General features: G+C 48.1%; 1 long non-coding RNA gene across 1 annotated transcript; it reads right to left on the bottom strand.

Moving 5' to 3' along the window:
* Window positions 1–2550: 2550 nt before the first annotated feature.
* Window positions 2551–11924, bottom strand: LOC140215547 (uncharacterized). The gene is made up of 4 exons (XR_011892417.1): window positions 11730–11924; window positions 11476–11657; window positions 11201–11400; window positions 2551–3053 (listed from the first exon to the last, which is right to left on the bottom strand). It is a non-coding gene; the product is annotated as an uncharacterized lncRNA (long non-coding RNA).
* Window positions 11925–60948: the final 49024 nt, after the last annotated feature.

Genomic DNA, 60948 nt, shown 5'->3' with positions numbered 1-60948 from the left:
ACAACGGCAGCGAGCGTGCGGTGCACGAACGCCAGAGACGCTGAGGAGGTTGCCATCGTTCTGGCGATCACCGAGGCCGAGTGTCGCACCGTCCTCAGCGACTCGAGGAATGCCGTGCGCAACTTTGCGAAGGGGCGAATATGCGCGCCGGCGGCCGCCATCATCGGCAAGCTCCAACTTCAAGACCGCGGCAGCACCGTCCGTATCAAGTGGTTCCCGGCGCAGGCCGGCGAGTGTGCATCCTCACCGAACCACAACGAGACTGTCCATTCGGCGGCGCGAGCGCTTACTTTCCGCGCCCCCGAGAGTGACCGTTCCGTGCGGTGGTTCGGAACCAAGGACAGCTTGACTAGTTATGCCGAAGTAACCAAGTGTTACCGCTTAGCTCGACGGACAATGCCGCCTCCCACCCGGCACTCAGTCGGGAGGAGGCCGTAATCCTAAGACAAATACAGACCGCGTCACTCCTCGCCCCCGCAATGCTGCACGTGCTCACCCAGAGCTCTATCCGAGTGGGCTGTGCGGTGTTTGTGCAGCGGGTCCGGCGGACCAATGGCACATCATGTGGGACTGTGCCAGGTTCCCGACGGAAGCTACCTCCAGGACTTACCCGCCCGAACTTAAAGGTGTACTGCAGTCTGTAGACAAGGACTCACAACTATGGGCCGTCCAGCAGACCTGGGGTGCGCTCGAAAAGCACAAGCCTCATGACCCACTACAAACGGGCCCAACTGGGCTAGTGCAGAGTAGGGTATAACCCCGGGTCGACGCTTGGCCAGCGTCACGACGCGTTAAACCGTCGTTTGCCGGCACTTTATTAAAGTTATCCCTATCCTATCCTAAGGGTGCACCCTTATATCAAGATTAGGACAATAGCGGCAGCTTGTGCAACTTCAAACACTGTTCAAAGCAAACGCATTCAGATGCATACGAAGATCAATGGGAAGACTAACAACGTACAGAAAAAAAAATACGGGGGAAACACTGGTAAACTTAATTCGTTTCAACACAAAAAACGCAAGTAAAGCGGACATTTTCTAATGAAGATCTCTTTTTTTTGAGCGTGCTGGTGCACGTCACTTGTCTAGACGTGTTTACACACGACTTGGCGTAAGGGGACTTTACACACGACTTGGCGTAAGCAGCTGTGACAATGGCTCACGCGATGCACTTTAATCACGAAATCACACAAATGTGTGTAATCTGAAATACAGTCAGCAGACAATGACGTCACAGCCGCGTGAAGGGCGCCATGGCGCTTCAGTATTGCTAGCGATCTTTCAGAGTACGTGATAGTTGACAAACTATCAAACAACGGCGCCGTATACGCGGTGAACAAGCGACGACAGCGGGTAGCCCTGTACGATAAACAAACGACAGGTAATACATTAGTTGGGCCATCTAGATCCATAGAAGCATTTGATTAGTCAAGCACACCAAAAAACTAGAAACAGTGAGCCCGGTGACACCCCCAACCAGTCTTATAAAGATGGACGTCATTATCATGAGCAAATCAGAAAATTTTTGTTGGCGAGAGTAACCACCCTCCCCTTTCCCATTCTTTGACATTGTGTCTTTTTCTAGCGGCATGATGATCTTTTCGAGTCAGTGATGAGCGACGTGGAAGAACCGAGAATGTGTGAAGACCTCGTTTCTGACACGAGAAAGACGCCTGAATAAATCCGCTGAATGCTGAAACGAGTACCGAAATCAACCCAAGGACCAAAGCCAAAGAAACCAGCGGTTCGACCAATCCAAAAGGGGATGTCTATAGACGACAGTAAACCATAAAACCAGGAACCTCAACAGGAATGAACCGGGAAATGTGAAGCAACTATGACGCTGGAAATGCTACGAAAATATAAAAATTCCAAGTGCGCCAGCTAGCAGCGGAGCCCATATCATACGTTCTCGATCGAAAAGGAGCACAGAGTAGGTGACATGCGTACACACACACACACACACACACACACACACACACACACACACACACACACACACACACACACACACACACCAACGTGCTACTACAAAAGTGCACAATGTCAATGAACGGCCATTACACTCGCCATCAAAAATTTACAGATCGGCTCATGAAAACGTTGACAGTCCTTACTAAGGACTGAATGGTGTCCACGTAACCAAACTTTTTTTATTGATCTGCTTCGTATTGACCCGATTCTTAGAAGCGCCATCCATTCGCTGAGCAACGTACCACTCTTCCAAAGCAGAAAAGCTTGCTACACTAAACTTATTAAATATGCCTGTGGAAAAGGGCAACATCGCATTGTAGGAGCACATCCGATAGACGGTCGCGGGACGGTGACGACACGCAGTCCTCCAGAGCATGAACACGCCGTCAACACAGTGCAGGACACCGCCAAGACAGGCGTGCGACGCGTTCACGAGGAAGCTTGTAGAGAGCACGCGGCAGGCCGATCGGGCTGAAGATTGTTGCTCGTGAGGCATGTTCTTGTAAATGAGCGGGCTGGAAGATTTCTCTTGCGCCACAAGCGACAGCAAACTCTGGGAACCTGAAACGACACAAGCCCCGTTTGTTGGTCATTCGAAAACACGCAGGTGCAGTACAGTCGTGTGTACGCGATACTTACCACAATTAGGTGCAAGGGCGCCAGGCTAAGTCCAGTCTGCCAGCAGGACGCCGTCGGCGAGAGAACGTAGAAGCAATAGCAGCCGCACATGGAACGGCTGATGCTCGGGCCGGAAATTAATCTCTTTTGGAGCGCAGACCGGAGAGTCGGCGTGCAGGAGCGTGCTAGGTACCCACCGCAGTCGAAAACGGGAGTGCAGCACTTGTAACGACACAGTGCTAAACACTGGAGGACAGAGTCGTAATATGAGTCCCGTGTAAACGACATTTACCAGTAGTAGTGCAGGGAGAGGAGGCAAGTCCAGTCTACAAGCAGGATGCCACTGGCGAGAGGATGTATCAGCAATAGCAGTCGCTCCTGGAACAGGTGATGCTCGTGCCCGAAGTAATCTTTTGGAGCGCAGTCCAGAGAGTCTGCGTTCTGAAGCGTGCTGGGTACCCACTGCAATCGAAAACAAGTGCAGAACCTGTAACGACACAGTGCTTATTTGTTAAACACTGTGTTGTGTGCGCGCGAAACCAAGCACGCGTGTTATCGCGTGCTGTCTGCGCATGCTCTCTGCCCGGCTATCTCTTATCGGGTAGCCCGTGCTGGTTTTAAAAGACCGCTCGCACGGGCCCACCGCGCGCAGTATGTAACCTGTTGGCTGCCTGTCAAGTAACAGGAATAAACGTTCTTTCGACGCTACGTCTACGCCGCCCAGTTCTTGGATGCCAGACATGACATATTGGCGACGAGGGTGGGACCACCGCCGTACGGAATTCGCAGTGTGAAGAACCTGGCCTCTGTGTAAAAGCTTCCCGCCACGAAGATTTCCCTGCGGTGAAATTCCTGAAACTGGCATCACGGCAGCCGAAACTTCCAAGTGAGTCATGAGTCACATCGGCCACATTGAACCTTTCGACGAGACCACGAGTGACTGGCGCTCGTACGAGGAAAGGTTGAAAGCCTATCTTTTGGTCAACGATGTTCCAGTAGCAAAGAAGGTTCCTGCGTTCCTGAGTCTCATCGGCGCGAAGACCTACGCGCTGCTCAAGTCGCTGACGGCACCGGACGCACCGTCGTCACGAGATTTTGACAGTCTCCTGAAACTCCTGAGCGATCACCTGGCACCGCAGTCGTCTGTCATCGCAGAGCGTGCTAAATTTTACAAGCGGTCACAGCGAAGCGGTGAGTCCATTACCGAATTTGTCGCGGAACTTCGAAGGCTGGTGCAGAGTTGCGAATTTGGAAGTTTCTTGGATGAAGCGCTCCGGGACTGTTTCGTTTGCGGCCTGCTCCGCGAGGACATTCAGCGTGTGTTGTTCACGGAAGACAAAAAGCTAACCTTCCAAAAGGCCGTAGATAGAGCTCTTGCCATGGAAACTGCAACGATTAGCGCGGCGTTCACGCATAACAGCGCATCCCCGGCGTACGAAGTGAATAAGGTTCGAGGCGAAAAGCAGTCTGTGATGTCGGCAAGCTGCTTCCGTTGCGGGTCACCCAATCACTCTAGCGAAGCATGCCCTCATATCGGCGATACATGTTACAATTGTAACCGAAAAGGGCATATTCAACGCGCCTGCAGGAAAGGAAAGAAAGCTAGGGAGGCAAAGCTCCGGAAACGTGTGAAGATGCTCACGTCCGTCCGAAACGAGTCGTCTGTCTCACTTAAATCATTCAACGCAGACCCATTTACTGTACCCGTGAACGTTGACGGTGTCCTACTGACGATGGAGCTTGACACCGGCGCAGCCGTATCCGTCATATCATGGCGCGAATTCCAGAGGTTGTTTCCACGTAAGCGACTTCAGCCAGCATCGTTAAAGCTGCGCACGTATACTGGGGCCATAGTAAAACCGAAGGGTCTGGCGAAAGTCGTCGTGCGCCACAACGACCAGTGCGTGGAGCTTCCCCTGTACGTCGTGGACTCTACAGGACCGGCACTCCTCGGCAGAGAATGGTTGCAAGATATTCGTTTGGATTGGAAGAACCTAGTTTTTTTTAATCACCTTGGTCTCTCTCGAGAAATATCAAAGCACTGGCAAGAAAAGCTGGAAGCCATGCTAGAAAGCCATTCCGAACTTTTCAAGGATGAGCTAGGTACCATCACGGAAGAGCAGGCCGAGCTTGTCCTTCGCGAAGGGTCACAGCCGAAGTTTGTAAAGGCAAGAAGCGTTCCCTTTGCTCTGCAACGTGCAGTAGAAGCGGAACTTGTGAAAATGGAGAAGCTTGGCATCATAACGCCTGTTGCTACAAGCGAATACGCAACGCCCTTGGTACCGGTAGTGAAGAGGGATGGAAGCCTCCGACTGTGTGGCGATTATAAAACCACCGTCAATCCCTGTCTAGAAGTAGACCGCTACCCGCTACCTCGGATAGATGACCTTCTCGCAGCGCTTGCAGGAGGGGAGGAATTTTCGAAGATTGACCTGAGTAGGGCCTACCAGCAGGTAGTTATGGCGGAAGGCTCCCGGAAACTACTGACGATAAACACACATAAGGGCTTGTATACTATGAACCGTCTGGCTTTCGGCATTTCGTCCGCCCCAAGCATATTTCAAAGAATTATGGACAACATGCTGAAAGGGTTGGAAGGAGTCAGTTGCTACCTTGACGACATCCTGGTCACAGGCAAGACCAAGCGAGAGCACTTCCGTAACTTGGAAGCCGTCTTGTCAAGATTGCAGGAACGCGGTGTGCGCATCCGGCGCGATAAGTGCTCGTTCTTTCAACGAGAGCTCCGTTATCTGGGCCACGTCATCAACGCCGAGGGTGTTTGCGCATCGCCTGAAAAGGTACTGGCACTACTAAATGCGCCTGCTCCAAAAGACAAGCAGCAACTGCAGTCATTCCTTGGGATGGTCAATTATTACGGCAAGTTTGTTCAGCGTCTCTCGACTTTGGCACAGCCGTTGTACAGGCTGCTAAAGCAAACAACGGAGTGGACGTGGGATGCGTCATGCCAGCTTGCTTTCACGGAGATAAAAGCAGCTATGGCTTCCCCTCCAGTTCTTGCCCATTATGATCCGAAGCGACCGCTTCAACTTGCCTGCGACGCATCTCAGTACGGTATAGGCGCAGTTCTTTCGCAGAAAATGATAAATGGATCAGTTCGACCGGTTGCCTACGCATCCCGCACCTTGTCAAGTGCCGAAAAGAAGTACAGTCAGATCGAGAAAGAAGCCCTTGCCCTCGTATTCGGCGTAAAGAAGTTTCACTTCTACGTCTACGGTAGGTTCTTCACGCTTGTGACTGACCATAAACCACTGCAAACAATTCTCGGCCCGAAAACAGGCATTCCTGCGATGGCAGCTGCCCGCATGCAGCGTTGGGCGCTGACGCTGTCAGCCTACAACTATGCTCTTGAATTCAAGAAATCTTCCGATAGTGCGGAAGCAGACTGTTTATCGCGCTTGCCGTTCGACAGCAGCGAAAAGCAATCAGAAGAAGAAAGCGAAATTTTTTATTCGCTTCGTTTGGAAACGCTGCCTGTCACAGGCCAAGACATCGCTCGTGAAACGAGGCGTGATCCATTACTAAGCAAGGTACTGAACTTCACAAGTGCTGGCTGGCCGTCGCATGTCGCTGAGAAGGAGTTGAAACATTTCTTCGACAAGCGTTTGGAGCTCACAGTTCATCAAGGGTGTTTAATGTACGGCATGAGAGTAGTTGTGCCTTCAAAACACCGAGCCTTCTTGCTTGAGGAACTTCATCAGGGTCATCCCGGTATCGTAAGATGCAAAGAACTCGCGAGGAGCTACGTCTGGTGGCCTGGTATCGACGCGGACCTAGAGCAACACGTGAAGAAATGTGCAGAGTGTCAACAGCAACGGAACGAACCAGCACCGGCTCCGCTTCATCCATGGTCATGGCCGACTTCGCCGTGGCAAAGAGTTCACTTGGATTTTGCTGGACCCATGAAAGACAAAATGTTCCTTGTTGCTGTGGACGCACACTCAAAATGGCCGGAAGTTTATGTCATGCAGAGGACTACGGCGTACCACACAATTCAGTGTCTCCAAGACCTGTTCTCGCGTTTTGGCGTACCCGAGACCATCGTGACCGACAACGGACCACAGTTCGTTTCCGAAGAATTCAAGAGCTTCGTCAAAGGCTTCGGTGGTCGTCATATCGTGAGTGCAGCGTACCATCCAAGCACGAATGGCCTTGCGGAGAGATTTGTACAGACAATGAAATCTGCGTTGCGGAAAGGACGACCACAAGACTCCTTGCAGGCAACCTTACAGACGTTCCTGGTGACGTACCGTAACACGCCGCATGCGACTACAAGAGAAACTCCAGCAAACCTTTTCATAGGTAGACGACTGCGCACGAGACTCGACGCAGTCAAGCCTTCTGTCGGGGGAAGAGTGGCTCAGCAACAGCTCTCCGATATGGTGCGACGCAAGGCACGTGAGCGACTTTTCAACATCAATGATGAGGTCCTCGTGAGGAATTACAGAGGTCCTGAGAAATGGGTCCCTGGCACTATCATTCAGCAGTCTGGCCCCGTTTCATACAAGGTTCGCGTTAGAACGAATCATGGGGTGCTCATTTGGCGTCGTCATCAAGACCAGCTACTGCTCAGCATCGACAGCTCAAAGCAGAGCATTACGGAAGATTTTATTCCAGACTTCAGGGATCCTGAGAGCGCCAACGAGCCATTTCCAGCTGCGGCCCCTGCGACAACGACCGACCCTCCAGGGGAGCGACGCTATCCACAGAGGGACCGGCGACCTCCTGACAGATATCAGCCATAGCATTAGTTGCATTGTATAATGTGGCAAAATGACTTTGTGCTCATTAGGAGGAAGGAGATGTTGTGTGCGCGCGAAACCAAGCACGCGTGTTATCGCGTGCTGTCTGCGCATGCTCTCTGCCCGGCTATCTCTTATCGGGTAGCCCGTGCTGGTTTTAAAAGACCGCTCGCACGGGCCCACCGCGCGCAGTATGTAACCTGTTGGCTGCCTGTCAAGTAACAGGAATAAACGTTCTTTCGACGCTACGTCTACGCCGCCCAGTTCTTGGATGCCAGACATGACACACTGGATGAGGCAGGGGACAGAATTGGTTGTCCCGTATGGCCTAGCGATCTGGACATTGTTCATCGCGTTCCCACCACATCTAATGACAAGAAGAATATCACCGCTCGTTTACATTCGAGAACGAAGAAAGCCGACTTTGTTAGTAAAGCGCGTAAAGCGAAACTGTCTTATGGACATTGGATTTTCGGGCTCTTCCAACGCTCCCGTTTTTCTAAATGCGCATATGTTCCCATCTAACAAGGCTCTCTTTTCCAAGGCTCTAACTTTGAATAAAGAAACTGGATGTTCCTTTGGGCGGGCAACTGCCAAATTAAGGCTAGGAAGACTACTAACAGCAAAGTTCTGAGTATTCGTGATGAATCCGACCTAACCAGATTAGACTAGGCAAAATTGTTTAACCATTTGACAACAAACATGGATTCTATACTGAAATCCAATCAAGTGAATTCTTAGACGTATTTCATTCTATCGTTCATTTTAATGCTAGGAGTGTTCATAAACACTGCGACGCTATCGATAATTTCCTCGCATCGCTAACTAGTCCGTTTTCACTAATTGCCATTCTGAAACCTGGTTATATGACCATGACAAAAATTTCTATTGCTTCCCTATTTATAAAGTGGAATACAGCAACCGATTGGCGACTAATCACGGTGGTGCTGCCATATATGGTTCTAATATTGCTTATCTAAGAAGACATGATCTAGCCTTAGCAGATACCAAGTGCGAATCTGTTTGGATTGAATTCAGTAACTGCTTTCTTGCTCAAGATAGCAAGAATTTCATATCTGGCTGCATTTACCGTTCTGCCTCATCGTCAGTCAATGAATTCTGTAACAATCTCGAGCATATTTTACATACTGTATCACTAGAAAACAAAAATGTTCTAATAGACGATATAAACATTGATTTACTCGAAACATCACTTATTTGTTATATAAACTACACTAGTTTATTCCATAGCTACGAATGTGATTGCTTAATTAATGTTCCCACACGCGAAGTCTCTTATGGTACAGGCACACTTATTGATCATAATTTTCTAACCTGATTCATGCACCAGAGGCAAAAGCTTTGCAGATCGACATCAGTGGTCATTACCCCCTGCTTTTACGTTTCAATTCTAACGTGCGACCTTACCCACTTTCACACACTAAAGATGTTCTTGAGAAAGATAGCTTCATAAAAACTGTTGCTAATACAAATTGGTCTTCAATTAAATCACTGAACGACCCGCAGAAAGCCTTGTCCTAATTTTTTTCACTGATTATCTCATACTTCCGAAAGTTCACCTCGAAAAAGAAAAGCAAAAACAATGTGTCATTTTCTCAGAATTCATGGCTCGCACAGCAGTTACTAGAAATGCGCAAATGGGATAATTTATATAGGAAAACTAAAAGGCAATCAATTAACATGAACCTAAGTGCCCGATATGAAAGCTTCTGCAACACTTAACTGTAAAATAAAATCAGCTAAACGATTGGATTTTGAGGAAAGAATTTTACAGGCGGCTAATAACACTAAATAGGAATGGGAGATTGTCGACTCCTTTTTAAATAGACACGACTAAACCAGGTATCCAGAATTTCAAAGGATGGAGTAGAGCTCGGTTCCCCTGCTGAAATAGCCGAGGCTTTTAGCAGATTTCTAATGATCCACTTATTCCTGCACAGATCATCAACATGAACTGTCTACCTCTATTACTTATGTTTCCTACAACGCCAGAAGAAATAGCTGCTGTTATAAATAACCTCAAAGTGACAAGCGCTGGAATTGATGAGGTCCACCCTGCTAACATTAATTGCGCACCTAATTTCCGACATACTTTGTATTATTAATTATTAAAGACTGATTTATTTCCTTTTGAACTGAAGCGCAGCAAAGTTATCGCAGTTTTTAAAAAGGGCGATAGCTCATTATTGCACAACTACAGACCTATTAGCAATCTGCCGTTCTTTGAGATAGTTATTGAGAAACTAATTGAAATGCGGCTATCGAAATATCTAAATTTAATATCTTCTCTGCATGCCAGTTCCGTTTTCGCCATGGGTATTTCACAGAGCTGGCACTTATTCATCTTACGGACCAACTAAAAAAAATTATCGACGAGGGATTTCGCGCCGCCACAGTTTTTATCGATCTAACGCAAGCATTTGATAGCATAAATCGTAATACCCTATTCTAAGCTCGAAGCAATCGGTATTTGCGGTCCCGCCCTTCCGCTACTAAAGAGCTACTTATATAACCGGGTTCAAATTGTTTGTGTTCGGTGATTATTCTCGACAGGCAACTACTAACATCGGTGTGCCCCAGGGCTCCATCCTGGGGCCACTTGTGCTTATAGTTCATATTAATGATTTACTTAATTATCTTTCTTCGACAATATGCAATGCGTACGCTGATGATACCACAATATTCACTTTTCATAAAGATGTCATCTCTCGTTAATAAGCTCTCGTAATAAGCTGACTTAGAAAACATTCTAAGGTGTCGTAATGTTAACATGTTATCTATTAATGCAACTAAGACTATACTTGTTGTATTCTCTTCACATCAGCGAAACAGCTTCCATTCCACCTATCAGTTTTGGTCCCCACTGCCTTCATCCAAGTTCATGTTCATCTTTCTTTGGCATTCTACTTGATTGTAATCTGAAATATCACAATATTGCTCACATAAGAAAACAGCTTACTGTATACGCATCTTAAAGCACGCGCTTACTTCACACGTACCACATTGCTCTCACTTTACCACTTTCGTCCACTCATTACTTTTGGCATAATATGGTGGGGAACTACCTATAATATTCATATTGCATCTATACAGACAGTTCATAACCGAGCCATCATAATTACTTATAGTTCCCACTTTTGTAATACCCCTTCCTTACTACACGAGAACAACATCCTTACTATTTCTCGGCTGACTAAATACAACCTAGGTATTTTTTTCTACAAATTTTTACATAATGAGCTACCATCGATCACATTTTCACAATTCATAGTACCGCCAGATCCACGTTGAATAACGATTTTCTTTCACCAAGAATCCACACCAACTACGGTAAACAAACCGTGGACTTTTTCCATATGGGTATGGAACACTTCCTCTCATTAGGAGAGGCACAAGATCTTTACACCAATTCAAAACGGAACTAAAAATGCATTTATTGTTGACAGACTAATGAGAAAATTTACTGTCCCGATTTTTTTTGTCCGTTCTTGTTTGCTTTTTGTCTTTTGTTTTTATTCTTGTAGATAAACAACGGGTATTTTCCCATACTATTCTTGCTACCATAAGATGAGCTAAACCTTGTTATTTGTAATCAATTCTGTATTTTTGCTATGGTAATGTTCAGTTCCTGTTGCTTGTATACTACATTATATAATATTGTTGCTTTGAGATCTTAACTATCGTAACTGTTCTTGTACACAAGGTCCCGATACAGTCCGACTATGGGACCTCCTCCTGCATACTAAATACTCGTAATGTAACTCAACTTGTAACAATAAATTCTGATTGACACAGCCGTAATATGAGTCCCGTGTAAACGACATTTACCAGTAGTAGTGCAGGGCGAGGAGGCAATTCCAGTCTACCAGCAGGACGCCACTGACGAGGGAATGTAGAAGCAGCAGTAGTCGCTCCCGGAACAGGTGATGCTCGTGGCCGAAGTAATCTTTTGGAGCGCAGACCGTAGAGTCGTGTAAGGGCACGCTGGGTACGCTTGTGGACCGCAGTTGAAAACAGGAGTGCAGAACCTGTAACGACACAATGCTTACTTGTTAACCACTGGAGGACAGCCGTAATACGAGTCCCGTGTAAACGACATTTACCAGTAGTAGTGCAGGGCGAGGAGGCAAGTCCAGTCTACCAGCAGGACGCCACTGGCGAGGGAATGTAGAAGCAGTAGTAGTCGCTCCCGGAACAGGTGATGCTCGTGGCCGAAGTAATATTTTGGAGCGCAGACCGTAGAGTCGCGCAAGAGCACGCTGGGTACGCTTGTGCACCGAAGAACCTGTAACGACACAGTGATTTGTTAAACACTGGAGGACAGTCGTAATACGAGTCCCACGTAAACGACATTTACCAGTAGTAGTTCCGGGCAAAGAGCCAAGTCCAGTCTACCAGCAGGAGACCGTCCGCGAGAGAATGTGCAAGGAATAGCAGTTGCTCATGGAACGGGTGATGCTGGTGCCCGAAGTAATCTTTTGGAGCGCAGACCGTAGAGTCGTGCTAGGGCACGCTGGGTACGCTTGTGGACCGCAGTTGAAAACGGGAATGCAGAACCTGTAACGACACAATGCTTATTTGTTAACCACTGGAGGAAACAGCCGTAATACGAGTGCCGTGTAAAGGACACTTACCAGTAGTAGTGGAAGTGAGGAGGAAAGCCCAGTGAAAAGACCAAACGAAGGTACAATGGAAGATAGAAAATTTCCGACTGGATTGTGCCTGACCCATGTGGTGTAGAAGAGAACTGCGAAACGCGAAACTCGCCATGGTTCTTGACGTCGCAGAAACTGACGAAACTTGCATTTTGAACTTTTTTAATGGCGAAAATACTGGCTTAACTCTTCTGAAAGAAACGATGCATAAAGTGGACTATGTAGTCACAAGGACTGTTCAGAAGGATGGAGAGAGTAAGTTAACGTGGAAATCAACTAAGTAGCAATTGGAAGACGATCTCGAAGGCACAAGACAAACTCAGTACCGAGATAAAAATACAACTGTTCAATGTGAGATGTTTCACGCTTGGAATGGCAAAATGAGCGTTCTCGGAAGAATCTGAACAATAGCTACCATATCGCGCCATGAAGAAATTTGAGAATATCGACTAGCAAGAAAATTAAACGTATTTGACGCCTCGTGGTTAAGATCAGGACTGTTCTGAATGATTATCTTCAGACAGGAAGAAATTTGAATGCAGATGTACCTACACTGTGAATGAACTTTGGAAGAATTTGTGCGGAGACGAACACCCGACCGGAGACCGAACGTGCAAGACGAAATACAAGACACAAGAAAAACGTCACCATCACGTGAGCGAGTGAGCTGGGTCAACGCAGCGAAAGGAAACAATATAAGGAACGCGCAGAAAATCACCGAAGCCACGAAGAAAGAAGGTATGAACAAGGTGCGGGAGGCAAATGAGATCCTAAGACAAGAAAACGCGGCGTTGCGAGTGACCATCAACACCCTCACGAAAGAGATCGCAGAGATCCGTCAGTTGCTGCTATGCAACAACGAGCCTCTGCAGAGACCCACGCCAAGCACAAGCAAGACCGAGGAAACGACAACGAACATCCAGGAGAAAGCCACAGAGGAACCGGCACCGAAAAAGCGAGCCATCGAGGCCACGCGCACGCAAACATAAAACGATCGCATCGACAGCCTCGAAGCGAAATTCGAAGCCACATTCACCAAACTCGAACAGCTAATCACGACAAACATCGCAGCAGTGACAGCATTGAAACAAACAATGGAGACCTACCAAGCTGAGAACACGAACAGATTCGCCTACATCGAAAGGACCCTACAGCCGATGGTAAGCCACCCGACGTTTGCGCCCCTCTTCGCGCAACATCCACCCAACCAGGGAGCCCCGTACACGCCAACGCAATCATGGCCGCCAACGCAACACCAGCAGCAGCAGCAGGTGTAACCGCGTGGCAGTGGAACTGTCGCGGCACGGAAGGAAGAAGGCATTCATCCAACAGCACATCGTACATGCCGCGCGCAAGCCAGACGTTATACTACTACAGGAAACACTAACCGACGCACCGTCCCTCCCCGGCTACAGAGTGCACAAGGGACCACCCGACGGCAGAGGCCTGTGCACCCTGGTCAGGAAGGGACTCACGTTCGTCGAACACGAGCTGCAAATCAATATCAAAATTGAGCACACACTCACCGAAATCATCCCGGGCAAGATGAGGAAAGGAAGCATATTTCTGCTCAACGTCTACAGCAACCCAACGCAGAGAAAACAGATTCAAGGCATTACTGCACAGAGCCAGCACCGCAGCGGGCCGCAACACGCTGATCGCGTGCGGAGACTAACGCGATGAAGCCTGCCTGGGGCTACAACAAGTACACAGCAAAGGGCCGCGACCTGTACCAAGCCGCCACAGAACTCGACTTCACCCTCATCACGGACCCGACACATCCGACGAGAATTGGTAACTCCATGTCCCGGGACACCACTCCGGACCTCACGTTCGTCAAGAACGACATCCGGGGCGCGATCACCTGGAGAAACACGGGGACCGACCTAGGCAGCGACCACACCATCGTGGAAATCGGCATACAGGAACACAACGACACCAGCATCAAAGCACACAGATGGATAGACTGGGATGCCTTTCGAGACGCTAGAACCCAGAAGAGAGACGGTGACGACGAGATCGAAGACATCGACTCGTGGACGGCCGAAATCAAGAGTGTACGCGACGCGGCCAAAGAAATTGAAACGGGCGCGGAGATCGACAAAGTAGAAAGCCGGCTTGCGCATCTCATCGAAGCCAAACAGTCGATACTCAATCGCTGGAAGAAACAACGGCTTAACCGCAGACTGAGAAAGAAGGTGGCGGAGCTGAACCAAGCGATCGAAGATCACTGCCGCGCTCTCTGCACGCAACAGTGGAACGAGATCTGCAACGCGGCAGACGGGCAGATGCACAGCGGGAAGACGTGGAACCTGCTGCGGCACCTGGTCGACGAAACCAAGACCAAGTCGCACCATAGGTACAGACTCGCCAGGCTCATACATCGGGCGGTCTCAGCAGACGGCGTCGACGAAGTCACCAGGCGCATTAACGACAAATACCTGCCGACTACACCCACCGAACAACACGCGCCGTACAGCAGCCTGCCCAACGCGAAGCTCGATCGTGACATCGACGTCGAGGAGGCACGCGCGGCCCTGCACGACCTCAACAGCCGGTCAGCAGCCGGCCCGGACCTCGTCACGAACAAGGCGCTCAAGAACCTCGATGATGGCTCGATTGAAAACCTCGCAAAATACTTCAACAAGTGCTGGAGAGCGGGCGCGCTGCCAATGCTGTGGAAGACAGCCAAGACCATCCTGATCCCCAAGCCGGGGAAGCCGCCGGAGACGGATAACCTCCGGTTCATCTCGCTCACGTCCTGCGTGGGCAAGGTGCTGGAGCACGTCCTGCTCAACAGGTGGCAAGACTACCTGGAACGAGAAGGGCTGTACCCGGCCACTTTGATCGGCTTCAGACAGCGCCTCAGCACGCAGGGCGCGATGCCGCAGCTCAAATACCAAATCATCGATGATGGCGGCAGCGCCCGCGACAACAAAGCAATCCTAGGGCTCGACCTGCAGAGCGCCTTCGATAAGGTGAAACACTCGGCGATTCTGTCCCAAATCTCCAAGCTCAACATGGGCGAGAAATCCTACAACTACATCAACGACTTCCTCACGGACAGGACCGTCGAACTACGAGCAGGCGACCTACAGACGCAAGAGAAGAAGCTCGGGAGCACCGGCGCACCGCAGGGATCGGTCATTTCGCCGATGCTGTTCAACCTGGTAATGATCGGAGTGGCCGAAAAGCTCGGGCACATCGAAGTCGTCAGGCACACCATCTACGCGGACGATATCACGCTATGGGTAACCGGTGGCAGCGACGCCCATATCGAGGGCGCACTGCAAGCCGCCGTCGGCGCAATAGAAGACCGGCTGGAAAGCACCGGCCTGAGATGTTCGCCGAGCAAATCGGAGCTTCTCATACTCCCACCTACCAAAAACAGCAGAGGCAAGACCAGACAACGCGAAAACGAAAAAATCAGAATCGTTACCAAATCCGGCAACGTAATCCCCGAGGTGGGCAAAATTAGGATCCTAGGCATGGTCATCGAAAAGCACGGAAGAAATGGGGCAACAATCACCCGTCTCACGGCAAAAGCAACCAACGCGATTAGACTCCTCAAACGAGTCACTTCCCGGAAGGCTGGCCTGAGAGAGGAGGGCCTGATTAGGCTCGTCCAATCCTTCGTCATCAGCCACGTCGCGTACGTTGCAGCCTACCACAGATGGCTGCAACACGAACGAAACAAAATCAACGTGCTCATCAGAAAAGCGTACAAGACGGCGCTGGGCCTGTTGGAGTCCACGAGCACGACCCGCTTGTTACAATTCGGGATACACGATACGCTCGAAGAAATAGCCGAAGCGCAACGGACCTTTCAACTGGAGCGGCTGTCCATGACCAAAGCCGGGAGGAAGGTACTGGACGATCTGGGAATTAGACGCTCGAACGAGGTGGAGATGAAGCTCCCCGTACCCAAAGAGGTCCGACGCCAGACCAGAATCGACCCCATACTGAAGAACGAATCCAGAGTTCAACAAGGGAAGAAAAGCGGCGAGGGCCAAGGCTCTCATCGACCAGCATGCCAACGACGAACACGCGCAGTACGTGGACGCGGCCGAATACCAACGGAACGCCTTCGCAGCGGTCCTCATAGAGGCGTCAACCGGCGCCACGAGGACGGCAGCGAGCGTGAGAAGCGCCGGAGCGGAACAAGCGGAGGAGGTAGCCATCGCCCTGGCCATCGCCGATGCAGACTACCACACGGTGCTGAGTGACTCAAGATAGGCGGTGCGAAACTTCGCCAAAATTAAGGCCAAATCTGCAGGAAGGCTGAGCGCGTACTGCGAGCGGTCAACCTAGAACGAAAAGTACGACTCAAGTGGTTCCCGGCGCACGCGGGCGACGCGTCGGAACGCAATGAGAACCATAATGAGACGGCACACGCAGCGGCGCGAGCGCAAACCAACCGCGCCCCGGCGACAGACCGTCCGACGTGGTTCGGAACCAAGGACCGCATGAAGGAGTACAATGAAATCACGAAGGCCTACCGCCTGGCTCGTAGGACTCTCCCACCCCCGCACCCGAGACTGAGTCGAGCGGAGGCGGTAATACTAAGACAGCTCCAGACCGGATCGCTACCGAGCCCGAGACTGATGAATCGCATGTACCCCGAGACATATCCGACAGATATGTGCAGAGTCTGCCGGAGGGAGACTGCAGACTACAGGCACATCTTGTGGGACTGCGTTTATTATCCAGAGGAAGCAAAATCAAGAACGCTCCCACCGCGGCTCGAGGCAGCCGCGAAGAACTACGACCGAGACGATCAGCTCTGGGCCGTCCAGCAGGTCCTCGAGGCGCTCGAAAGGCACGGACCCAGCGAGCCGGCAACGGCGAGCGGAGACCCGCGCCGAGTAACGGCGACTTCGAGGATGACGTAGGCCCTCGTCGGGGCGCGCGAGCGCCCAACTGCAGGCATAAAGTTGGCTCCAATCCAATCCAATTGCAATGACAGAAAACGTAATTAAGTTTGTGTTGATGAAGTTATGCTTGGAACATCATAAACCAGGCAAAAGGCGTGAACGCAGAAACAAAAAAAATTTCACCGAGCTGCAATAAATCTCTGGAAAGGGACATCAAACAGTGAAGAAATTAGAATTGAAATGCGCATCAAGGTGCCGTTCTTACGTGATCAAGCCAGACCAGTATTCTAGGAATGAACTGGGACACGGCCGACGGTATTCTGCTATCATATCGATATGAAGACTCGAGTGAAATGCTCACGAAGCAATGAGTACTTCAAGCCAGGGCAAAAATATTCGGTCGGCTGGAATTTACCGTCCTGCACTGTAACAGCCAATATCGGTATTCAATGACGGGAAAAAACCGAAATCTTGGGACAACCCTCTCCCAGACAAAGATAACTGATCTATGGAAAAATATACCAAGGAAGATGAAGGACTCAAGAGCGCATCGACAACAAGAAACGGAACCTAAGCACTGACACTTTTCGGATGCAAGCCCGGCGGTGTATTCAAGTGCAGCATTCATGGTAATGTTATATCAGAGCGGAGACACTGCTGGTCCTGGCTAAGAACAGAGTTGCTCTAATGAACACCGTCGTCAGTCTCGCAAATTAGAACTTGCGAGCAACAGTAAAGTATCAGACCACTTGTACAATCGTGCTGCATTGGAGTAAGAAAATGCACGAAGCACCCGTTGAATACAGACTAACGAAAAAAAAATTCCTCAGTAGGAGAACAATGGGGATACGTCAATAGTAGTGAAAAGTTGAGCAGCTATAACCAGGAATCACCGTAGAAAAGATGTCGTAGTGAACAATTTAGTGGAAGGGATCCCAGTTGCTACAGACCAAATAGCTGTTACAAAATGCCGGATAAAAATGAAAGGAAAGGAGATGATTCTCGTGTCAGATATACGTCGAAAAAGATCTCAAGACGAGGCATTGAAGTAGGCAAGTTCGGCAGTTACTCGAATATTTGGAGAGAACTGCGTGAATGTTTCGTTTCGTGAATAATATTAGAGGACAAGTTCTACGGTCCACTAAAAGCAGAAGAAATCAATACCGCTGACACCTGCCTCATTTGGCTATAGAATAAAGTGTTTATATTGAAAAATTGCAGAAATTCAGCAAGCAAGCGAATGTGCAGACAGTAGGTGAATACCAGATTTGTTAAGATATAGGCCCTATGAGACTTCAAGGGCGCCATCGGTAGGGCCCGTATCACAAGACGAGCAGCACCCGATGACATGTAAATGGAAGAAATCCATTGACTATTAGTGCGACACCTTTATGGACAAACTTCACGGTGGAGTACGCGGTATACTGGCGCATATACGTGAAAGAAATAATATGACAGTGCGTTGTGTGGCGAAGATACAATTCCAGTTCGTCGTAAGAGCAAGTACTTCCTCTTGAGGATAGAGTAACGAAGACCACATTTAAATAGCTGGTCTACGTTTCAACGGTGCGCTGGGAGCAACTACAAAAAAATAGACATAGCCAAACTTTCTGTATCAACTTTCACATTTGCCGTGACAAGACGTGTATACTGCGAAACTGTTGGAGACGCTTCACATCTGTTATCTACGCTATTTTCGGCGTTTCTCAGCTCGAACATAAATGTGCTCAGCAACAATGCAAGACTTTCAGGAGAACGAATAAGGGATTGAATGCGGTCACAGCAACATTACGTCGATAAATTGAACAATTTATGACCTATCACCAAGTGGAAATTTCCTCCACAAAACACCGAGTGGGGGCGGTTTCTGTGAAAGGCTCATTCGTAGTTTTCAAGTCTACTTCGGAAAGCGATCGGTGGATGTGTACTGCATAATGGAGAACTATATACCCGAGCATACGAAGTAGGTGGTATCATTAAGAAGCAATCGTTAACACAAGTTCACGACGGAGCTGGAGAATGTAGTCTGCGGACCCGATGGGCGGAACCAGAAAACTGGGAGGAAACATTGAATAGGACGGCAACCTTCGACAAAAGTGAACACTACGTAGAGTTACAAAAGCAGTGTGAAAAATGTGGCACTCCGAGCAGACGAAATAAATTACGGGTGAGAAAATAAATTCAGCTAAGAAATATAGCCAGGAACGGAAGAAATTCAGCGTCGTTTTACTCGGAGAGCGACATACAAAAGCCTTTTGGAAACTCTGGCGAAGGAAGTTTTCCGAAGCATGAACCTAACCTCGAAGGTCTGCATAGTAAATACATTCGAGAGCAAATTTCATCGGAAGCCCACAAAATTTGTGTACTTGCGGAACCGGCAAGATGTAGCAACAGGATCAAGAAAAGGAGCACTGAGAGAACACGAACCATAGCCGTCAGAGGAAAACACAGCTTCATTCATGAGCACACGTTCGGAACCTTAAATGCCACAGGGCTTATACGCCACACGAGAAAACAACCGTAGTACCATTGGAGTGTATACATGGTACTTGTCAGAAGTAGTGCAGGGAGTTGAACGAATCTCCATCTCCCAGCTGAAAGCCACCGGCGAGAAAAATGCAGACATAACACGGCCGGAGACTAGATGTGCAGAACCGCCCGCTGGATATGCTTGGGAATAGCCGCAATGGAAAGCAGATGGTAGGAACCTGAAATCATGCAGGGCTTGTTAAACACTCGAGCACGCAGCCATACTACGATTCTAGTGTTCGTGGTACTTGCCAGGAGTAGTGCCGGGCGAGGAACAAAGTCCAATCCACCAGCAACACTTCCCCGCCGAGGGAATGCGAAAGAGTTAAGACGCTCGGTGACGGCACGAGTGGTGATCAAGGTCATCATCTGGGGCGCAAGGAGGAAAGTAAACAACCAGAAAAGAACAGCTGGAACCGCAAAGAAATGGCCCACTCACCGTAACTGCTGCACGGCCGGGTTCCGCTCCAGACCGTAGGGGACGTAAGGTCGCCGCAATAGCTAAAAGCTGGCGAGGCAATTTCAGAATGGCGTTTGCTTCCGTGATTCCACATTTCGCTCGATAGCACTGACGCGCCCGAGCTATCTTGTCACGAAATAGTAGGGTCGGGTCGCAAGGCCATTCGGAAGGGTCCATGTCCCTGACGCACTCGTAGAGGACGGCTATCAGCTGTAGCCTGCGCAGTGTGAGCTAAGCCTGTGTGTCAGCTAAAACTTGAAGCTATACGCCGCCACCCCGCAACACGTGGCCCGTCCTCTTCGATTCCGGCACGGAGAAGACCCGTGTGGCCGCAAGGCATGCCCACAAAACCTCGGGCTTACAGCTAAGCAGTTTTGTGATGTAGCTATACAACCCTAGTGAGCGCATAGCTAGTGCAATTGAACTAACAGTTAACTTCTCTAGGCCGTGCGCCACCCTCGCCAGTTAGACCATCTAGAATATGCAAAAGACCACCTGATGAGCGTTTAGGACGCGCGATGCGAAGCTCGCAGAGACGACGCTCGCCGTGACGAGGGTTTGCTGCGCAGGCCCTGGGGTTAGTGGCCATACTCAGACTTGGTTCTCACACTCAGACTACCGTTTTCAACAATGGTGCTGTGAACCAGCCTACTACCTCTCCGCCCAAAAGGAAGGTCAACCTGCAAAGAAGCAGAAAAGGAAACGGTGGTGGAGCAGCGGATCGGGCAACGAGACCGAAGACTATATAAGCATCGGAACAGCTGACTGAGGAGCAAGACGCCATTGTTACGCGACTAGAAATGAGCGAAGCATATATTTACGAAGAAAAGCAAAGCGCTTCGCCATAGATCACGAAGCTTATCAACGCAATTACCAGACAAAAGTTGCGCACAACGCAAGAGAATAAGCGAAAGCCTCAACAGCGCCAACGAATAAATGGAGGAATTTGTCGCAGAAAATGCTACCGAAGCAGTATTTGAATGATAGAGTACGACTTGAAAATAACGACGATCTTGCCTACAATATAGTTCAGAATTCGAGAGACCATAGAGTTGGATTTGAATAGAACAACGCAGGTGGCATCACTAAGTTCAGAACAAGATGCAAGGGAAATACATAAGCTACCTAATCTGGAAATGACAAAGTTCGGCGGAAGAGCTCTGGAGTGGAATCTCTTCTGGGCTCAGTGCGAGTGAGCCGTTCACCTCAGACCCAACCTCAGGGAAGGGACAATAGTTTATTAGCACCTCTAACCGGAAAGGCAGCGTATGCTATAAAAGGGCTTCATTGCTTTATCTGCATATGAAAGTTGTGATGAAGCGATAAAAATATTACGAACAACGTTCGGAAATCGTGAACGATCAGTGGAGCTGCGCATGAGTGTGCTCTTGAGTCTAGAGAAAGTGAGGTCGGTGCAAGAAACTTATTAACTACGCGAGATAGTGCACGGAGCGCAGTTGAACAGATTGTTCGTCTGCACCTGCAGTGATTCGAGTGCCAGTTTCGCGTCGATGTTGACAGCATTGAAGAGAGCAATTCCACCGGAGTTATCGGTGCAGTACAAGTCAAAAGAAGCAATGAAAAACAGCTCAGCCATGAAATCTAGCGCGCAAAGCAACAGGAAAACAATGCAAGGAAAAGCTGGACAGGCTTAAGTCATTCCAGCGATAGCAAATATCTTCCCAGGAAGACAGTGTTAACAGGAGAGGATAGTTGCGAAGCCAAGGAATAATAGCATACAGCTTCGGAATTACAGCATATATAGCTCAGAAACAAAAGCTGCCTGTTCTGCAAGCAGAACAACAACGTAACTGAGGACTGTCGTCGGAACATTCCAATGAGAAAAAAAACATTCTCACGGAGAATAGAATATGTTTCAGATGCAACCGACCAGAACACTGCACATATTTGTAGAGGAAGAGGCTAATGCAAGCAGTGCAAAGGACAACATGCTAGATAAGTAGGCGTAACGGTGTCGCAAGGTAGAGCAGGTCAGAACACAGCAAGCGGAAGCAACGACGGCTACTCTACACGCAAATGGAAATGTAAAACAATTTTGCGCTTTTGGAGACGTCTGTAGCTTGGATAGAGGGAGAATAAGGTGGCAGACAATGCCGATTATTATTAGACAGCGAACGCCAGCGGATATTTATTGCAGCTGGATTAGTAAAAGAAATAGGAGCGAAGATATTACAGGAAAGGCTGACGACTGGTTCACTGGAATGAGACGAAAATTGAAATTAACGTTCAATTAACTGTAGCAACGCGAGGAAACAAATCAGCCGTGGTAGTAGATCAAGCCGACGTCGTATCTGCTGTCTACCTGCTACAAATCAGAATTCCAACGAGAGAAATGGAACTAAAGCAACAAGTGGCGGATGACAGAACCGAGACGACTGCAACAAAAGCCATATGACTGCTGAAGGGCTCAATTATTGGGAGTTCTTCGCTCGTAGAACGTAAAATATCGAAAGACTGATGGCAGTCGAGACTACACGGGGTTGGGTACTGCAAGGCCCTCAAAAAGGACCCCAAAACAATTTGATCAGGCATAACATCAATCATGGTTCTGAAGGTTGAAGCTGTGGAAACAATCCAGCAAGAGATATACAAAGGTTATGGAGCGTTGAATCAATGGGGATCCCCAAACAGTGTCAATACTAAAGAAGCCGAAATTCAATCAGAGTAAAACAGAAGTAAACGGCCGCCATCCAGTCCACTTGCATTGGAATTAAAGCGTTAACTTGTAAATCAACAAGGAAAATGCAATGAAAAGACTCTCCGACTGCCGAAAAGGTTAAAGAAAAACGAAGGTATTGTCCTGTGACACTGATGGTCATGAGGTGGCATGACAGTGATGAGGTGTTCTCAAGCTGTCCGATATGGAGTTCTGTCCTATGGTTTCTTCAACTTAGCGGCGGATAATCCACAGATGGAGTAGTCAGCTGCAGTGTCTACAAGCGCGGTTACTTCGTGGCCGTTGAGAAGCATGTCGTGGCCAGTGGTTCTTCCGTTGCACTTCGATCTTCGCGTCGGTTCACACCTGCGTCGCGTTGACCTGTGGCTAGTACGTGGCGTCGTCAGGTTGTCTTTTGTTGGCGTATTCCTGGCTTCCAGGCTTCGTCGGGATGGCGGCGTGTCGTTGCTGTGCCGTCGAAATAGATCACGAAGCGTCATCGTCGGCGGCGGAGGAGGATCTTCGTTACTAGACGTGCAGCAACTCCACCTCCATCGGTAGCTGCGTTTAGTTTTCCGAATAGAGACTTGCGGAACGGCCCAGGGCTGGACCAGTGTATGGTCGGCGCTGCGGCGGCAGGTAGCGTACTGACGACGGCAAACGCGCCGGACGTTGGAGCTTCCACTGCGTTCTGGCTATGTAGTCGGTGATATCACGTGGCAGCTCGCAAAGGTGGTGGACGTGGCGCGTAGACTGCGAGCAGACTCGTGGTATGGGCATCGGCGGTAGTCGTGATCCGCTTCTCCGCAGTGGTAGCAGAGCTGATTGTGGTGGGCCAAACGTCAGTCTTTTGGCATGCTGCGTGGGACGACAGATTGGCGTGCTGGCAGAGGCTGCGGTGGACGACGGACAGGCGGCGTTATCGGAACCTGGCAGGCGCGGAGGCGGAACGGGATGGCGGACTACGGTGGTTTGCGTCATCGCTACCGGCTGGGGCGACTGAGGCACCCCGTGTGGCTGCTGGATTTCCTCGCGTACGACGTCGGCAATTGAAGCCACTTGATGCTGTGATGAAGAGGTGAACTTCTGAAGCTATTCCCGCATGACCGCTGCATTTGTTGACATCGTGCGACGGTTTAATTGCCGGCCCCGCATGTCCAGTGTTTTGCCGATTGTGGCGGCCTGACGAAGAAACTCTCCGACGGTCTTCGAATCGTACCGGTTAAAAGTTATTGCATCGTACCACGCTTTAGCAGGACTCTGACATTTCTGGGTCGGCGTGGCGCAATAGGCGCCTCATTTCTTCCGTAAACATGGCAGCGTTTTCATTAGGTAGTTGCATTCGGGCTTCCAATAAAACTTCGGCCCTTGCCGGACGACGCTCATGAAGGTTCTCGGGTAGTTGCTGCGGAACTGGTCCCACGTTGTAAGGGCGGACTCCGGCCCGGTTCTCAAACCATGTCTTCGCGGCTTCTTCCAGGGAGAAGTGGACGTGGCGTAGCTTATCCTCAGAGGTCCAGTTGTTGAAGGCCGAGATTCTTCCAAAAGTCTAAGAAAGCCAGGTTTCCGGATCGTCCGACGAAGCTTCACGAAAGTTGGCGACTCCATGGGTTCTGAAACATGATGGACCCTGGTGCTTCCATTGTGGTTGTTGACTTGGTCACAGTCTTCCTGGTCGTCTCAGGCAGAACTCCGTGCTCCGGGGGCAGTCCTTGCAGCCTACATCTACCTCGCTGATCCTTGGCGACGTTGGTGGTCTTCGGAGTTCAGGCTTGGATTACGGCTTGTTGAGAGCGTCCGGTGCATTAACGTGAAGCACGTCTACCAGATGTCACGTGGCAATGAGGATCAAGAACACAGTAGAAAACCAGAATGGCGAAACTTTATTGCGAGGACGTGTGCCCAGAAACGCAGGCTACACTCAAGGCACAACGACAGTGGCGAACACAATCGGCGAAAATCTGATCAGCGGGTCAAGCGCGTTCCGCTTTCGTACACGAGTCAACGAAGGTTCTGAAGTAATCGCTGGTGCTCGCATGCCTTCCAGAAAGCACAACACAGTTCGCGTCCCGCATGCATGCAATATGCAAATACATGCGCTGAGCGATAACATTTGATGGACTGCTTTCGAGAAGATCGAGCCACGACAAAGGTTCGTGTAGTATTCGATGCCTCTTCAAACACGCAGAAAGCCATGTCATTAAACGACTATCTGGAGGCAGGACAAACTCTTTAAGGAAAAGGTGGCCCTATTTAGAGACGTTGAAAAGGCATTTCTACAAATTTCGATCCACTAAGAGGACAGATGCCATGAGATTTCTGTGTTGGGTGCATGACGATGTGAGGAAAAGCTGCGGAATGAAGTACAAACCTGCCGCATGACGAGTAACTTCCGGTAAAACCCGGAGCCCATTTCTGCTGGCAGCTACAATCAAGCACCATTTGAAACAAGTGGCTGACTGATTTGGAGATGCAAGAACCAGTACAGAAAGATTTACGTGGGTGATGTAATCCTAGGGGCAGCAACGTTTTAAGGTGCTGTCAAGTTATACAAAAAGGCAAAACTGATCAAAGAGGCGGCGATGAACTTGGGAAAATGGACATCCAATGAAGAGAGCCTAAGCAAAATAGACGAAAACGAAAGGGACGACGATCACATAGGGATTCGATCGAAAGGATAAACAATGCTTCTTGCCATTTTATGGAAGTACCCAAAAGACGTGCTATCCTTTCGTGTGGAGAAGTATGCATCCTTACCAGAAACAACGTACTCAACCAAAAGGACAGTGCTGCGCGAGCAGCAGGAAAGGTATTTGATGCGCTTGGCTTGCGTCACCTTTTACGATATGCGCATAGATAGGCTTTCAAAAATTAGAGAAGGGACGATGCGCGAGGTGAGCCACTCCTTAAAGGAGAATGCGACAAGTGGAGCGACCCGATGTCTAAAACGAAGGAGCTGATAGTTCTAGTTCTCCAATACTACGCAAGCAAGGATCAAGTAGAACAAGCATACAAGCTGTATGTCGACGGAAGTCCAACAGCAAACGAAGCGGCACTATACTTGGCAGTCGTGTAAATCGATGGAACAAAGTCAAGCCTACCGACAGCGAAAAGCGACGCAGCTCTAATCAAAGAGCCAAGTTTAACAAGACTTGAGCTAATGGCAGTGGTGATGGCATCAAGGCTAGGCGTCTACATCAAAAGTCATTTCACCGCGAGAATTCAAGCAGCCTGCTTGACCGACTCAATGCTTGTACTTCATTGTATCAGAGGGACAAGCAAAGGGGATACATTTGTTAATAGAGTCGCAGAAGTAAGAGAAAACACAAACGAGCGAGTCGTGCATTCAAGGTGAAGACAATCTGGGGTATCTACGCACACGTGGTATAAGTGCAAAGACGTTGACGGACTCGAAAAATAGGGTGGCATGGACCCGAATGAGCTATATCCGTGGAGCCGGGAAGAGCAAGCGTGATTCACACGAATGTACAGATTGACGATGAACACGAAGATCATTGTCGCACCTGCACAGGAACGAGAGAATCAACTAATCTTGTAAATGAAATTTGTCATACGGGCGGCATCTAACAGCATGTGTATTCAGGTTCATAGACAACGCAAGATCACAAAGGCCGTTTACAAGCCGTTTAATTGCAGAGACATATTGGATACGACGAAAGTACTACTCAGGCAGCCAAGTGACAATGCCGATTCGAGCGCTAAGTAATTTAAAATAAATGGACAAGTATTGTCACAACAAAGGACTCGCAAGACAAAAGATTTGCACTACAGCCGAGAATCAAAGCCGGCACGTCGTCGCATTTCCAAAGGACGGGTATTTCACTGTACCGCCGATACGTCACGTTGATCAAATATTGCATGGCGGATTTCAAGCAAAGCTAGCGCAAGTGCGGGTTAAGTTGCGAATATTGCAGGGTCGCCAAGCTGTGAAAAGTGTTTTAAATAAATGCATAGTCTGCAAGAGGCGTAACACAAGACAGGCCAATTAAATTCTGCCTCCCTCCCGGCGGAGAGTCAACGAATCGGGGTAATTGCAAGTCACAGGAGCTGACCTCACCGGAACACTTTATGCGTAAAACAAATACGACATTGTGGAACAATAAGTTTTCACCTGCGCGGTAACGAGAGGAGTACACTTGGAGATGACCAATGACATGTCGATATCCAGTTTTTTTTGCAAGCTTTCCGGCAATTCACCGCACGACGGGGTATACCTGCCGTAATCTGTTCGTACAACGCCAGTACCTTTACTAAGACCGAGAAGGAAATGCTTGAAGCTGTTGGGTACGAATGAGCGAAGGATTACTGCAGTACCCACCAATGGAAAACGATAGCTGAGTGCGCCCCGTGGAGGTGTGGGAGGATTTTTCGAGTGCGCCACACGAAGCCTGAAGACATTGATGCGAAAAATAATCTCAAGTACAACTACAGTGGAGCAGCCACGCACAATTGTAGCAGAAGTTGAAGGAGCGCACAGCAATTGACCGTTAACATACGTGCATGGCGAACCTAATGAGCCCATGCCACTGATACCTGCCAACGTAGGCGGACGCCAACAGCTTCAAAGTGGACAAACAAGGCTATACAACAGAGACGTTGAAGAAACACGGCGAAGCAGATGCGAACTCGTAAAAGCTTGGTGGATGAGATGGCATGGCGAATATTTAAAGTAAATAGGTGCTACTGTACTGGTGTTAAGACTGAGTCGAAGAACATATTGGAAAATGTGCCAAATTGAAGGAAGTTACTCTGGTCGCGACGAAATAACAAGGGCTTGTCTAATTCAGAAAGTGAGTGAGTGAAACAACTTTATTTGGCCCACTATAGAAGTAAGCAAACGCCACGTCACCTGACTAGGCCCACTCGGGGACCATCAGGTGAAACCTGACGGCCCTCTCGCGAGCCCTCTGGACTGCCAGGATTTGAGAGGTCTGATCCTGGGCCCTAATTAGCTTCATCAAGGCAACAAATAATTTCTCGGAACATCTGTGAACAACATCTTTGAAGGGTGCCTCAAACATCCCGCCAAAGCCTATCTCATGCAAGTTGGAAGGCGGGAGCCTGTAAAATATCTTCATCAAAGTACTTGAAGACGAATACGAGAAAGGCTCCTTGCCGCGAGCTACTTCAATAAACCATTCATGTTCGAAGCAGTCGCCGGTCTCGATCGTTCTAACATGCGTCATGAACACGCCGCGGTCATCTGCGAGCTAATTCTGGCTTGCGCAGTGTGGAATCTCGCACTTCTCGGCCCAATACCTCGCTCTGGGAAAGTGCCACACGTATTATTGGTTTGGCACGTAAGGCCCCATAATTTATTTAGTTTACCACTTCTATCACTCTCCGTGTGAGGCAATGATAGTGTCGACCCTTCTCCCCAGCTATGAACAATGGCGCACAAGCAAATCCCGCATCGCTGTATGTCCTGTGTACTACGTAGACGAACAAGTAGTGTACGCAAGGCAACATATCACACTAACTCGGCGCTAGAGTGCATACGACGTGAAAAATCGTCACCAATTCCCGTCAATTAACGCAAACAGTACAGAAAGTTTCGCTTACATGGATTCGAACAGCGCGTGGGAGCCGCGTAATTTATTTTTATGCGCTATGGCGTTCAGTATCACCTACGACATGCGAGCAACTGGCAAAGCGGCCACACGTTGCAGCTCCTACTAAGGGCGTTTGAACCTGAAGTAGTCCCACCTGCTGTGCTCTGAGTCAAAAGCGGCAGTATGAGAAAAGCACTAACAACCATATTAATAACAATGAACAACAATATTAATAACTATGAGATAATAATAATAATAATAGGACACCGCGATAGTACGAATCGTGTTTAAGTGATATTTACCAGCAGTACCAAACGAAGTCCCCCGTAGCAGAAGGACGCCATGGACGTGGTAATGCAAAAGAGCCAACGCGGTCAGCCACGGTAAGAGGTGCTCAAGGCCATCTCCGGTGGGGGACGTTGGGAGGATGGCAAACGTCGAGCAGCACACTGAATATCCTTCCGACTCGTGGTCCGCAATCTCGAAAGCGGGCCTCGGGATCCTGAAACGACAACAAGGCTTTTTTTTTTCAAGCACTCGAGAACACAGAGGTACTACTATTCATCTGTACGTGGTATTTACCCGGTACAGGGCCACAAGGCCACGCCAACGAGGGAACACCGTAGACCGGGCGCGGTGCGAGTGATGCTCTGGAAGATAGCGAGGACAGTAAGCCCACATCGAAAAATTAATTTTAATTTAATTATGGGGTTTAACGTGCCAAAACAACTTTCTGATTATGAGGCACGCCGTAGTGGAGGACTCCGGAAATTTCGACCACCTGGGGATCTTTAACGTGCACCTAAATCTAAGTACACGGGTGTTTTCGCATTTCGCCCCCATCGAAATGCGGCCGCCGTGGCCGGGATTCGATCCCGCGACCTCGTGCTCAGCAGCCCAACAACATAGCCACTGAGCAACCACGGCGGGTCACATCGAAAAACGAACACCAACAACGGCAACGAAACGGGCCGCTTATTGTAGCTGCTGCCCGACCCAGCTCCGACGAAAACAGCAGGCGACGTCCGGCGTCGAGGTGCTGTGTAGAGCGGGTTAGTGCCTAAAAGCTGGCGAGGTAATGTCCGAATGCAGTTTGCTTCCGTCATTCCACATTTCGCTCGACAGCACTGACGCGCGCGGGCTATCTCCGTCTCGAAATAGTGGGGTCAGGTCGCAAGGCCATTCGGATGGGTCCATGTCCCTGACGCAGTCGTAAGAGGACGGCTATCAGCTGTAGCCTGCGCAGTGTGAGCTAACCCTGTGTGTCAGACAAAAACCTGAAGCTATACGCCGCCACCCCGCAACACGTGGCCCGTCCTCTTCGATTCCGGCACGGAGAAGACCCGTGTGGCCAAGCCATGCCCACGAAACATCGGGCTTACAGCTAAGCAACAACACTAACTTTACGCAATTTTGTAGTGTAGCTATACAACGCTAGTGAGCGCTAGCTAGTGCAACTGAACAAACAGTTAACTTCTCTTAGGCATGCGCCACCCTCGTCAGCTAGACCATATAGAAAAAAATGCACAAAGTGCACAGGCCTTTTGAGCGCTTAGGACGCTCGATGCGAAGCTCGTAGAGACGACGCTCGCTGCGACGAGGGGTTGTCGCGCAGGTCCTGGGGTTAGTGGCCACGCTCAGAGTTCATCCACAGTTCAATAGTCCAGGCGCCGTCGGAACGGTGGGAACGCGCACAAACAAAAGAACGAGTACTCGGCAGGAACGACTTGCGGCTTACATGCGCTGCGCCGGCTCGACCGGAATGTCGTCGGCGTATAGTAACGTAGTTATGCCGGTTGGCAGTCACACTACGGGAGCTCGAAAGCGGGGCCAGGAATTGCCGACGCGGAGACGGCAGGCGGGTCGGGCAACAAGTCTCTCGAGGAGTGCCTCACGTTTTCCAGGCCCCGGTGCATGAAGCCAGTGCTTCCAGAGTCGGCCGAAGGCGGGAACGTGCGCAGCGTGCAACATCGATAAGCGCTGCCACTGTTAGCGCGTAATTAAGACCAGCAGGAGCTCGAGGTATGGTTCGACGCAGAAGGCAGCAGACACGACGCACGCCAAAGCAGACGGAAAATGCAAAATGGTGGCCCAAGCCCCCGGATGCTTGCTATATGCCCACGACGACCACGATGCCAAGCTCTTCGGCGCATGTGTTGATACGCCCGGGCAATTTCTTTTCTTCTCTCATTGGTCTAATGTCGAACTACGTCACCGGCTCGCTAGCCGCCGTTATCACCGTGATCGGCGCGAGGGTGATGGTAAAGACAAAGGAATAAAAAAAAAGTTGCAGCCTGCGTACAGTTACCGACCTCGGAATGTTCTAGAAGCTTCCACGTGCTTCTACTGTGTTCTTAGACATGGAAAGGCGTTAGCGCTGTCGCCGTAGTTTTATGGATATTATAACCCGTGGACGGAATCTTCGCTGTTCCGTCACATAGGTTCCGTAGTCGCCTTCGTGTTGGGCTCCGGCAGCGAGCGTGACTTGCAACTCGTGAGCGCGCGCCGCGACATGTGTCGAGTTGTCTGTACGCGCAGTCGTTTGCTCCTGCCGCATCGTTTCTCTTGGAACAAAAAAACCGAAATTCTATAGCTTCAATTACGTGCCCGAACGACGCGATCTTATTTTGAGACATGCCGTAGCAGGGGCACTAACGGGCCAATTTTGACCACCTGGATTTCTTTCACGCGCATCTAAGACCAAGCACACGAGCGTTTTTGCATTTCGGCCGTTATCAAAGTGTGACTGCCGCGGCTGTGATCGAACCCTCGACCTGGAGCTGAGCAGCGGAACCCCACAGCCACTTCATTTGCGCCACTTGTGCTTTTTCCGGATGTAGGTGTCCCAAAACGCTAGCATTCGGTCTTTGTTGGCAACGTAATAGAGAGGCGGAGAACGAAGAGCTCAGTTATAGAAAGCCTTTCTTCCTCTACTCTGAATGACTCGGCGCGAAAGACATCGCGACAGATTTGGGACGAGAAGATCACACTCATGACGATTTCATAAACCCAAGAAATATCATGACAAAATTATTCTATGAAGCACCTAACCACAAATAACACTTTTCAATATATTTGGATTCCTTGTTGAAAACTTCATTTACCAAATATTACTGCATCTGATCCCACCACCTGCATGCTTCCTTCGCGTTGGTATGGTCGGTAGTATATAGAGTTAATTTTCTTTACTTCCTAATTTTTTCATGACTTTATTTAAATATTGTTTTGCTTTTGCTTTGCGCCGCGACCCCTCAACAGTGGCCTCATTGAACAGTGGCCTTCTCGTGCTAAGCACGAGTTGTCGTCGGTTCGATGCCTTTGGCCAAGGAAGGCAGCTGCTTAGCATGGGTGCCAGCTTAGCGCAGGGTAAAACCTTTCATTTTGGGTTCAGAACTGTACGCAAATAATGTAGGGAATGAAGTAACTGCGTGTCTAATCAACAAAACGTTTATAGCCATGACAACTTCAATGAATACTGCACGATTCACCGCAATAGAGAGAGAGCGAAATAAACTTTATTGCTAGACCAGGCTTCTTGAGCCCAAAGGTGGGTGGCCTCCTCAGTCCAGGTAGCCATGGCTGCTGCCGCCGTCCGACCCTGTTCACCAACGGTAGCTGGTTGTCAGGGTCTTGCAAAAAAATAAAAATAATAATAAATAAATATAATAATAATAATAATAATAATAATAATAATTGTGAACGTGGGTATGTTTTTTGTTCTTTTTCATAGAGGTCCGAAATGCCAAGAGACACTTTGCATCCTAACAAAATAATTATAGGCGTGTACAGTCGCGGACAGATTAAAATGGACCACGGTGAAGGCGGCCGAGCGGCTCCGGGGCCGGCGCTGCTATCGCGCTTCGCGCGTCTTGACCAGAGTACCCCGAGGGACGTCAAACTTCTCCTCCGCACCCTCGCTCTCGCGCTGGTGCTTGTCATGCTTGATAAATTTCTAGTGCCACGTTCGGCTGCTCTGCTGCTGACGGTCGGGACCAACGTTACTAGACTAGATTCAGTTTTCAAACTCCCGTGACTGCGTGGAACCGCCACCGATCCTCGCATCTCGTGGCGCTGCTGTCGCACTTTGCTCGGTCAGCACGGCGCGGACGGGGCGACGAAGCACTGTCCGTTGATCTGTTTTGGCGCGTTGTATACATGCGTGTTTTGCTGCAGTCTCGGTGCATTTTGGCGACACTCTTGTGCGTCTTAGATGCCGTGTGCGTTTTGAAGAGTTTACGGGTCGTATCATCCAATTTTATTGGTGACGCGAGGTGCAGCGGTGGCGTAGCCGTAGTACACCCGCCTCGCGTGCAAGAGGTCCGTGGTTCGAATCCCGGTGCCGCGCAATTTTCCACCGGATTAAAAAAAAAAAGAAAATCCGCGTGTGATAAAATTGCATAAACAGGCCTGGAGCGTGGCCTGTTCCCGGTGACCAGAACCGGTAACGCACTCCCTCACCAGTGCAGGCTTGGCCATCGCTATCGCAGGAGACGAAAGATCTGATCAAGAAACGCCTATGTATGAAAGCCACTAACCCTACAGCTAGAATAAAAATGGCAGAACTTTCGTAGTTAATCAACAAGCGTAAGACAGCTGACATAAGGAAGTATAATATGGATAGAATTGAACATGCTCTCAGAAACGGAGGAAGCCTAAAAGCAGTGAAGAAGAAACTAGGAATTGGCAATAATCAGATGTATGCGCTAAGAGACAAAGCCGGCAATATCATTACTAGTATGGATGAGATAGTTCAAGTGGCTGAGGAGTTCTATAGAGATTTATACAGCACCAGTGGCACCCACAATGATAATGGAAGAGAGAGTAGTCTAGAGGAATTGGAAATCACAGGTAACGCCGGAAGAAGTAAAGAAAGCCTTGGGAGCTATGCAAAGGGGGAAGGCAGCTGGGGAGGATCAGGTAACAGAAGATTTGTTGAAGGACGGTGGGCAGATTTTTCTAGAGAAACTGGCCACCCTGTATACGCAATGCCTCATGACCTCGAGCGTACCGGAATCTTGGAATAACGCTAACATAATCCTAATCCATAAGAAAGGGGACGCCAGAGACTTGAAAAATTATAGACCGATCAGTTTACTGTCCGTTGCCTACAAAGTATTTACTAAGGTAATTGCAAATAGAATCAGGAACACCTTCGACTTCCGTCAACCAAAGGACCAGGCAGGATTCCGTAAAGGCTACTCAACAATAGACCATATTCACACTATCAATCAGGTGATAGAAAAATGTGCGGAATATAACCAACCTTAAATATAGCTTTCATTGGTTACGAGAAAGCGTTTGATTCAGTCGAAACCTCAGCAGTCATGGAGGCATTGCGGAATCAGGGTGTAGACGAGCCGAATGTAAAAATACTGAAAGATATGTATAGCGGCTCCACAGCGACCGTAGTCCTCCATAAAGAAAGCAACAAAATCCCAATAAAGAAAGGCGTCAGGCAGGGAGATACGATCTCTCCAATGCTATTCACAGCGTGATTACAGGAGGTATTCAGAGACCTGGATTGGGGAGAATTGGGGATAAGATTTAATGGAGAATACCTTAGTAACTTGCGATTCGCTGACGATATTGCCTTGCTTAGTAACTCAGGGGACCAACTGCAATGCATGCTCACTGACCTGGAGAGGCAAAGCCGAAGGGTGGGTCTAAAAATTAATCTGCAGAAAACTAAAGTAATGTTTAACAGTCTCGGAAGAAAACAGCAGTTTACGATAGGTAGTGAGGCACTGGAAGTGGTAAGGGAATACATCTACTTAGGACAGGTAGTGACTGCGGATCCGGATCATGAGACTTAAATAATCAGAAGAATAAGAATGGGCTGGGGTGCGTTTGGCAGGCATTCTCAGATCATGAACAGCAGGTTGCCATTATCCCTCAAGAGAAAAGTTTATAACAGCTGTGTCTTACCAGTACTCACGTACGGGGCAGAAAACTGGAGGCTTACAAAAAGGGTTCTACTTAAATTGAGGACGACGCAACGAGCTATGGAAAGAAGAATGATGGGTGTAACGTTAAGGGATAAGAAAAGAGCAGATTGGGTGAGGGAACAAACGCGAGTTAATTATATCTTAGTTGAAATCAAGAAAAAGAAATGGACATGGGCAGGACACGTAATGAGGAGGGAAGATAACCGATGGTCATTAAGAGTTACTGAATGGATTCCAAGGGAAGGGAAGCGTAGCAGAGGGCTGCAGAAAGTTAGGTGGGCGGATGAGATTAAGAAGTTTGCAGGGGACAACATGGCCACAATTAGTACATGACCGGGGTAGTTGGAGAAGGATGGGAGAGGCCTTTGCCCTGCAGTGGGCGTAACCAGGCTGATGATGATGATGATGAATGCATATTTATGCTCCGTTCCTGCAGCGATAACCTACTTTGAATGTGCAAGTCTGCTCGCAAGGGAGCAAAGCTCACGTAGGTTTCAACATTGCACTTGTGAATGCGGTGCTCTGATGAAAGAAGTAGTGCTAGCTTCATGTTTTTTCAGCCCGAAATGAAGTGCTGAAAGTGTGTATATACCGTGTGTCCCAGCTAACTTCAGCCAGAGTTTTAATACACGACAATGCCGCGTATCTGGTCACAACCAAGGTAATGTTGTTTGCCGTAGCTTGGAGATATTCAAATGATTTAAATCCGCCTAGTTAGGTAATGCGTAGCTAATTCATCATATATATATATATATATATATACCTTGTTAGGTAATTCATTGTTAGGTAATTCATTAATTCACACCTAGTTAGGTAATTCATTGCCACCACCAATGGTCGAGGCTTCAACTCTCACCAACGACCGTGTGTTCGAGCGCCTTAACTATATCTTACAAACTGGGCCTTCATTAACATCGCCCTAATTGACACCAACGGTCGCGGGTTCGAAAGGTTCCCCCAATGGTCGTGGGTTCGAGCGCCTTAACTCTATTTTAATTACCTGTGCCTTAATTAACTTCGCCTGATTCACGCTGCCTTAACTGGCGTCGTGAACTGCCTTGATTGGGCTCCGGTGACTTTTTTGGACCATCGTGTGGTCGCGCTAACATCGCCTCATGTGTCATACCATGCATTCGCATTAATAATTAATTAATTGATTACAACTACGAATCAGCTACTTACAGCTACTTATCAGCAACAGCTGATTAACAGAGCGCAGTGGACGGCCAGCGCTGCTGCGGCCCTGGACTAAGGAATCCACAGCGCACTCTGGGGGGGGGGGGCGCAGCAGCACTTTCACAGCTACGTAAAATGTTAATCAATCTCCTAAACGCGAGGCTATACATACATTTAACGACGCATCGGTGAAAACACTTGCTGAGTACGTAAGTTGCGAAGTCGGAGGACCCGAGTCCCTTCGCAAACGCAGAGCCGCGCCCACGTAGAGCTTCCTGCGGTGCTCCCGCCCTCTGGCGGCAAACCAAGACACGGGAGCACCGGCGATTTACGGCGCCTACGGAGAGTTTGACAACTGAACCTAGTCTAGTAACGGCGTGCGTCTAATTGTCGTACAAAAATCCGTCACGTGACCTGATCCTAGGTGCCTAGGGACAGGATCGTTTAGGGATTTTTGAGAAGGCATGATGGTGGCGCCGTGCGATGCCGTGGCGTGTTCGTCCTCGGCGTGATCGTTCTCCGGCTCGCGCGTGGTTCAACGTTGCTTATGGGATCGTGCTTGCGTTGCTTGTGTGTTGGTTGTAGGTTCTGTGTTATTTGGCGGAAAGCCGCGAGTAGTGGTGGTGCGGCAGTGCGGCTTTCGCCTCGGTGAGCTCTGGCAGTACAGAATCTGCGTTGTGTGACCGGCAGAGTTCTGACTGGTGTGGTTTAAACCTGTTGCCAGCTTTGCGGGTCAATGTTGCCAGACTGCCTGCCAAATTTGCCGGGGGAAAACACCGTCAAATGCAGCGAATGCAACGACGCCGTTTTCGAAGCCCACAGAGTTACCAGATCACACGCGCGCAGGCTCCCAGCTCCCGACAGTACCGGAAAGCTGCTGCATAACCCGCGCGCTTTCGAACCGCTTGCTTAATTGTTGTGGGCCCTGTTCTCCGACGGTACGAAGCGCTTTCTTTCGCTGCACACGTTGTGGCTGCTCCGCGCGGGACGAGGCTTTCGCTGGATCTGAAACTGAGACGCGTCGCATAACACTCGGGGCGCGATATATCGCTGCGCGCTCTCGCTGCAGCGCTAGAAAAGGGTTGCATCGCCTTGATTTGCACAGGCAGTCTCCTGGGGATTACGCTGCTCGCAATAAAGACTTTTCTGAAACTGAGACGCGTCGCATAACACTCGGGGCGCGATATATCGCTGCGCGCTCTCGCTGCAGCGCTAGAAAAGGGTTGCATCGCCTTGATTTGCACAGGCAGTCTCCTGGGGATTACGCTGCTCGCAATAAAGACTTTTCTGAAACTGAGACGCGTCGCATAACACTCGGGGCGCGATATATCGCTGCGCGCTCTCGCTGCAGCGCTAGAAAAGGGTTGCATCGCCTTGATTTGCACAGGCAGTCTCCTGGGGATTACGCTGCTCGCAATAAAGACTTTTCTGAAACTGAGACGCGTCGCATAACACTCGGGGCGCGATATATCGCTGCGCGCTCTCGCTGCAGCGCTAGAAAAGGGTTGCATCGCCTTGATTTGCACAGGCAGTCTCCTGGGGATTACGCTGCTCGCAATAAAGACTTTTCTGAAACTGAGACGCGTCGCATAACACTCGGGGCGCGATATATCGCTGCGCGCTCTCGCTGCAGCGCTAGAAAAGGGTTGCATCGCCTTGATTTGCACAGGCAGTCTCCTGGGGATTACGCTGCTCGCAATAAAGACTTTTCTGAAACTGAGACGCGTCGCATAACACTTGGGGCGCGATATATCGCTGCGCGCTCTCGTTACAACGTTAGAAAAGGGTTGCATCGCCTTTCTTTGCACAAGTATAGTCTCCTGGGGATTACGCTGCTCGCAATAAAGACTTTTCTGAAACTGAGACGCGTCGCATAACACTTGGGGCGTGATATATCGCTGCGCGCTCTCACTGCAGCTCTAGAAAAGGGTTGCATCGCCTTTCTTTGCACAAGTATAATCTCCTGGGGATTACGCTGCTCGCAATAAAGACTTTTCTGAAACTGAGACGCGTCGCATAACACTCGGGGCGCGATATATCGCTGCGCGCTCTCGCTGCAGCGCTAGAAAAGGGTTGCATCGCCTTGATTTGCACAGGCAGTCTCCTGGGGATTACGCTGCTCGCAATAAAGACTTTTCTGAAACTGAGACGCGTCGCATAACACTCGGGGCGCGATATATCGCTGCGCGCTCTCGCTGCAGCGCTAGAAAAGGGTTGCATCGCCTTGATTTGCACAGGCAGTCTCCTGGGGATTACGCTGCTCGCAATAAAGACTTTTCTGAAACTGAGACGCGTCGCATAACACTCGGGGCGCGATATATCGCTGCGCGCTCTCGCTGCAGCGCTAGAAAAGGGTTGCATCGCCTTGATTTGCACAGGCAGTCTCCTGGGGATTACGCTGCTCGCAATAAAGACTTTTCTGAAACTGAGACGCGTCGCATAACACTCGGGGCGCGATATATCGCTGCGCGCTCTCGCTGCAGCGCTAGAAAAGGGTTGCATCGCCTTGATTTGCACAGGCAGTCTCCTGGGGATTACGCTGCTCGCAATAAAGACTTTTCTGAAACTGAGACGCGTCGCATAACACTTGGGGCGCGATATATCGCTGCGCGCTCTCGTTACAACGTTAGAAAAGGGTTGCATCGCCTTTCTTTGCACAAGTATAGTCTCCTGGGGATTACGCTGCTCGCAATAAAGACTTTTCTGAAACTGAGACGCGTCGCATAACACTTGGGGCGTGATATATCGCTGCGCGCTCTCACTGCAGCTCTAGAAAAGGGTTGCATCGCCTTTCTTTGCACAAGTATAATCTCCTGGGGATTACGCTGCTCGCAATAAAGACTTTTCTGAAACTGAGACGCGTCGCATAACACTTGGGGCGCGATATATCGCTGCGCGCTCTCGCTACAACTTTAGAAAAGGGTTGCATCGCCTTTCTTTGCACAAGTATAGTCTCCTGGGGACTACGCTGCTCGCAATAAAGACTTTTCTGAAACTGACACGCGTCGCATAACACTTGGGGCGCGATATATCGCCGCGCGCTCTCGCTGCAGCGGCAGAAAAGGGTTGCATCGCCTTGATTTGCACAGGCAGTCTCCTGACGATTACGCTGCTCGCAATACACTTTTCGCAAACGGAGACGCGTCGCATACCACTTGGAGCGCTTTGATTCGCTGAGCGCGATCGCTGCAACGGGGCAAATTAAGTGCTTGCTGTGCCTTTATCTGCGTAAAGAAGAAAGAACGCGACGCAAAACCCCCGGGGCTTTTTTTCTGGCTACGCGCGTGGTTTATATATCGCGCCCCAAGTGTTATGTGACGCGTCTCCGTTTCCGAAAAGTCTTTATTGCGATCAGTGTAATCCCCAGGAGCCTGCCTGTGCAAAGAAAGGCGATGCAACCCTTTTCTAGCGCTGCAGCGAGAGCGCGCAGCGATATATCGCGCCCCAAGTGTTATGCGACGCGTCTCAGTTTCAGAAAAGTCTTTATTGCGAGCAGCGTAATCCCCAGGAGACTATACTTGTGCAAAGAAAGGCGATGCAACACTTTTCTAGCGCTGCAGCGAGAGCGCGCAGCGATATATCGCGCCCCAAGTGTTATGGGACGCGTCTCAGTTTCAGAAAAAGTCTTTATTGCGAGCAGCGTAATCCCCAGGAGACTGCCTGTGCAAATCAAGGCGATGCAACCCTTTTCTAACGTTGTAGCGAGCGCGCAGTGATATATCGCGCCCCAAGTGTTATGCGACGCGTCTCAGTTTCAGAAAAGTCTTTATTGCGAGCAGCGTAATCCCCAGGAGATTATACTTGTGCAAAGAAAGGCGATGCAACACTTTTCTAGCGCTGCAGCGAGAGCGCGCAGCGATATATCGCGCCCCAAGTGTTATGGGACGCGTCTCAGTTTCAGAAAAAGTCTTTATTGCGAGCAGCGTAATCCCCAGGAGACTGCCTGTGCAAATCAAGGTGATGCAACCCTTTTCTAACGTTGTAACGAGAGCGCGCAGCGATATATCGCGCCCCAAGTGTTATGCGACGCGTCTCAGTTTCAGAAAAGTCTTTATTGCGAGCAGCGTAATCCCCAGGAGACTGCCTGTGCAAATCAAGGCGATGCAACCCTTTTCTAGCGCTGCAGCGAGAGCGCGCAGCGATATATCGCGCCCCGAGTGTTATGCGACGCGTCTCAGTTTCAGAAAAGTCTTTATTGCGAGCAGCGTAATCCCCAGGAGACTGCCTGTGCAAATCAAGGCGATGCAACCCTTTTCTAGCGCTGCAGCGAGAGCGCGCAGCGATATATCGCGCCCCGAGTGTTATGCGACGCGTCTCAGTTTCAGAAAAGTCTTTATTGCGAGCAGCGTAATCCCCAGGAGACTGCCTGTGCAAATCAAGGCGATGCAACCCTTTTCTAGCGCTGCAGCGAGAGCGCGCAGCGATATATCGCGCCCCGAGTGTTATGCGACGCGTCTCAGTTTCAGAAAAGTCTTTATTGCGAGCAGCGTAATCCCCAGGAGACTGCCTGTGCAAATCAAGGCGATGCAACCCTTTTCTAGCGCTGCAGCGAGAGCGCGCAGCGATATATCGCGCCCCGAGTGTTATGCGACGCGTCTCAGTTTCAGATCCAGCGAAAGCCTCGTCCCGCGCGGAGCAGCCACAACGTGTGCAGCGAAAGAAAGCGCTTCGTACCGTCGGAGAACAGGGCCCACAACAATTAAGCAAGCGGTTCGAAAGCGCGCGGGTTATGCAGCAGCTTTCCGGTACTGTCGGGAGCTGGGAGCCTGCGCGCGTGTGATCTGGTAACTCTGTGGGCTTCGAAAACGGCGTCGTTGCATTCGCTGCATTTGACGGTGTTTTCCCCCGGCAAATTTGGCAGGCAGTCTGGCAACATTGACCCGCAAAGCTGGCAACAGGCTTAAACCACACCAGTCAGAACTCTGCCGTGACGGGCCGTGCGACCCATGCTTCCTTGACAATTGAAATGTCGAAGTGGCCTAGCGCCTCGGCAGCGAAGTTCTGCGAACCGCGATGCCGTGGCGCGCGTTGATTCTCCGGCCCACGCCGACCGCTGGTCGTGTGTCTCCGCAGTGGGTTCAGTATTTGTTGGCTAAAAGTCGTGCAGTAGTAGTGGTGTGGCATGTCGGCTTTAAGTCTCGGTGAACTCTGGTGGTGGGAGATCCGTACTTTTGAAGAATTCATTGGTGCTGACGATTGAAACATTCAAGTGGCGTAGCGCCTCGGCAATGCAATTTGCGAACCGGCGCTGTGCAGCAGCGTCGCCGTGTTCGCCCCTTTTCGGCAGCGTCATCACGTCGCACATGCACCTTTACTTGACGGGACTCGTAGGCGGAGGTAGTGCAGGTGTTTTTCGCCACGACTTACGGAAGTAATATACTGCTTAAGGTGGTGTTTGCTCACAACTATTCACGCGTCCTTGAAATGGGGCAGCGCATGTTTTCAATCGTGTTCAGCTCTAGTGCGCTATCCGTCACTTCATGTGATTTACTTTTATCGTGGGCTTTACGAGAATTATCGCGTAGTGCTGTTAACATAACGGAGCTTTAGTGACATCACATGATCTGCCAGAATTCCACGAAATGCAGAGTAGATGTTTAATATTATTGGTACTAAGGGCGCGATAAGTACAGTGAGGTGGAGCTTAATACTGTGCCCTGTGATGTTCAGCTGCATCTCTAGCCTGTTTCACAGGATGCGATTTTCGTCGCACCGGAAGTGCGATTTCCGTCGTTTGCGATGCAAATCGCAGTCGCAGTGCCGACCCCCCGATTTTCGGCTGCGACCAACCGGTTGGTCGCACAGTCGCACCGTCGCACCGATCGCTGCGATTTTCCGTCGAAATTGCGCGGAGAGCTGTCAACGGAGCTATTTCGCCGGTTTGTTTTGGAAAATGGCGTCTCGCACGACAAGTGCAATGCGCGGAGACGTGGATCGTCGAATTCGGTACGTACGCGAAGGGAGAATAAAAAACTTGTACCGCATATTCGATTCTCCCATTTATGTACGTTTGTTGACACGTTACGCAGCAACTAAAGTACATTTTCACGTTTGCTTCGTACGCCTTTGCGAGTTGTCAGTGCTACGAGGTGTTCGATCCCCAGCAGACGACGAGGTCGTCACAATTTTCTTTTGTTGAGTAGCATGCAAAAATCGCGCTTACGGAGCAGCTTGAATTATTTCAAACTCGGCAAGGGCAAATGACAAGACAGCAAAGTACCCGAAGTTTCAACGTTGCGCTGAACGCGGTACCGTTCAGTTGCCTTTTCTTGTCGGTTTTCAAGCGTGAATTACCCGATGCATCTTGAAAGCTTATCTTACCTCTTATTAAATTTGACAGAGCAAAAGTGTAGGCTATCGTAATGAATTTGCTACGATAGCATTAAATCAGTGGCTTGAATAAAATATTACGTGCACGCTAAGTTCTCTTCTCTGGAGAATTTTTTTTTCTTGCACAGAAACCAATAAACATTGATTGTGTTGCGGACTTTGTATCCTTACTGCATCTGTATTAACACTTTCTTTGAAAGGTAATTAGCTCTAGAGCTAGTAGATTAAGTAAATTGCTTGCTATAGTGGCACAGTGACAACGTACCCTCCTGCACAATCATGTAGAACTCGTGCAACATTGCGAAAAGCAGGCAAACGGCCTGTTCTTGTGGGGATAAAACAGTATAAAACGACACGCTGAAGAAAAGTAAATCAAAACTGTGCAGTGAAGTCAGCCAGTACAAGTAGTTCTTGCACGTTCGCAGCTGATCAAGTGTGCAGAAACATTCAAGCCGTACATGCTTCTAGTAAGTTTCTAATAAGTTTGTGATCACATATATTAGTGTGTAAACCCATATAACGATATCCGCTGCGATTACTATCTTTATAAGTAATGAAATGCCATGCTACTTGCAATAACATATATCACCCGAGGATTTTAGAACAAATTTCTGCATTTCAACTATACACAATATGTGGTTTATTCAATAAAGGACCACAAACTGGGCTTTTTTGCAATGACACACTTATTCCAAATTTTACTTACATACAGGCAAGAAAAAAAATCTATAGACAAAAATATTGTTCCTCACTTTATTCACCTGCCACTGTGGCTATAGCATTCTGCTGCTAACACAAGGTGAGGGGTTGATTTGCCAGCCATGGAAGTTGCATTTCGATGGGAGTCATAGGTTAAAAAAAGAGCTCTTGCACTTAGATTTAGTTCATCACCTTTTATTGAACCATTAAACTTCAAAATACTATTGCATAGGGGGGCATGCTTATGCCATATCTAACACCAATTGAAAGCAAATGGCAGAATTGTAAAACAACCATCTTTCGTGCTAATTTGAGCTTGTAAATATTCATTGCATCAATATGTATTGTTCAACAGCACTGCACAAATAAGCATGATCAGGTATAGCAAGTACTCTGTCAGGAAGCTGGTTCTACAGATGTATAAATGTCAAGGCATGAATGCTCATACTACGTTGCACACATAGCACAAAGAAAACCTTTTTCAAGAGTTGTCCCTTCTGGCAGATATGAGTGGGCCATAAGCAGCAGAAACTTTATTGCAGGACATTGTGTAATACCGCTTATGAAAGAATGAAGAGAGTGAAGAGCCTTTTAACAGAGAGTGAAGAGCCTTTTAACAGCAGTACCTCATGCTACTCTAATAAGAGGAACGATGAGCAAGAACATTTCTGGTAGAGCACTTAAACAGTAACTTTCTGAAAGAGAAAATTCCAGGTGAGAGTTGGAGGTACATTTGGCCCACACAAACCAACAACACGGGCATACTACAAGAAACACTACAGCCTATGGTGTATTACAGTCTATGGGAAAGCTATCTTACACAGAAATCAAGAATGATGCAACAAGCCCTCGACAACACTGCAGATTTTCTTGGCCAATCTGGCCTCTCGCTTTCTGATAAGTCAGCTCATATCAACGTCGGAAAAAAAAGAAAGACTAGAATCAAGAACTACCCTAGATTGCACATTGTGATCCACATAGCTGGGCAAATATGCCTGCAAGTCAACATCCACAAATCCTCAGGTAGTGTAAGCCCATGACGGCAGAGCCAGCACGTGGGTGAAACAATTATGCAATGCCTGGACGCAACTTCCACACCTGGTGAAAGAATAATCTCGAAATCATGGAGGTGGACGAGTGGATACTATGGAAAATCGCAGATGCTGTGCTTGTGTCCAAGGTATGGTACGGTATGAATTACCACCAGCACACAAAGAAGACAACTCATCGAATACAGGCATCGGGTAGTAATAACAGGTCTTTCCAACTTTACCATGCTTGAAGATCGCTATGAGAAAGAGCAAACAAGCAAGCACCTAGACAGAGTAGAGTTGCAGCCTGCAGCACAAATTCTTTGTCTCAAGAGCTCAGAAACCTCGTCCCAAGATACTATGCCAGCTAGCATATGAGATGCAAAGACGACTACCCCTCGCTATAGAAACACAACCTCAGGAGTACCTGAACTTGAAACACAACAGGCCCATACCGTGAAATATGGGGGCAAACAATTAGGCCAGGAGACTATATGCAACTGCCAAACACACAGAGGAGGTTGCTAATCATGAAGATGCAAGCAAACATAAGGCACATATAGTACACTGATCTGGAAATAGCAGTGTAACAGTAGTATGACACTACATAAAACTAAACCCCATATAAGTGAGTACCATTCCAGGTCATCCTACACCTAGAAAAGCTGAACTGAAAGCAATCAAAGCAGCACTTGTAGTGAAGATTACACCCTGCACAACACCCTGCTTGGATTCACCAGAAACTGTCTGGGCCTGCACATCACACAAGATTGTCAGGAAAATCAGGAGATTGACACGCGACTTGTGAGCACATGGCCAGAAATTAAATTACAGGATACATAGACATGCAGATATTCCAGGACACAAGCGGGCTTATAAGCCCGACATAATAACTGAAAACTAGATGAGTTTGTGTGTATTCATTATTAACTGAAGTGCAACAGATAGACAACAGACAAGAACGAAGTGCTCTGTGTGTTCACTTCGTTCTTGTCCATCGTATTTCTGTTGCAATATAGCTAATGAATTCACGAGGCTGCACAGGAGAAGAATGATACCTCTGCCCAAGGGCCCGATTTCACATCCAAATCCACGCATGTGCGCGCGCGCACACACACACACACACACACACACACACAAATGTTGCAAGAGTGCATAGCATGAAGCAGTATCAACAGAATGGCACTAGATATGGATGGGGACTAACTTTCAACTGAGGTTCATTTGTAAAGATGTGGCGAGTTATACAAATTACCAGAAAAAAAAAGGATGATGAGCAAAACGAGAACAAGGTGAAAGCAGGAGCCAACGTTTCGACAAGTGGACTTGTCTTCTTCAAGGTCCACTTGTGGAAACGTTGGCTCCTACTTTCACCTTGTTCTCGTGTTGCTGATCGTCTTGAATTTCCATCTCCCACCTTCCCCGAGTTTTCCCCAGAAAAAGAAAGACATCTTTGAAGGCTAGATAAAAATTGGTGCTTGATGCAGCCAAACAGAAATAAAAATGCTACAGAAAGAAAATACCGAAAAATTCCAAGTGCAGGAAAAAATCATTACAATTGCCAATCCTGCATGCCAGCACCTTTCAAGAAACACTGTTGTTATTCCAATAGACAGACTGACAGCTTGTTTATGCAAGCACATTCTTTCAGTTCCATGCCATTGGGAAAAAAATGAGTTTCCTGGAAGGTAGCCACATCCACACTTGGTGATCACAATGTTTTTTTCCCTGGACTTGTGTGTGTATATATATATATATATATATATATATATATATATATATATTTTCTCCCTTTCCTGCTTTTATGTATGGTTTCATCAAGCGCTAGTCTTTATCAGGTTTTATTGCTGTACTACTTTCTGGTAACCTTTATAAACCACTGCATTTTCACAATAAATCTTTTAATTAGAAGTTAGCGTACCCTGTTCTTACTGCTTCACACTAGACATTCTTGCTACATTGGCCAAATAAAAGATTTTATAAGGTACACAGAAGCATCATAAGGGCTATTAAAGTGACTTGTTGCAGTCTAAAAAAATGAATAGCCTGGCTGCAAATGGCACCAGAGAACACATAGGACGAACAAGAGAACCGAGATGATCTAACTACCAAAAGTTTAATGTACACACCGAGTAAATGCTCGTTGAGAAGCAATAGACTGAAAACACACAAAAAGGAGAAGCAAAAATTCATGTGCGTTTCCTGACAGGAAATGCAACCATTTCTAACGGAGGCCGTGCTGACAAGATTAACGCAGCATTTTTAGATCTACAGCTTCTGTAATTTCTCTAGGCAGCCGATCTGCACAGAATGCTAGCTTCTTCCTCTACATGTACGCTCAGATGTGGAGAGTGCATTGTAGAGGAAGCTAGCATTCTGTGGAGATCGGCTGCCTAGAGAAATTATGGAAGCTGTAGATGCAAAGACACTGGGAGAATCTTGTGTCAGCATGGCCTCTGTTACACTTTCAGAGATGGATGCGTTTCTTGTTGGGATCTGTATGGACACACATCAGATCTTGCTTCTGCTTTTTGCGGGAATTTGATTTATTGCTTGTCGACCAGCATTTACTCGGCATGTACAATAAACTTTCATTTGTTAATACACTTCATGATTGTCCTGGTCTCTAGCAGAACCCGCCGTGGTTGCTCAGTGGCTATGGTGTTGGGCTGCTGAGCACGAGGTCGCGGGATCGCATCCCGGCCACGGCGGCCGCATTTCGATAGGGGCGAAATGCGAAAACACCCGTGTACTTAGATTGAGGTGCACGTTAAAGAACCCCAGGTGGTCGAAATTTCCGGAGTCCTCCACTACGGCGTGCCTCATAATCAGAAAGTGCTTTTGGCACGTAAAACCCCATAATTAATTAATTAATTATTTGGTCTCTAGCAGAAAGGTGTTCATTCTTTTTACAATGAAGCTGTATATGCCTAGGCAAAACACTCGTGGTCCGTTCACAAAAACCCTAGTGTGGGGGGGTGAGCCATTGTTTAAGGGGGTGTGAGCCATTGCATTCGTCTTGCATGATGGACGGAGAAATTTCTTGTTGGGTAGACATAGAAATGCTTATGCATTTCAAACATACATTTATCTACGTATTATTGCAGGGAAGGGACACAGAGGGGGACGGGGTTAAGACAAGATCATGATGTCATTATTATCTCGCAGCAAAGGTGTGGTGGGCCATTCACTAGACCGATAGTGACGTCGTTTCTCTCTAGCAGCAGAGCGTGCATGCAGCAGTCTCTCTCCGACTTCCCAATAGGTTCAAAAATGTGTCCCTGTATTTAATTAAATGAAATGTGCAGCCCCGGTGTGTCACTTGGTAACCACAGTGCATAAACGAGTCATAAACATTATGATTAACGCATTACGAAACACAAGTGCGTAACATAATTCAGAAAGACTTTGATGGACCCACTGGATTACCACAATGAACCACTCATTGCACTTTCCATGATGGTGATCTTGCAAAGTGCAATGTGTGGAATTCCAAATAAACAATGTGATAAATCCAAGCCAAACATGTGCATAACCTCATTAAGAAACACAGACATAACCAATAATATAGAGAGACTTGAATAAACCATTGGAATTAACCCAGTGATAAACACCGGGGCAGCTCATTTCAGCTTCGCTGGTTTACCGTCTCTACAGGGTGCATGGGCAGTAACTTTTTCTGTTATTGTTGGTTAAGTATTGTATAATGTTGTGCCAGTAAAACATGTTGGGCTAGTTGGTGCAATGTATTGGTACTGCTTTTTTTGCTGGTTTTTTTCTTAATGTTGTGCCCTTCTTCCTTTTGTAACAACTTTTTTATTCCCCCTTGCATAATACTCCAACCTTGCAGCCTGCGAGGTATATAAATAAATAAGTACATAAGCACGTCATTCATTCATTTTGTTCGTGGAACAAAAACGTATTGATAAGCTTAGACATATAGTCATTGCTTCACACTTTCGAAATGAATAATTATAGCTTGCTATCGACACTGAAGCAGCCTTTCGACAGCACGAAAAGGAATCAGTTTTTCCAGCTCTGAACATTGAATTGCAGGAAATGCAAGCAGGCATAAAATTCTGCCAATATAATCTGTTTAGGAATACCAAATTGTAATAAACATTGAGGCTTGCATTTGTACTTTCTCTGGCTGAGCAATCTTGTTTGAAATGACTCCCATAAGCATGTCGTGACAATGTTGATCTAATACAGGTTAAATGCATGAATAGCTTAAGAAATCTGGATGATTGCTATAAATTACAGTGAAGAAACTATAATGTCTAATAACATTAATAATATAATAATAATATTTATTTTCGCAAAACAGGCTAACCGTGAGCGGCGTGCGAGGCTGAGCAGAAAGCTGAAAAATTCTACGGCAAGTACGCCTACCGTGGGCCTACGATCCTGCATTATGAATAGCGCGTATTGATATGGTCTTCTTGTTAGAAGTTCCGAGTATACTACCAGTGCGAGTGACGGCACAACAAAGTGGACGAGAAGCGTGTCTTTTAGAATGTTATGTTACAACGTACAGGTTTCTACAAAAGTGACAGTAACTGCTCGAAACATTTGATGCGTCGGCTTTTGCGCCTTTAGAAATATTTAGAGAGGGCTCCCTTATATATATTCGCACCGCAAGCACGGCGATGGACGAACCAGGCTAGCGCTAAGGTTGAATTTCACAACACAATTTTCATTCCACGTCGTAATCACACAGATCGTTTGAGGCTTCGTTCAGGGGCACACGCGGGCGTTCGGGTTGGTGCTTCTTGTTGCGTTTGGCGGAAGAATATGGCTAGGAGCAGGTACCACACATGCGCAATTACGGGCAATATACACGCATAATTTCTCCAGAAGCTGACGCCGAGCACGGGTAGCGCGAGGATCTTGTTGGGCTGACACGACAACTTCGTGGCAGCCGAATTCCGAATACTGCATATGCGGTGAGGGTAGCTATATGAACTTGTCGATAGGTCATCTTGTAGATTGTTGTAGCGCAGGCAGAACGAAACGGTCATAGAAGGTAGATAAGACAACACACAGTGTTGAACCATAGAATAAAGAGCCGCTGAACCACCTGCGAACAGCTGTTTACGTGCGCGATGTCGCACTGAACTACAGAAACCGCCGTCGCGCACTCCAAGACAAATCTTAACTAACGTATTTAAATTAGTACACGCACAAATTATTTGCTTCTAATCAAGAGAAGTCAATAATATTATAGTGTAAACGTTTTATTCACTACAATAAAAGAATTATGCAGCGTGTGCCACGAAACCTGGCAGTAAGCAACCCTGGGCGTCGCACCAGTCGCATCGTTCAAATCGCAATCATGTGAAATGAGCCCTCTAAAAATCGCATTGCGACGCGTGCGACAGCACCGATTTTCGTCGTTGCAGTCGCAGCATGTGAAACAGCCTTCTGCCTGTTTTTCGCGCTCTTAGTTTTAGCAACCGGACGCAGGGTTCGGTGCAAAGTTGGGACGAATGAATGTGTATATACGTCTGCAATAACTTCACCGCAACACATTATTTACCCTGAAGATACTGCCCCACCCGCTTTACTATAATCTCAGGTGCTCTCGAACTCTCTATTTGCCGGTATTTTTACTTTCACATGCTGAATGGTCCTACCGCAATACATATATATAGCGAGGTGACGCTCATTAATGTTGCCAAATGCTTTGCCAGTGTCAGATCCAACAGTTTTAGAGTGGCATGGCCAATACAACAGCCCACAGCTTCACTTTAACAATTCTATTAGGACTGTCAAACTAATCTTACAGCACAGAAAAACAACGTAAACACCTCAAGAGTTGATTAGCAACTAATACTGGAAAGTACAATTCTAGTGGCCAGGGGTGTGGTGAAGTGCTTTAAACATTCAACCAACACGCCTTAAGTGCTTAAAAATTTCTAGCATATTGATGCAGGTTGATCAGACTTACTGCGATATTGGTTGCTTTACAATGAAAATAATAGTACTGCATAGGAGGACACAAGCGACTCGTGTGCTGCTTGGTTATGCAAACCACATGGGTGCCAGAAATACCCAAACATGGTGCTTGTTTACGCATGCTGCTTGCGTCCACTAGTCTAAAGCTCTCTAATGTCAGCAGTATAAAGAGAGGCTGTAAAATATGGCATTGAATTTCAGAACTCCGTTTCTTCTGTACTCGTACAACTTACGGTTTCGTGACAGCATCTGCCTAGCTCATTGCCACATTTTGCGACAAAAGCAGTGATGACTCAGTCAGAGTTGCCTGTCCTAATATTACTCCAATAATTCTTTAAACAGTTCATTTTTTAAGCACGAAGCATGTCCATGCCCAACTAGAAAAAAACCAAGCAATAATCTGCTAGAAGTGGCTAAAAAATCACCAGTCTTCTGAAGTCAGCTTGATTTACAGCTGCTAAAATTGGCTATTATTGAATTAGGGCAAGGAAGGAACAGCTTGAATAAACATATGTCTCATCAGAAAGTTGCGGTGGTGTGCTGCAGGCTAAGGTAGGGGAAGGAAGCCGTTTTGGCATTGGCCTACCTCTGTCCCAAAACCAGGCACCGCAGCCAAGGTGACTTCACTTGGCTTTGACAGCTTCAAGTTCGCTTTCACAAGCACGTAATACTCAGTCGAGGTGAGCTCAATGCACATCACCCACATTGCGGATGCAAAGACATACGGCCAAGAGGATGGCACCTTGACGAAGCAGACACCAGAGACCTCGAATTAACAACCCATTGGACCACAAATCTCCAGTGAATGTCCAAAGGACGTCCTACAAAGGATATTTTGATGTCCGTCGGACATCCCTAGAAGTCCCGATGATGTACTACGGATGTCCATAGGATCGTCCGACGCAAGAGAATTGCACATCCCACGAACGTCCATCGTACATCAAAATCAAATATCCGGACGTCCGTAGGACCTTTGAAGATAGCCCATTTGAGCACCAGCGTCCTACAGATGTCCAGCAGAGATCAAAAACGGGACATTCGGACGTCCCTTGGATTGACGTTTCTTAGAAACATCCCCCGAACGTCATAATGGGATATTCGGACGTCCAAGAGATGTTTAAATACTGATTATTCTTATTGCATAACCCCGAGTACATCCTAAGGACATTTTTGTCAGGATATAGGACGCTTCTGGGACATTTTACCAATCGTCCAAAGGGCGTTTGTGGGACATTTGGTTGGGGATTGAGGATATCCACAGGGCGTCCATATTGATTATAAATTACCATAATTGGGACGTTCCTCACAATGGACCCTACAGCTAGTGCAGCAAGCCTGCTGCAATTTACATACTATTAACAAAGTAAGGTGGTTTTGTGATGACTTGTGGGCAATGATGAAAAGGAACTGCACGGCTCTTGAAGATCCATCCCAGCGGTTCAATAAGGTGACCAAATATTTTCGTCATGCAAAAGCTAAAGTACCAGGAGACAAGCCAGGAATGCAGCCCACCGCATCTCAAAGCACGTTAAATGAAGACTGCAGTGCAACTAAGCATTGTGCACAAGGTTCCCTGCTACGCTAAGCAAATACATTACATACAACTTGATAAAAGTGCATTAATTCATAACATAGACATGCAACCTATACTTTTTTGTGCTAACAGGGACGAAGCTACAGAACAAAGTTCTGCAGACTGCTGAATCGTTTGACAATCTCATCAAAAATACAGCATTTATTTCAATAAAACAGTTGCAGGAAGATCACTATTTGAACTCTAAAATGCACTCAGCAGTTTTCAGTAAAACCCAGCAATGCAAACAAATAAAACTCGATAATTTCTTCATACAAGCTCAGCTATTGGGAGTTATTTATACCGCACCATGGTTAGTAAAAGTGCACATTAATCAAACTCTTTACAAATGCACTTTGGGTAGCAAGAAAATTTCAGAATTCGCAGTGGGCCCACTATGGAACTTATCATGAGGCTTGCTGTGGGCTCACTTCCGTGGTAGCAGGCACTTCAATGCAAACCACCGGCGACCGATTGGCGGCAAGAGACGCACGCGGAAGTGCGCGCGCCACGTCGTCAGTCGTGTGGTTTGACGGCTCTTCTTGTTTGCACATTTCGCACTGAAACAAAAGCTGCGCTGCATGTTCGCTTCAGGCCTTGCGGGGCTATAGCTTGGCGCACTGCACTGCTGCCGGGATCGGCCCAGTGGATTTTCTGTCGACGTGACGGACGCGAAAAAATCCTGGGATCCTAGCCATAGACAGCTTCACTGTAAAAAGTGCCGTACAATATGAACACATTGGCCGGGACTGTTTCATAGCAAACAACGCCAGTCGAGATCACGTGAGTGTAATGAAAGAAACGACTAGCTTAAGTGGAGGCTTCAACTCAGATTTGCCTGTTCATGGATATTACAAACGCATCAGTGCTCTCAAGAAACAAACGCTGGGCCTATTTAAAAGAAGTTTCTTGCATTTGAGAGAAAAAGGTAAATTATGGCAACATCAGCAAGCTAAACTTTCATTTACGACCTCATACTTTTTACAAGAATTGCGAGAAATTGGAAGATAAAGCACCAGAAACAGATACTGGAGTCCTGCAACTGCATCTTTGGGAGCCTTTAAAGCGGACAAATTAGACTAAATTACAACTTATGTGAAATTGTAACAATGCTTAAGCGGTTTCTGCAAAAGTCCTACTCATAAATTAATGATATATTGAGAACGACGTACAAAACATCAAGTGTGCTTGATCTGGATGTTTTAAAAGGTGCAAATATTAAAATTATGAAAGGGGACAATTGTAGAATCATGTAATTGTGATATAATTATTTCATTTTGTTTTAAGGAATTGAAAACGTGTAACCTTTTTGCATTTTCATCAATATTTGTAAATATATTGATGGCGAAAGTAAAGAAAATGTATTTGCCGCAGTAACAAGACGGTTAGGGTTTTTTCAATACCACAAACCTCATAAAAATTGGTACATGGGATTGCTAACAAAGCGATATCTTCCTCCTGTATTTAGGTACGAGCTCCAGAGCTAGTTTTCATTAAGGAGCTATTAAACCACTTTGAGCTCGAAAATTAGTTACGTAGTGGCTGAGGTGCCCTATTCAACTATGAAAATACAGGCGCAATATTTTTTTTAAATGCTGCAGTAGTAGAAAAGTCAGAGGCGTTTGACGAACGACCGCCAGTCGCTATGCTTCCCGCATGCGCGCATGGTGCAGTGAAAGCTCCCGACTGTCCGCCGCCCTTCACGATGTGCTCCTCGGCTCTCGTCGTGTTGGCGACCGATCGACAGCTTTTGCCACTGCTCACGACGCGCGAAGGCGGCGCCAGAAGCACCGGACTGTTTTTGTCTTCTTGGGTTTGTGGCGCTTTTGCCAAGGACTGGCCAAACATGTCCGCAATGAAGATTAGTAAGAGGCGATCGGAAGATTGGTGCAAGTAGAGAAACGGCGAAAAACGGAGACGTACAAAAGCAGAATTAGCAATAGGGGCTCAGAAAATTTGGTTGTGCGAGTTCGTGGTGGTTTCTTTTTTCTTTTTTAACTCAGGTAGCACATTAGGCAGTATAATAGCAAGAGCTTGGTGGCGCAACCCACCGCCCCTTTCCCAAGGCCACGCTTATAGCATCCATCCATCCATCCATCCATCCATCCATCCATCCATCCATCCATCCATCCATCCATCCATCCATCCATCCATCCATCCATCCATCCATCCGTCTGTCCGTCCGTCCGTCCGTCCGTCCGTCCGTCCGTCCGTCCGTCCATCCATCCATCCGTCCGTCCGTCCATCCATCCATCCATCCATCCATCCATCCATCCATCCATCCATCCATCCATCCATCCAGGATGATGGTCATGCGCATGTTTATTTTCAATGAGTAAAATTTTCAGATGTAGTTTAGGGCCGCTTTAATGACTCTCAAAAATGGAAAAACTATTGTTCCAGGTATATTATGTGCACTAAATAATGTTAACAACATTGTCGAAATATTATGTATATCTGGGCAATATTCGTAGGTATGTAACGTCGGCTGTCTGATATTGGGAAGCAGGTGAGATTGTCCAGATAATATGTGCTGCTTCCCGCCGTGCTACTACGCACAAGAGCAAGAATTAGCTGGCCCGATGTTGGCGACCACGTCGTATGACAGAGTAATGCAATGCCGTAACAGCAACGACGGGCCATTGCTGGCGCCACCAGTGAATCACCCTACCAATGTTGTTATAATGCTGGCTCCAATGTGCTATTACAGGACCATAATTTGCCACCGCAATAACAATATTTTCCCGACGCCCTGCGGTGCCTGGACTATAGCCTGTGTTTTTTAGGCACTGCTTCTGCATGCAAATGGCCGAAACAGCATATGTTCGGCGTGCAGAGATTATCATTCGACAAAAGTTGTGACTCACTGAATGGCATTTAACAACTTCATAGGTCTTAGATTCAGGAGCGTGCTTCTATGTTCATTTCACCGGCAATTACGGAAAAAATTTCTGTACACGGCTTGTTCGCGTCCTTCCCAGTTGGTGCAGTCGAAGAGGCTACAACTCGACAATGCTACCCATGCGTTGACTTAGAAGCGCTCTTAGAAACACGGCCGCATTGGACGAGCGTGACGTACTTTTCTGTGCATGCATTTATCCTGTGCGCGTAAAAACTAGGTCAACCGCACAGAACGTTAAAATCAGTGCTAGCTTGTTTAGGTGGCATCGAGGAAATATATGAGAAAACATCGTCTCGCCGTGGGGAATATTCCGCCCGAGCCGCCGACCGGTCATACTGGAAAGGGCCAAGGGGTTTTAGAGAAAAAATTGCCACCACATGCTTCGGTAACACACGAGAGAAAGGCGTTCACGTGGTGCGGGAAGCAAGCAAAGAGAGGGGAGGACCAGAAGCAAATCGTAGTACAAAAAAGAAAAAAGTGAAGAAACGACGAAAGAAAAATTGACAGTCACTTAAGTATCCTTACGTGATTTGAATGCGAAAGCATAATGACTTATATAATTAATTCGTTACGCGCATGATACATGACGTCATACATTGTCATGTGTCTTAGACAAATATACCTCAATCCACCTTGCTCTAATTTGCGCCCCCGTTAATGCACCTTAATTCACCTTAAGCCACCTTGCTCTAATTTGTACGAGCATTAATCCACCTTAATTCACTTTCATCCATCTTAATTCACCTTGCTGTAATTTGTGCCAACATTAATCCAACTTAATACACCTTCCTTCGCTTTACTTCCCTTTAATTCTCTTTACCTTAAGTCACCGTAATCTAACTTGTTCTAGCTTTAATTCTGCATTACTACTGACGGCATATAGGACGCTGATGACGTCACTGAGGATGATGATCGTTGTTACCACTCGTTGCGGACAACGACGACTTTTCTGCCTCATGGGACATATAATGCTTTCGCACTAATAAACAAAGCAAGAGAAAAAGGAAACGGATATTACCAAAGGCAAGCAAAGGACACGATGGCCGCACGATCTCTGCTGCTTTCCACTTCAAAGATCATGCGAAGGTGGTGGTGGTAGAAATATTTATAGCCAGTGATATGAATGGTGGTGGCGAAGCCCCTTACATGGCACTGTTAGGATTGGGGGCTCAATCCCATCGCTCGTAATCAGTTGTCAAGCTTGGAGTCGGGCATGAATTAGGAGGTAGCTGGCCCATGCCGTCGTCCAACTTATCCACGCTGAGGACGTTGATGAAGGGAAGGACTGCTTCTCATCGAGAACGAGGAATATGGGTTTATTTACAGTATCTACATGCAGTTCACCAGTCTAGCATGACTGCGAGAGCAAAGTACGTCAGTCTAACATGACTGCTTGAGAAAGTGCACTGAGCAGCCACACAACAGCGGTTTATAAACACACGGGCCTCCCCCGATACCCAGGTGACGGAAACGGTCGTCCAGTCATCGTAAACAAGTCGCCTCTCTGCGGGACGGTTTACACACACACACTCACACACGCTCTTCCTTGCACGAGGTTCACGGTCCGGAGCCAACGTCACACGGACTTCGTAGAACTCGAAGCTGACCCCCGCAGCGCGGCCGGTAGCCCATTGTCTTGCGTCTCGAACGGCGCGTGGGAAGAGGCCTTGGTAGACGTTCCCGCAGGCCCTCTCCTGCTCGCGGCAGACCAGGTGGGCGGTGGAGGGCTCTGTAACAATAGCTGGCCTGCCGAACGCATTCAGTCACAACGGCGACGAGGCGAGAGCGTAACGGTGGCGTTCCAAGAAAACGTTGCCGCTGCTGTCGCAACTGGTTGGCAAAACTTGCACCTCAGCAGGCCGTTCTTAACATCACCTCCATGGCCCGGAAAATCTTGACTGTCGAGTGCTGACAACCGCTGGGCAGGAAGAGAACAGCTGGTGGCCAGGGGGTGATGCCTTGGCTTGAAACGACAACTTGTGTAATGATGTCACCGCCCCAAAACATCCAACCAGGACAGGCAACTGCAAAACGAACCCCACACCACAACTCTGCGCCGAGATGACGTACCTTGGATCTCACTTTAGACCCGCTAGGCTTCAAAGAAAACATAAGTGCAGAAACAAAAAAATGTTGCATTTCGCTATGCCAATTTTTGAAGCAATTTCGTGCTGACAAATTCAGCAATCATGGAGGGAATCCTGCTAAATGAGAGGGGATCTTCTTGGCTTACCAAAAGTAACGATAGTAACCCTAAAATTTAGGCGGGACCCTTAAACGCAGAATTCAAATTAGTCTGCTCAAACCATCCGCATTGCTATGCAACTTTCTCTTCTTATATCTAACGGAGAAGTTGTACTCTTGGAGAGCGAGACTCCATCGGAGCAAGCGCACATTTTTGTGTGAAATTTGATTGAGCCACGTCAGAGGACAGTGGTCGGTCTCGAAGATGAACTTCGCTCCGTACAAGTAACACGACAACTTCTGGGCGGCCCAAACTAAACAAGCGCATTCCTGCTCTGAAGCGCTGTAGGCTACCTCTCTCACATTTAGTTTACGGCTGGCATAGAGAATAGGGTGCTCCGCGTTATCGTCGCCGACCTGACTAAGTACCACGCCCATACCTCTGTCGCTTGCGTCGCATTGAACTATGAATTCCTTTGTGTAGGCTGGCGCGCAAAGCACAGTACGAGAAACCAATAGCGTTTTCAAACTTTGGAAAGCATTCTCTTTGTCCTTATCGCAGTGTACGCTACTCGGTGCTCCCTTTCGGAGGGCGTCCGTTAATGGACTCGCCATTTGCGAGTAATTCGCAATGTACCGTTGATAGTACCCCACAAGTGCCAAAAATGAACGAATGTCTGTTTTCGTGCGCGGCTGAGAAAATTCTCCAATCGTAGCTATTTTCAGCTCGGCCGCCCGTCTCGTGCCCTGGCCGACAACATGGCCCAGATAAGTAACCTGTGAACAACCAAATCTACACTTTTCCGCTTTCATCGTTAAGCCGGCTTCCCTCAAACATGCGAACACCTGCTTGAGGTGCGATACGTGTTGTTCCCAGCTGTCCGAAAAAATTGCTACATCGTCAAGATATGGCAAGGCGAACTCCTGCAAGTCTTTTAGGACAATATGCATTAACTTAGAGAAGCTAGACGGCGCGTTCTTCAGCCCGAAGCTAAGTGCGAGAGGGCGAAAAGTGCCTACAGGTGACATAAATGTGGCATGCGGCTGGCACTTTCTGAAAGGGGAACTTGCCAGTACCCCCGCACGAGATCTATAGTTGAAATGTATTTAGCAGCGCTAACTCTTTCAATTCGTTCCTCAAGGTTGGGTATCGGGTACAGCTGATCCCTAGTGATGGCATTTAACTTCCTCTAGTCAACACACGGACGAGCGTCCTTGTTAGGGGTTTCTACCAGTATTAGCGGTGACGTGTAGTCATTCTCAGCGGGCTCAATAACTCCCAACTCTAGCATGCGCTGTATCTCTGCCTCCATGATTTCTCTCTGTCTTGGAGACACCCTGTAAGGCTTTGATCTTAAGGGTTCGGTTGATGTCAGCTCTATTTCATGCGTTATTAGTACGGTTCTACCCGGCCGATCGCTGCATGTGTCGAGATATTCCCCTAACACCTCTTTTAGCTCATCTAGCTGCTCGGGTCTTAGAGCGTGCGAGCTTACCGAATGTTTTACTACTTCTTGTAGGCTGATTTCAGAGTTGGAGATCGCCCTATACTCCTTAAACTTCGTACTAGTGCCATCCTGCTCTTTGATGGTATAGTTAACGACTCCGCTCCGCTCTGCATACGGCTTCATCAAATTGCAGTGACATATCCTCACCTCCTTCCTGCGACCGGGCATTTTCAGAGCATAGTTAGTATCTGAAAGTTTGTGCAACACTTTAACGGGCCCGTCCCAGTGAACTTCAAGCTTGTTCTTTCTTGAAGGTTTGATGATCATTACCAGGTCTCCGGCGTTAAACGTACGAATCCTCCTATTCTTGTCGTAATAGAATTTGGCGTTTATTTGCGCCACTCCCATGGTCCTTTCGACTAGCTCTTGGGTTGCGCTTAGCCGTTCCAGCAGATTTAGCACGTATTCAACCACTGTTGGACTCTCTCCTCTTTCCTTCCACATCTCTCTTAACATTCTTAGTGGAGAACGGAGTGTCCTCCCATACACTAGTTCTGCTGGCGAGAACCCTGTCGCTTCATGTGGAACCGTTCGCAAAGCAAACAAAGTTGCCGGCAGACAGTTCTCCCAGTCCTCCTTGTGCTCGTAACGGAGCGCACGCAAAACTCGCTTAAGCACTGAATGCCACCTGTCTACACTGTTTGACTGAGGGTGATAGACGGAACTGTGTATTAACTCTACCCCGCACTTTCGCATGAATGTGGAAGTCAGTGCGCTGGTGAATACTGACCCTTGATCCGCCTGAATTTCGGCTGGAAACCCAACTCGTGCAAACACTGTCAAAAGCGCGCCTACTACTTCGATGGAGCTGAGCTCTTTCAGAAGGATTGCTTCTGGAAACTTTGTAGCCGGACACACCATGGTAAACAAGTGCCTGTAACCCGATTTTGTTTTTGGTAGAGGCCCCACTGTATCAATCACAAGTCGTCTGAAAGGTTCTGTTATAAAGGGCACTACCTTTAGTGTAGCTTTCCATGTCTCTCCAGGTTTACCCGAGCGCTGGCAGGCGTCGCATGATCTTACAAAGCTTTCTACGTCTTTGAAACAGCCAGGCCAGTAGTATTCTATAAGCAATCTTTCCTTTGATTTATTTATGCCTAGGTGGCAGCACCACCCATTTCCATGACAGACTCAAAAGGTCCTCCCTGTACTTAGTAGGTACGACTAACTGATCTAAAATCCTACCCTTTCGATCTCTGTAGCGCCGATACAACAATCCTCCTCTCTCTTGTATCGTCACGTTGCGCCTAGCAATGCCTTCTTTAGCTGTGTGATGTAATTTAGCTAAGCTCTCATCATTCTTTTGCTCAGCTGCCAGCGACTCTCTGTCCACACGTAAGAGCTGATCAAAGTTCTTTGAGGCCGGTGATAATAGAGAGTTTTAGCCCAGCGGGTTTACGGCCAGCGGAGCGGAGCGGGCGAGCGGAGACGCGACTGCGCATGCGCACCACGCTGAGGCGGCCAGCGGTTTTACGGAGCAGCGTTTACGCCCGCTGGAAAGCACTCCCCAGCGGAGGGTATACGCAGCGCGCGAGCGTGCGTAAGCGCGCGCGGGCGTGTATGGGAAATGCGAGATGGCAGCCGCGAACATGAATGCCGGCAGTTCTGCATCGACGACGGTGACTGCGGCGCTGACCCGTACATTAGTACTCAGTACATTATTAACAAATAATGTACTGAGAGCATGTAATATATCTTTATGCAACATTTCTTGCATAATAAAAGCAAGCGTAATTCAAATTCATTTCTCAGTAACTCCTATTCGGACCACTAGGTGGGGCAGCAGAGCGCCCCGCTCTTAGCCCCGCTCGAGCGGGTGAGCGATCCGCCGGGCTAAAATTCTTTTTTCGCGAGCCGCTCCGCTGGCGCAACGGTGGAGACCGCGAGCGGAGCGAAACGTAAACCCGCTGAGCTAAAAGTCTCTATTAACGACCCCGTCTCGCTTGCGATTGCGTCAGCTTGCTCTTCCTGCAGGCGTGAACTTTGACACTCTAGTGATACGCTCTTATTGAGCTGGTCAGCTGGCCGGCTTTCCTCAACCGTTTTTTCATCGCTCGAGCCTAGCTCGGATTCGGTTATTGAAGTTATCACCTTTTCTGCTTCCGCTGGAGGAGCTTGTGCATTTTCGGCCGAAAGCGACGTGATTTTACGAGCTTGGCCTCGCGTCAATGCCTGTACTACGCCCTCTCCCAGTTTAAGCCCTTTGTCATGCAGTAACTGATTCAAACGATTCGAAAAATATGTAAGGGTACTGCAGTGACAAAAATTTGGAAACTGCAGCCTCGGTCACTAGCTCCCCGAATGGTCCACTGATTTTGACTTTGGCCATGGGCAGACACACGCTGTGTTCTTCTACAACCTGTTTGATCCACGCTACTTTCCGGTGAAGTCATCTAGCGTCACGTAAGACAGATGGACAATGTCCATCGTGGTGGCACTGTCTCTTAGCCCTCGGTATGGTTTGCCATTAACTTGCAGGTCGTGAAGATATGGGCTTAAAAGTTCCATATTCTCGTCTTTTTCATCCACGTAGGAGAAAACTACGCTAGGGTTCCCGCAATTTACACCTATATGTGCCAGTTTCTGGCATTTATACCAGTGGGTTGTTCTGAAAGATTCGAATTTTATTTTCTGATCTTTTTGTACAGTTTCGCCGCAAGGCTTCTCCTCGCTCTTTTATGCGGGCTTTCCCTCCACGTCTACAGGCCCCGATCCTCTAGTCTGCGAACCCCTTTTTAACGGAATTGGTTTCCGCGGTCCATTTCGACCGACCCAATTTCCGTCATCGGCGTTCAAGTTTCTACGCGTTGCGTACTCTTCGGCTAATTCAGCTGCCCTTCCCACAGTGTTTACATTTCCTCTGTCTTGCACTCACAGTTTCACAGCTTGGGGGAAGGTTTTGTAAAACTGCTCTAGACACATGCATTCAATGATAATCTCTCTGCTGTCGTACGCTTCCGCGCTTTTCAGCCACTCGACTAGGTTGGCCTTTAAGCCGTATGCAAACTCCGGATAGCCATCGCTATCTTTCTTGCCTGTGCTCCTAAACTTTTGCCGAAAAGCTTCGGCTGAAAGGCGGTATTTCTTCAAGAGACTACCCTTAACTTTCGCATAATCATATGCATCCTGTGCAGTGACTCTGGCAATTACTTCCGCCGCCTCACACGGCAACATAGACAGGAACAACTATGGGCATGTACTCTGACCGAAGTTCATCTTCTCGCAAGTCCTTTCGAAATTGCATAGGAACAAGCCTATGTCGGTGCCGACCTCAAATGACTTTAATAGCCTGTCCATGAGGTATGATTCTGCCTCACTTGATCATCCCAGAGCCCCTTCACTTCCTTGAGACAATTCTAAACGTTTGCTTTCAACTTCAAGTCGCATTTTTCTTAACTCGCGTTCCTCTCTCTCTGTGTCCCGTTTCTGTTTTTTTTTCAGAAGTTCCAACCCTATTTCAATTTCTTGCTCACTGGCCTGTTCGGAAATTAGCTGCAATAAT

The sequence above is a fragment of the Dermacentor andersoni genome, chromosome 1 (genome assembly GCF_023375885.2).
Source record: "Dermacentor andersoni chromosome 1, qqDerAnde1_hic_scaffold, whole genome shotgun sequence".
Classification (NCBI taxonomy): Eukaryota; Metazoa; Arthropoda; class Arachnida; order Ixodida; family Ixodidae; genus Dermacentor; species Dermacentor andersoni.
The sequence above is the reverse complement of the archived record's forward strand: the minus strand, read 5'-3'. Positions and strand labels throughout refer to the sequence as shown.